This window comes from Petaurus breviceps, unplaced genomic scaffold (genome assembly GCF_028583685.1).
Source record: "Petaurus breviceps papuanus isolate PSGF00001 unplaced genomic scaffold, PetGlider_PUasm1.0 90750, whole genome shotgun sequence".
NCBI classification, from domain to species: domain Eukaryota; kingdom Metazoa; phylum Chordata; class Mammalia; order Diprotodontia; family Petauridae; genus Petaurus; species Petaurus breviceps.
The window spans coordinates 8138515-8209099 of NW_027187335.1; the positions used below are offsets into that span (position 1 = coordinate 8138515).

General features: G+C 37.9%; 1 non-coding gene and 1 pseudogene across 1 annotated transcript; both read left to right on the forward strand.

The window, feature by feature from the left end:
* Positions 1-7824: 7824 nt before the first annotated feature.
* LOC138145826 (CCR4-NOT transcription complex subunit 10-like) lies at positions 7825-37859 on the forward strand (annotated as a pseudogene).
* Positions 37860-67518: 29659 nt separating this feature from the next.
* LOC138146025 (U6 spliceosomal RNA) lies at positions 67519-67625 on the forward strand. Its single transcript, XR_011164364.1, has one exon. It is a non-coding gene; the product is annotated as a U6 spliceosomal RNA (small nuclear RNA).
* Positions 67626-70585: the final 2960 nt, after the last annotated feature.

Sequence of the window (70585 nt, forward strand, 5' to 3'; positions counted from 1 at the left end):
AAACTGATGCTGAGTGAGAAGAGTAGAACCAGGAGAAATTTGTACACAATTACAGACACAACGTATGTGTGATGACCAACTTTGATAGACTGATCTCCTCTCAGCAATGCAGTAATATAAGTCAATCCCAAAAGGCTCATGATGGAGAGAAATATGTGCATCCAGAGAAAGAACTAGAAAGAACTGAGTTTATATCCAGGTGGAAGCAAAATACCTGATCTTTTTCCTTCTCTTATTTGCTGTTATGTCCTCTTTACCATTTTTCATTCCAGCTGGTACAATCCGTCCTTATAACTGACTAATGTATAATGTGAAAGTATTTACAGATCCTATACTTGACTATATGCTGCCATGGGGGGAGGGGAGGGAGGGAGACAAAATGTGAAACTCAAGGAATTGTGGAATTGAATCCTAAATTAAAAAATTCTAAACTAAAAAAATAAATAAATAAAAGTTTGCCACCCCTGGATCACAACTGAATTACAATAAAATCAGTCACCACCAAGTACACCCTCAAGGATCAGTGGAAAGCACAAAGGCCATCTACCCCTAGGTCACAATTAGGTTACAATATCATTATAGCATTTGATAGCCAAGGGGAGGTCTTTTCTTCATCTTGACCAGAGGCAAGTTCTCAGCAGTTTCTGTTCCTGGGAAGACAAAGCTTAACAAAACCACAATAACAAACATACACATTGCCAGTGTCCTCATCAATTCACTCTCTGCCAGTGAAATCAACCTAGATCCAACAACAAGGTCTGAGGAATCAGCACAAATCATCAGTATGGTCCCATGACCTCTGAAAACATCAACAAGACCCTCCTCCAGGATTTCTGTAAATATACAACAAGAAAATCTGCTTTCAGGGCTTCTGAATCAACAGCAAGGTCCTAGAACTTCTGCAACAACAGCAACATCCTCCATCAGCAGATGAATCTGACAAAGTAATATCAAAACAGAATGACAAAGTACCAGCACCAAAGTCATGCTTCTTCCCAATTCTTCTGTCTTTTCATTTCTCAGGAGTTCTCAATTCTCAGTTCTCATTTCTCTCTTTCCAGCAGTGGCAGCAAAACAGCCTCCAGATGCTAGCTCCCAGAAGTTCTTCTGCCCTCTCTTAGCTTGGGACTCTCCCTATATAGGGCACTATCTGATCCTTGTTTGATGGGGTACCTGGGGTCTAGATCAGTTTGTGAAACCAACTTGTAAAACCAGTTGAAACTTGAAATTGTAACTGCAATTTGTCCTTTCCCATCCTTGAGCTCTGCCCCTTCCCTTTATCCCACACTCCACCTAGGCAACACCCTATGAGCCCTTTGTTCTTACTTAATCTCTTCATTTCTTCTGGGCCTGGCCCACACCCTCCTTTGTCCTTGCCTTTTGTCTCCTTCAGCCTGGACCAAATCTAAACTATCTATTCACATGCTCATCTTGGTTAGCTCTGACCTTTGTCTATGCACTGAGGCCCCTCCCATCTGGTCAGCCCTGACAATGGCAGCCCTACCCTTTAAAGGTAAAAGAATGTACCCCTCTCACTTGCAGGTCCCCTAAAGGACTCTTGCCTACTTCTCATAGAAGCATAACAATAAATTTCTACAACTCTCACTCCAATTAAGCCTGAGACCTTGAATTCTTTCCAGATGCTATTGCAGGTTTTCTGGTCTTAGATAAGATCATAATTCCTGCTGAACCTATTGGGATTCTGTCCCTCATCGTGTTCAGACCCCTCTCGTCCATCCCACTTGTGGGATTCATAAGCTCTGGTTCTTAACAGTTAACCCAAAAACCAAACCAATACAAGGGGATCTTTAAATTCCATTACCATTACAGTTGGGTACACCTGAATTTAAGTATTGCTTCTTCCAGTACTGGTTGTGTAACTGTGGGCAAGTCACTTAGCTTCTCAGTGGTTGTAGACAGCTCTCTAAATTGCATAGAAAGTACAAAGAATTGCATTTGCAAATAAATTCCTCAGCAAAAGTTCCCCACAATAATGAAATGCAGATGGGGACCAAACACACACACACACACACACACACATTAACACCAATAAGAAGAGAGTACTAAAAACCCGTATAGAGTACATTGGGCATCTACTCTGCAAGAACTGATTTTTTTTTTCAATAGAAAGCTAAACAGAAATCATCTTTTGATTTTGCTGTTTTGCTCATTGTCCTTCCTAGTTCAGCTAATCAACTGGCCTGTGTTTATTTGTAGGAACTGGATAAAGGAATGAAACCCCTTCATCTTAAGCAATTTCATCGTTGTTACCTTCAAGCACTGCTAAGTATCAAATGGCAAGATGAGATTTCTAAAAATAGAATTTGGAGACATAACCAATTTCTTAACAATGAAGTGATACACATATCAATATGTGAAGCCCAATTTCATTAACCTTCAGATGGCATATTCAATTCCATTTTTTTTAAATGGTCTACTATGGCATTGTCCTAGGTGCTGAAGAAACCAAGATTTAAAAAAGAGTAAAAATCAGTCTCTGCCTTTGGGGAACTTAAGATCTTAATCAATTCAATTCAACTCAAAAAATAACCTTAAGATTACACCCCACACTCACAAAATTGGCAAAGATGACAACAGATGGGAATAGTTGATGATGAAGGGGCTGTAAGAAGATAGGTACATCAGTACATTATTGATGGAACTGCAGTTTCATCAATATTTAGAGAAAATTGTGAAGAAAGTTCCTTTATCAACAATAAAATTGTGCCAAGATGTTTGAGACACACCATATATTAGCTTCTTGGGAGGTTCAAATGGCATATGGTAGGGCAAGTACTTTGCTAATTTTAATATAAATTCCAGTTATTATTATTATTATTATCATTATTGATGTTATTAGTAGTAGAAGAAACATGCCCAGTTATTATTGGATAATAGAAACTCCCTTTATCAACAAAGATCAGTCATTTTTCTTCAACTTGTAGTCCTAGAGAGTTGATTAGAACATTGAAAGTTTTAACTTGTCCTTAGTCATCTGGTGTCAGAAGTGACTTGATCTCAAGTTGTCCCAGCTCTGAGACATGCCCATTATATAGTATCTGATGATGAGGTGACCCTTCCCTTTTCCAGGCCTGTCCCTCCATAGTTACCTAAGATCTTATCATCTTCCATCTTCTCTAACACATTGTCCCCACCATAACTACTTTCCACTCCAATTTTCAATCTTTTCCTATTTATTAGTTCCTTCCCTACTGCCTACAAACATGTCCAAGATACTCTCATTTTTTAAAAAAGTAGCTTCTCTAGACACTAACAGTCCTTCTTTGTAATCCTACTGTATATTTCTTTATCCTTACTCAGAAAAACTTCTGCAAAAAATAAGTCTAAAAAGATTTTTCCTCATACTTCTTTCTTAACCTCTTGAAGTCTGGCTTCAGACTCATCCCTCAACTGAAACTTATTAATTGCTAAATCTAGTGGCCTTTTAAAAATATATTTTATTTTCAGTTCCAAATTATGTTCCTCCTTCGAACCCCTCTCTCATCCATTAAGAAAGCAACCATATTATTACATTAGCCATGTTCTGAAAGGGAAAAAAAGCAAGAAAAATAAAGGGGAAAAAGCACATTTCAATCTGCAGGCTGAGTCTATCAGTTCTCTATCTGGAAATGGGAAGCATTTTATTTCATGAGTTCTTTGGAGTTGTGGTGGATCATCATATAGATCAGATCTATTAAGTGTTTCACAATTACTATCTTTACAATATTGCTATTACTATTTACATCTCCTAGTTCTGCTCACTTCACTTTGCTTCAGTTCACATAAGTTCCCAAGTTTTTCTGAAATCATCTCCATCATTTTTTATAGCACAATAGTATTCTACCACAGTCACATAGAATAATTTATTCAATCTTTCCTCAATGGATGGGAATCCCTTCAGTTTCTAATGATCTTCAAATAAATACTTTTTGACCTCTCTGCAATATTTGACCCTGTTGACCACCAACTCTTCCTTGATACAATCTCTTCTCTGAGATTTAGTGATACTTCCTTCTCAGTTTTCTTACTACACATATAACTCCTCCTTTATCATCGTCTTTGCCAGATCATTGTCCTTTGCATGTCACTAACTGGGTAGACCCCAAAGTGGCTTACTGAATCTCCTCTGCTCTATATACACAGTATCACTTGACAAACCAATTAAACCACCATGGATTTAATTATAATTTATAAATACACTCTCAGATCGACATATCCAACTCTAGTATCTTTCTGGAGCATTTGTCCCATGTCACTAACTGCCCATTGGGCATTTTAAATTAAATATACCACAAACATCTCAAATTCAACATATCCAAAATGTAACTCGTTCTGTTTACCTCCAAAATTAATTCATTTTGTTAAGTCCTTTATTTTGCTTTTTACTTCTTAAATTCTCCATTTGGCCATTTTCTTCTGGAATCTTTATTTTAAGGAAAAGTCTGATCCATTTTCTCACTCTCCAGATCATTTCCCTCTTTCCTACTCCCTATTTTTATGCTTTTTTAAGTGTTGTCTTCCCCCATTAGGAAGTAAGCTCTTGGGAACTTACAAGGGAAGGAAATGTCTTTTTGCTTTTATTTGTCATTCATCCTTTGTTTTCAATGAGGACCAATGACATCATGATGTAACAGCTGATATCTTGACCATGCATGAACTGGATTTATGTGAGGCAGACTTGTGCAAAGTCATCAGCCTCACTCTCTCTTACAGAGTCATCAAAGTTCAATGTCAAGACAACTGGCAGCGGCTTGGGAAGTAGTGTATGATCTTGGTATCATCAATGTCTGACCAAATTTCTTTCTCAGGAGAGAACAGTGCCTAGCACTTAGTAATAAATTAATAAATGCTTGCTAACTTAGCTATTTTATTTCTTTCAAGATCATCACCCTCTTCTAGTCATTTAGGTCTCCAAAATTGTCCTCAAATCCATAGTCTCAGTTACCTCACATCCAACCAGCTGCCAAATCTTGTTATTTCTACTATCACATCTCTTGAATCTGTCCCTTTCTCTCTATCTATACAGTGACTACCTGACGTTTTGGCTGTCATTACCTTTTGTCTAGACTATTACAATAATATCTTTATTGGTCTCTCTGGTTCAAGTCAGAACCTACCACAATTGTTGTAGGCTGAGTTTTAAATTTGGCTTAGTGCAATAGATTCAAGATTTTTAAAAATGCAACAGGCTCATCTAAATCATAAAATCCAATTAAAACTTTCTTTAATAATTAAACATTAAAATGAACAATCCAACAATTAAAAAGGATATATATTACAGCTACCTTTCTGCAAGCTCTCCAGGTCAGGAAGTCAAGGAAAAGATTTGTTGCCAGTTGAAGCTCAAGAAAAAGAGTCTCTCAGTTATCTTCCCCTCACCTCACCCCATCCTAGACTAACACTACTATAGGACAAGTCTCTGGGTATGTAAAATGCCAGACTGAGCTGAGCTCAGGCACAGAGTAGAGGAGGTCCAGTGACCACAATTACAAGGACCCCAGGAGGCAACCAAGCACTTACCAAAACAACCCATCCTCTCTACAGCAGCTGTCAGGACTTTCCTAAAGGCCAGGCTTGACTATAATACTCCTCTACTCAGTAAAACCCAGTATTCCCAGTTATTTCTAGGATCAAATATAAGTTCCTCTATTTGGCATTTAAAGTCCTTCCCAACCTGGCTCTATCATACCTTTCCAGAATAAGTATGCATTATTCTCCTTCATACTCCCTATGATCCAGTTAAATTGGTTTATTCTTCTAACACATAAATCTATTTCCCATCTCCATACATTTGGACTGACTTTTTCCACATGTCTAGGATACCTACCTATGCTTCTTTCAATCTTTAGTCTCCTTTAAGACTTGGTTCAAATACCACTTTCTGTGCAATAGCCCTTAGTCACCCCAGCTACTAGTGCCTTCCTTCCTACCCATCCCCAAGTCACTTTGTATCTATTTTGTGTACACTTAATCATGTATATGCTGTTGATGCAAAAGAATATAATCCCCTTGAAGGAAAGGATTTTCACTATTTTCTTTTTCTCCCATACTTAACTAAGTTCCTGACACATAGCAGGCACTTAATAAATGTTTGTTGATTGACTAATTAATATGGATGGCTTTATAGCTGTTACTAATTAACCTGGAGAAAGAAAACAGGAGGCAGAGTCAAAATGGCATGAAGAGCTATTTTGGTGATGGGGAAGCTCAAGATAGAAACACAAAAGAAAATGACTTGAATACCCCTATAAACCAAGCTTCAAAAAGAAAGAGAATATAGCAGGGGAGGGAAGAACACGGCTTAAGTTGTAATCTAAAAATGTAAACAATGAGTATAACATTCAGAGCTCAAGTCAAAGACTTCAGCCAGATAAACAAATCCAGAGAACAATGAAAGGGTCAAGAACAATGTCAGGGCAGTGTTATAGAAGCTTGTGTAAACTAAGATGCCATGCTGATTTCAAGCCAAAATTTCATCTTCATAAACACAAATCTGGAGGACAAGACAAGAGTCATGAAACAGCAACATTCTAATGATTGGGCAAATGAGTAATGAATAGAAAGTTAATACTATAAAGTCTCCTGTATAAAACACCTTGATCAATTTAAACCCAGATACAGGGAAGGCACCTGATGGTCTGAAGCTGAGGGCACAGGCAGGGGGTCAAGCCTGGGCAAAGGAGTCCTTTCATCCTCTGAATCTAGACCAGGGTGGGGAACCTCTAGCTTGAGGCCACATGTGGCCCTTTAGGTCCTCAAGTGTGACCCTTTGACTAAATAAAGGGGTTTTGTTCCGTAAAGTTTGGATTCAGTCAAAGGGAAACACTTGAAGACCTAGAGGGCCAAATGTGGCCTTGAGGACAGAGTCTGGGCAGAGGTATTTAGGATGAATAAAGACATAGATAGAAGAAGTAAATGAGTGAGAGTACTTATAGCAGATGGTTTTAATCTCAGTATCATTAGCAGTAGTAGTAGCAGAAGTAGCAGCAATAGTAACAGATGTTCCTCTTGTAGTAATGGTAACAGTACCATTTATATAGCACTTTAGAGTTTGCAAGCACTTTACAAACGTTGTCTCATTTTATTCTCACAACAACCCTAGGTGGTAAGTGCTTTTATTATAATAATTTTACAGATTAAGAAACTGGGGCAGACAGGATTACCCAGCATCACATAGTTAGTAAGTACCTGAGGCAGGGATCAAACTCTGATCTTCCTAATTCAGCTCTGGTGCTTTATCCACTATGGCACACAATTGTTGGGTAAAATAGGAAATAAGGTCATCAAAGGAAAGAAATTTGGATGGGGTAGAATTGAATACTTGAAAAGTATGGAACAACCAATATAGTGAGCAAAGTGTTAGGGAAGATGAGGAGTGATTGCCACAAAACAGGGATAACCAGAGTGGAGGAGTATGGAATTTGTAGCATATTCAATCAGTACAGTAGATAGCTCAGGAGAAAGTAGAGGGGGTAAGCCATATTTGGGTATTATCAGAGAGGAACTGGAAATTTAAGAAGGTAAGGGCTTCAATTGTGGAGGAAAGTTCCTTGATAAAATGACAGATTATGTGGAAAAGACCATGAAGGGAGGGAAATGAGACTAGAAAAATACTTTGTGGATTGAGAGAGCAAGGATGAAGAGAGGGATGGATGGTGATGACAAGGTTTGACAATAAGGAGAAAGGACAAAAGTTCCTAATTCCACAGGGGAAATTTATGAGTTAACAACCCCATGAAATGGAGTTGTTTTCTAGCGGTTATTAGGTCGAAGATGCAACAACTTCTGTGGTTTTCTGAGATCAAATAAAGATGAAAATGGTACATGGACATTCGGCAGGTAGGTGGCACAGTGGATTGAGGGTGAGGCCTGGAGTCAGGCTTCAATTCAAATCAGGCCTCAGATACTTACTAGCTATGTGACCCTGGGCAAGTCATTTAACCTTATTGGCTGTAGTTTCCTCAAATGTAAAATGAGCTGCAGTAGGAAATGGCAAACCACACCAGTATCTTTCCAAGAAAAGTCCAATGGTGTCACAAAGGATCAGACATGATGGAACTGACTAAAGAATAACAAAAGTTTTGAAAAATCACTTCTTAAAAGTTATCTTCTTTTAAATTCCACTTAAATTAAATTTTTGTGGGAATCTTCTGCCAATTAATTTTTGTACCTCCCCTCCATTTATAATTTCATATAAATATATACATATACATATATATATATATATATATTTGTTGTATGTTGTCTCTCTCTTTAGACTATAAATTCTATGAGGGCAGGGATTGTCTTTTGCCTCTTTTTGTATTCCCAATGCTTAGCACAGTATGTAGCTCCTGGTAGGCACTAAATGAATGTTGATTGATTGATTGATCTCATTTGATTCTGAAAACAAATCAACCTCCTTCATGAAGGTACAAGCTCCTGCTGTTATAATCTGTTCAGCAAAACAAGGATAATAATAGCACATACTTCACAGAGTTGTAATATGAGAATCAAGGGAAAAATATAAAGTCATTTGTAAACTTTTAAGTGTTATATGAATGTTAGTCACTATTATTATTAACATCATTTCTGTTGTTGTATCTTCCAGCATAACTCAGCTATTTGTTACCATTCAGTGAGACCAATTGTTTCATATATGTGTGTGTGCATATACATGTGTATATGTGCTGTATATATACATATATACACCATATGTATATACACATATATACATATGTAAGCACATATGTATTTATGCATGTGTATGTGTTACATATATGTGTATATGTACACTTATGTATATTAAAAACACCTGAAGATGAGTGATGTTGAGATTATAGGTTCATAGATTCATAGATCTAGAACAGTTCTTACCCTTTTGCATGCAAGCATGCATATGCATGTACATATGTGTGTGTGTGTGTGACAGATTCCTTGGGCAGCCTGGTGAAGATTGTGGATCTCTTCTGAGAATAATGTTTCTTTTAAATGCATAAAATAAAATAAATGCATGAAATAAAATAATAGCATAAAAATTAATATGTTTTAAAATTGTGTAGCATAACTGAGTGTTTAACACATAGAACACAGGTAAGCTAAAATTAAATTTAATGTTTAAGATACAGTGTGAAGGCTGTTGTTGCTTAGATTGCTCAAGAACACTGAACAGTGGACTTCTCTTTAAGAAGGCAACATGTATGCTATGTTTGGACATTCAATTAACTTTGAAATAATACTACTGTCATTTGTTACATTTATGATTATAGAAAATGTTAAATATCAGTTAAATATTAGTAAAAAATAATTAAGATGCACTTTTTCTAAGTTAGTCAAAAGTATCCATCTGCTGGACCTTCTTCATGGACTCCAGGTTAAGGACTTTGTTCTAGAGCTAGAAGGATCTTTCTTACAGGGATAATGTCTTTTTTTTCCTTCCAAACCTAGTTCTTCTAGTGCATTGGACAGTACCTTACAACTAAGAGTTATGTGTACCTCTGTTTTCAATGTTGAATGAAGACAGTATCGACAAGACTAATAGCCTTGCTCCAAGGGAGTTTTATAGAGTTCTGCAATTCTGAGCACGGGTGCAAAGATTCTCAGTCTGAAGTTTCTAATAGCTTTCATAGTGATTACATGACAGCACAAAAAAGTTTCAGTCATTTTAAAGATAACATTTCAGGTGAGCAAAATCACAGAAAGGTTTCTTTTTAGATTCCACCTGCAGAGCCCAGAGGCAGCCTTTTTGGGATTTAAATTTAGGAAGTCAGGAAAGAAAAAATTTTTTCATTCTCACCTATAATTTGTGTTTGCTGAATGGTCATCTGTCAAGTGTTTCAGCTTCTCTTTAACTTCCTTGCATATTGATTTAACAGCATCCATTGGACCAAATGTTGAATGGCACAGGATTTTGCCTTTAAATTTGTCTTCAAAATGAGTCTTAGCCAAATCTCTCACTTTTTCCACTTCATAATGTCAGAGAGAATTTATCTTTTCTCATAGTGTTGTTTTATTTGGCAAGGCCCCATTGTGCCTAGAAGAATCCCCAGGAGTGGGATACATAGTCACAGAATAACATAACACTCAACAAGGCATTTTCAAGCTCATACACAGTATCTTTCTGCCAGTTGGTCCCACTAATCAAGAATTGTGTGGAAGGAGGGGGAAGCTATTTAAATATGTGTACTCTAACTTTAAGAACATATGCTGAGCCTAAGGAGCTAGAGCACTATACCCACCACTTTTCCACTAGGTGCCCCTCTGCCCTTGCCCCACAAGTACGTCAAACCAGATTGATTTTGAGGGAATCTGACCTTCAATGACAGTAGAATTAGATCCTCTTTTGTCACACTCTGGTTCATTATACATGCTATCCAGAGGTATTTTGGTAAATATTTAACAATAGGCTCTCTGAAAAAAAATAGTACTAATAATACTCCTAAATAATAACCTACATTATTAATATTTTTACTATCACTTTCTTAAGTTTAAATAATCAACAAAACAATAAATCAAGTGAGGGGATGGAGCCAAGACAGCAAAGTAAAAGCAGAAACATGGCTTTAGATCCCTCTCCAACCACCTCCAATACCTGTAAAAAATGGCTCTAAAATTTTAGAGCTACAAAACCCACAAAGTAACAGAAAGAAAAAGTCTCCCACTGAAGGCAGCCTGGGAGGCTGACAGAAAGGGTCTGTCAAACCAAGCTGGGAGCCAAGTGCAGTCCCAGACCCAGGGCAGCCCCAACCAGCAGCACAGACCTGAGAAGACCTTAGGAGAGTGAATGACTGGAAGCTATGGCAGTTTCCAGACTTCTCAACCCATAAACACCAAAAAGAAAGTAAAAGGTCAGTGGGGAACACTGTTGATACAGCATGATAAAAGAGCATAGTCTGGCCCCTGACCCCAAGGAGAGAGGTGGCTGCTGCAAATGCTGCCCCATGGATACCTCTGGAGCTCCTGGCCTGCATATTTTAAGGAGATCAAAACACCATTCAGAGGCTAATCACACTTGCTTTGACCAGCTTGGATCTGGGTCAGAGTCTTGGGTTGTGGACCTGGGGTGAGGAACACCAGTGTGCCAGAGGTTGTGGTGACTGTAAAGAGGGCACTCTCCTCATAGCTCTGAAAACAGCTCTGACAACTATGGAAGCCCCAGAAATTTGGGACACAGGTCCCTCCACTCTGGAAGAAGAGTTCTAATGTGACAAAGAGCTCAAAAGTCAAGTAATTTGCTAGCAAAATGAGCAAACAGAGGAAGCATAATCAGACCACAAAATGCTTTTTTGAGGACAAAGAGGATCAAAACACAGAAACAGAAGAAGACAACGAAGTTAAAACTCCTGCATCAAAAGCCTCCAAGAAAAATATGAACTAATTACAGGCCATGGAGGAGCTCAAGAAGGATTTAGAAAATCAAGTAAAAGAAGAGGCAATTAGGTGCTGCAGTGATAGAGAGTCAGCAATGGAGTCAGGAGGACCTGAGTTCAAATCTGGCATTAGACACTTAACACAAAAACTAGCCATGTGACCTTGGGCAAGTCACTTAACCCCAATTGCCCTCCAAAAAGCAAAAAAAAAAAGAATCAAGTAAAAGAAGTGAGGAAAACTTCGGAAGACAAATGAGAATGATGCAAGAAAATCATGAAAAATGAGTCAACAGCCTTACTGAAGAAAATAACACGTTAAACATAGGCTAATTCAAATGACAAAAGAGGTCCAAAGAATCAATGAGGAAAAGAATGCCTTAAAAAGAAAAATTTGCCAGATGGAAAAGGAATTTCAAAAACTCACTGAAGGGAATAATTCCTTCAAAATTAGATAGGAGCAAATGGAAGCTAGTGACTTTATGAGAAATAAAGATAGTATAAAACAGATCCATGCAAATGAAAAAATAGAAGGTAATGTGAAAAATCTCATTGGAAAAACCAGTGACCTGGAAAATAGATCCAGGAAAGATAATTTTAAAATTATTGGACTACCTGAAAGCCATGATCAAGTAAAAGAGCCTGTTAATCATCCTTCAAGAAGTTCTCAAGGAAAATTGCCCTGATATTCTAGAACCAGAGGGCAAAATAGAAATTGAAAGAATTCACTGATCAACTCTTGAAAAATATCCCAAAAGGAAAACTCCTAGGAATATTATAGCCAAATTCTAGAGTTCCCAGGTCAAGGAGAAATTACAGCAAGCAATCAGGAAGAAACAATTTGCATATTTTAGACACAAAATCAGCATAACACTAGTTATGTAGCTTCTACATTAAGGGATCAAAGGGCTTAGCATATGATATTCTGGAGGCCAAAGGAGCTAGGACTAAAACCAAGAATCACCTACCCAGCAAAACTGAGTAAAGTGCTCTAGGGGAAACATGGTCATTCAATGAAATAGAGGACTTTCAAGGATACTTGATGGAAAAACCAGAACAGAACAGAAAATTTAACTTTCAAATACAAGAAGCAAGAAAAGTATGAAAAGGTAAAGAGGAAAAAGAAATCATAAGGAACTTACTAAAATTGAACTATTTACATTCCTACATGGAAAAACAATAATTGTAACTCATGAGACTTTTGTCAGTATGAGTATAGTTGAAGGGAATATATATGTAGATGTATGTATGTATACATACATATGTACATATGTATAGGATGGTGTATGTGTGTATAAATATATATGTGAGTGTGTGTATATATATGTGTAAATGTATACATAGACAGAGGGCACAGGATGAGTTGAATATGAAGGGATGATATCTAAAAAATAAAATTAAGAGGTGAGATAGGAATATATTGGGAGAAGAAGAAAGAGAGAGATAAAATAGGATAAATTATCTTATATAAAAGAGGCAAGATAAAACTGTTACAATGGAGAGAAAGAGAAGGAAGGTGAAAGAATGGGTCAACCTTACTCCCACTGAATTTGACTTAAGTAGGGAATAACACACACTCATTTGTGTATCTTACCGTACAGGAAAGTAGGGGGGAAGGGAGGGCAGATTGGGGGAGAGGGTAGTTAGAAGCAAACACTTTTGAAAGGGGACAGGGTCAAAGGAGAAAATAGAATAAGTAGGGGGCAAGATAGGATGGAGGGAGAGACAGTCTTTCACAATATAACTATGTAAATGTTTTGTGTAACTACACACGTATAACCTATATTGAATTGCTTGTCTTCACAGTGGGGGTGGGTGAGGAGGGAAGAAGGAAAAGAATCTGGAAATCAACGTTTTAAAACCAAATGTTAGTAGAAACAGGACTTCCACGCAGCCCCTGCTCCCACCTCCTACAATTCATGTAAAAAATTACTCTAAACCAATTTTGGAGCTACAGAACCCACAAAATTACAGAAAGAAGCTAACATCCTGCTGAATACACCCCAGCAGGATGGCAGGAAGGGTCCAGAACAGCACATTGGGAGTTGAGCCCAGTCCTGCATGAGCCCCCAGCTGAAGGGTCTTAAGATCACCAGCAGCTGTGGTGGTTTCCAGAATTATCAACCCATAGATGCTAGGGACAAAGTGAGAGGGTGGAAGTCCTGGAGTGTGTGACTAGTTTGCCAGAGTGTGTGGAGGGTTCACAGAGGGCATCTAACTAATAGTTCCAGCAGCTGCGAAAACCCCAGCAATTAGGACAAAGCTCCCCTTTTGGGTAGCAGAGTTCTACTGTGGCAAAAAGCTCAAAAGTCAAGTAATTAAGTGACAACATTAGCAAGCAAAAGAAACAAACAAAGCAGAGCAATCCAATACTAGATTCCTATTTGGGGGGAAAAAAGGATCAAAGCATGGAACAGGAGGAAGACAGCAAAGTCCGAACTCCTGCATCAAGAGTTCCAAGAAAAATATGAGCTGGTTACAAGCAATTGAGGAGCTTAAAAAGGATTGTGAAAACCAAATAAGAGAAGTGGAGGAAAATTGGGAAGAGAAATGAGAATGATGCAAGAAAATTATGAAATAAAAGTCAACAACTTGAATGAAGAAAATAACACCTTAAAAATAGACTAACTCAAATGGAAAAAGAGGCTCAAAAATCCAATGAGGAGAAGAATGACTTAAAAAACCAAATTTGCCAAATGGAAAAAGAAGTTCAAAAGCTCACTGAGGAGAATAATTCCTTCAGAATTAGATTGGAGCAAATGGAAGCTAGTGACATTCTGAGAAATCAAGATAGTATTAAACAGATCCAAACAAATGAAAAAATAGAAGGCAATGTGAAATATCTCATGGAAAAAGCCACTGACCTGGAAAATAGATCCAGGAGAGTTAATTTAAAAATTATTGGACTACCTGAAAGCCATGATCAAAAAAAAGAAGCTAGAAATCATTCTTCAAGAAATTCTCAAGGAAAATTGCCCTGATGTTTTAGAATCAGAGGGCAAAATAGAGGTTGAAAGAATCCGCAGATCACCTCCTGAAAAAGATCCCAAAAAGAAAACTCCTAGGAATATTATAGCCAAATTCTAGAGTTTTCAGATCAAGGAGAAAATATTACAAGTAGCCAGGAAGAAACAATTTGAATACTGTGGAAACACAATCAGGATAACCCAGGATCTGGCAGCTTCTACACTGAGGGATCGAAGGGCTTGGAATATGATATTCCAGAGGGCAAAGGAGCTATGATTAAAACCAAGAATCACCTACCCAGCAAAACTGAGTATCATGTTTCAAGGGAAAATATGGTCATTCAGTGGAATAGAGGGCTTTCAAGCATTCTTGATGAAAAAACCAGAGTTGGATAGAAAATTTGACACTCAGATAAAAGAAACAAGAGAAGTATGAGAAGGTAAACAAGGAAAAGAAATCATAAGGAACTTATCAAAGTTGAACTATTTACATTCCTACATGGAAAAATGATCATTATAACTTACAAAACTTTTCTCAGTATGAGAATAGTTGAAGGGAATAGAAATGTGTGTGTATGTATACATGCATATATGTATATGCATACATGTATATATGTCTACAGGTATACATAGACAGAGGGCACAGAACCAATTTAATAGGAAGGGATGATACATAAAAGGTGAAATTAATAGGTGAGAGAGGAATATAATGAGAGGAGATGAGGAGAGACAGAATGGGGTAAATTATCTCATATAGAAGAGGCAAGGGAAAACTGTTACAATGGAGGGGAAGAACAAGAAGGTAAAAGGGAATCAATCCACCTTATTTTCATTGAATTTGGCTTAGGGAGGGAATGACATATACACTAAATAGGGTATCTCACCCTACAGGAAAGTAGAGGGTAAGGGGAAGAGAGGGGGGATAATGGAAGGGAGGGCAGCCTGGGGGGAAGGGAAATTGGAAGCACCCACTTTTAAAAAGAGACAGGATGAAAGTAGATTATAGAAAAATTGGGGGTTGGGATAGGATGGACAGAAATATAGTCAGTCTTTTACAATATATCCACTATGGAAATATTTTGCATAGCAACACATATACAATCTATATTGTATTGCTTGTCTTCCCAGTGAGGATGGGTGACGAGGGAGGAAGGGAAAGAATCTGGAATTCAAAGTTTTAAAATCAAATGTTTAAATATATTTTTATTGTTATTAATATTAATTATTATTTTACATGTAACTGGGGAATAAGATATACAGACCCTGGGGCATAGAGATCCACCATGCCTACTGGAAAGTCAGAGGGGGAATGGGGGAAGATATGGGAAAGAGCAGATTGATTGGGGGAGGGGATATTCAGTGGGATTGCTGTTTTGGAGTGGTGGGTGGGGGAAAATGGGGAGAAAATTTTTAACTCAAAATCTTGTGGAAATGAATGATGTAAACTAAAAATATAAAAAAAGAAATAAATAAATGTTTAAAAAAACTGTTTTTTACATGCAACTTTGAAATATGATATACAGGCACTGGTGTATGGAAATCCATCTTGCCCTACTATAAGGTTGGGGGGTGGGATGGGGTAGGATATAATAGAGAACAGATTTGGGGGAGTGGTATTTAGTAGGCTTGCTACCTTGGGATAGGAGATAAGGGGAAAGTTGGGGAGAAAATTTGTAACTCAAAATCTTGTGGAAATGAATGTTGAAAACTATATTTAAATAAATTTAAAACTTTAGAAAACAACAATAAATCAAGGGCTGGTCATGTTTGCTGATTTCTGAGGTACAAGATGCTCAAATTAAACAATTTAACAACCTTCTCAGGAGCCTAATACTATGTCCAGCAAACTCTTGCTCCCACCCCAGGATTCCTGGGGGAAATTTAAATTTGGCTTATCTGTACACCAAGAATGCTTAACCTGGGGCCAATGGACCCCCCAACAGAACTATGAATAGAATTCAAGGGACATTTCAATTTGGTTGGGAAAAGGAATTTTGCTATTTCAATATAATGGCTTCCTTTATAATCCTAAATTCTTTATTTTATACATTTAAAAATATGATTCTGAGAAGGGGTCTAGAGGCTTCACCAGACTACCAAGTGGGTGTATGAAACAAAAAAAGGTTACAAACCCCTGTCTTCAAAAGGAAGATATTTTTTGTGCCATGTAAATCACATATAGGATGGATATTCATTCCTTATACACAAAGAAAAACTAAAAATCATGAAAGACTCAGACCATGTACTACTAGAATTAGTGAAAGCAGGATTCAGTGCTTTAATAGATAATTCCTATTACAATCTATAAAAAAAAACATTTAATTTAACCATATCAAGGTCTAAAGCAGTTTGTATGCCTGCAGATTGGGAATTTTACATTTCATTTTTCCTCTGCACCAACTCTCTTAAAATCCATTTTTTCTTTTAAAATTTTTTCAATTATCAAGCATTTCTTCCCTCCCTACCTCCTCCCCCTGACCTGAACAGAGAAAAAAAATAAAAAGAAAGGAAAACAAAACCCTAGAAACAAGTAATCATAGTCAAGTAAAACAAATTTCCTATTAATGTTCATGCCTTCTTGTAAGCATGGCTAGGGGGTTAGGCTCCTTCTATTCAGTTCTCCAAAGCAAAAGCTTCCCTTACAACCTGTCAGCTCCCTTCACTGGCCTTCAGACTTCTTGACCTTTCTAACTCCTGGAATTGATTCCAAATCCACACAAGTCCATCACCAGAATGATGTTCATTGACTCAGGAAAAGAAATTCAAACCAGAAAAAGCATACATTTCCTTCTATGTTCATGAACTCTGAAATTCCTCTATCTGATGATATTTTTTTTTACAGTTGCATTTTTCCCTCTACCTAAAGCTGCCAAGACCTCTTCTTCACACTTGCCCAGTCTGAATTTCAGTCCTTTTGCCCCTCAGTTATTTCTCAGGCCATTCCTCCCTGAACTGACTTTACTATCTCCCTTCCATATATTGATCCCCTGGTAAATTGGTTCAACTATACACAACTTCTGCATAGGAATTATTTTTTACCCTTATCCTATTGTTGATCACATCTTGTCAAATCAAAACCTTGAATCATACCCCCTATTCCCTTTCTTCTCTTCTCTTCACATGCTATTGAATGGAACTGGACAGAATCAAGAAACCACAAATGAATCCACTACAGGTTTGTTACATGATTGCAACATGGTCCTCAATGCAGCAAGGCAAACTTTTATGCTTCTCTACTCAATTCACTATCCCTCTCATAACAAAGAATATTCAAAACTTTCTTCATCCTTACTCAGGCCTCCCATGGCACCACTTTCATCCTCTTAGCTGAGGACTGTGCCTCATATTACACACTTGAATATGCACCCACATATTGAAACCATTTGCTAAGAGATCTCTCTTCTCCCATTTACCCTGATGTTACATCATTTAGACATCTACTACACAATCTCTTCCTACACTTCCTACCTTACATGAAGAGGTAACCCCTTTTCTTCCCTAGGCAAATCTCTCTACATATTCCTTTGATCCACTCCCTACCATCTTCTCCAGAAGATTTCCTGCTCTATTATGCCCACTCTCAAACTAATTTTCAATCTCTATGAAATTTATACCCTTAAAATAAAACTTATTTCATCAAATAACAATAGCTATCATCCTACAACCTTCTTCCATTTTGTGATTAAACTCCTTGAAAAAATCCTCTACAATCACTAATCCTCCCTCACTAGTTTTTAAATCCCTGAAATCTGATCTCCAATTCATCCTCCCAGTTACTTATGATCACTTAATTGCCATATTTAATAACCTTGGTGGAGTGGATGGAGTGCTGGGCCTGGAGTCAGGAACACATTTTCCTGAGTTCAGATCAGCCATCAGACACTTACTAGTTCTGTAACCCTAAGCAAGTCATTTAATCATGTTTGTCTCAATTTCCTCTTTTGTAAAATGAGTTGAAGTTAATTGCAAACCATTACAGTATCTTTGCCAAGTAAACCCCAAATGGGATCATGAGTTGGACATGACTGATATGACTGAACATCTTCATCATTTTTTAAAAAGACTCATCCTTTTTCATTTCCCTATGTCAACTGACCACTATCTCTTTTTGGATACATTCTCCTCCCTTCACATCTGGGACACTAGTCTCTCCTGCATCTCCTCCTACCTGTCTAATCATTCCTCTTTGATGAATCTTCATTCAGGTCTTGTCCACTCACTGTCCATATCCCACAAGGCTCTGTCTGGGGCCATCTTCTCTTCTCTCCTTAATATATCTCTTAGGTTCATGAGCTTTCATCAATTCTATTAGGATTTCTATGTAGATGATTCCATGGAATATTTATTGAGTTCTAATATCTCTTTGAATTCCTATATTTCATTATCAGTTGCCTTTTGGACATCTTTAATTGCATTTCCCACAGGTAACAGAATACATTGTCTTTTTTTTCCCTAAACCTTCCCTTCTTCCCAATTTTCCTGTTACTGTTGAGGGGTACCACCAGATTCTCAGTCATCCCTCACTTGCATTCCCACAACACATCCACTCTTTTGTCAAGTTGATCTTCATAGCAACTCTCATCCATCTCCTCTTCTCTCCACTCACACAACCATCACCCTAATTTGGCCCTTACTACCTCTCACTTGACTAATGTAATAACCTTCTAATGGTTCTCCATGAACCAGGTCTCTCCCTGCTCCAGTACATCCTCCACACCGCTGCAAAAGTGATTTCCAGACCACATCACAACCCTATCCAATAAACTCCAGTGGCTCCCTGGATAAAATATGAAATCCTGTTTGGCATTTAAAGCCCTTTACAACCTGGCCTCTTCCTACCTTTCTAGTCTTCTAAATCTTATTCCTTTCCAAAACACCATCAGTTCAGCTAAACTGGATTGCTTTTTCTCATAAACAACACTGTATGTCCTGACTTGGAATTGACTGTCCCCTATGCCTAGAATGTTCTCTCTCTTCACCCATGCCTGCTTGCCTCCTTGGTCTCCCTTAAGATTCAGGTCAAACCTCATCTTCTCCAGGAGGTTCTCCCCTGTCCCTCCCCACTTCCAAGGCCAAGTGCCTTACTTCTAAGATTAACTTTCATTTTCACTGTATACATCTTCTATGTACACTACTATTTGGATCCCCTCATTCCCCTTTAAAATGTGACCTCCTTGAGGAAAGTGACTATAGGTTTAGTTTGTTTGATTTTTCCTTTCTTTGTATCCCCAGTGCTTAACACAATGGCTGGCACATAGAAAGCATATAGTACCTGTTGCTGGACTGACTCACTTGGGCAAATCATAAGTTCTATGGGTCTCAAATACCTCACCTGTAAAAGGCAAGGGAGAATAGTAGACTAGAAGACCTCTAAGGCACCTTCCAACCTCTAATTTATGAACCTGAACAGTGCTTTTAGGTCTACGTGTACTTTAAGAATACATTGTCTTAGGGGTGGCTAGGTGGCACAGTGAAGAGAGCACCAGCCCTGGAGTCAGGAGGACCTGAGTTCAAATTTGACCTCTGACACTTAACACAAAAACTAGCCATGTGACCTTGGGCAAGTCACTTAACCCCCAATTGCCCCTTCGGAAAAACTATATTGTCTAATTTTTATTCTCAGAAGAATTCTGTGAAGTCAGTAATGTTGCTATTTAGTCATTCAGTTGTGTCCAGTTCTTCATGAGGACCAAAGAGGTTTTCTTGGCAAAGATAAAGTTTGCCATTTCCTCCTCTAGTGAATTAAAGCAAACAGAGGTTAAGTAACTTGCCCAGGATCACGCATCTAGTGAGTGTCTGAGCCCTTATATAAAGTCAGGTCTTCCTGACTCCAAGCCCAGCACCCTATCCACTAAGCTACTTAGCTGCCACAGTTCAATAGTTCAAGTTTTATTATCTTCTTTCCAGATGAGGAAACTGAGGCTAACTATCATGAAACCTCCCTGAGGAGAGAAATTGTGTTTTTGTCTTCATTTTGTAGCCCCACGTTAGCTGATTAAATGGTTGCTACTTGACATTTGCATGTGGTTACAAAGCTAGCAAGCAGGCACATAAACCCAAATATTTCTTGACCTCATGTGACTGTACTACTCTACCTTTCAAAGTCACTTCTTTGGAGAAGTTTACAGCCTAGTCATGGAAACAAGACTTTCATGCATCATACACCTATGCAACACGAGCAGCTCTTCCTGAAGCATTTTGTATTCCAACCCAGATGACATACTTGTTGTTCCCCACATATGACCACTCATTTGACCTCTGTACACACTGTGCTCTATGTCTAGAATATTCTGACTACTGACCTTTGTTTCTTGGAATTCTTAGCCTTTTCTATTTATCTAACTCTTTTTTTTTTAAAGCAATCGGGGTTAAGTAACTTGCCAGATATTTCTGGGTGTGGTGCTGAGTATCTGAGCCCGGATTTGATCCAGGTCATCCCAACACTGGAGCCAGTGCTCTTACTCGCTGAGCCACCTGGCTGCCCCTAAGCAATTAGGGTTAAGTAACTTGCTCAAGGTTACAGGGCCAGGTGTTTCTGCATGGGTGCTAAGTGTCTGAGCCCGGGATTCGATTTCCAGGTCTTCTCAACACAGAAGCCGGTGCTCATACTTGCTGTGCTACCTGGCCGCCCCTATTTATCTAACTCTTAATGCCTCCTTCCCCCTAATAGAATAACTTTGCATTGATTTTGTATATATTTTTGTACTGGTTTACCTATATGAACAGTATTTTCCCCCAAGGAAAATGTAAGCAGTTTGGTTTTTAATGTAATCCTTTGGAATACAGTTTCTGACACATAGCAGACTCTTTCAAATATTTAGTGGAATGAATAAAAGTTATTTACACATGTGCAAAAAAAAAAACCAGACCCTAAGAACTAGGAAGAGATGAGCTTGGCCAAGTGAAGAATCTTAGGTAGCTCAGTTGATAGGGTTCTAGGCCTGGAGTCAGAAAGACATGAGTTCAAACCTAGCTTCAGACACTTATTACCTTTGTCTCAGCAAATTATTTCAGTTTCCTGAACTACAAAATAGGAATAATATTATCACCCACTTTTCACAGTTGTTGGGGTGATTGAGATAATATTTGTGAAATGCTTAGTACAGTGACAGGCCCATGTTTTTCAGTCATGTCCAATTCTTTATGACTGCCATTTAGGCTTTCTTGGTAAAGATATTGAAGTGGTTTGCCATTTCTTTCTCTAGCTCATTTTACAGATGAGGAAACTGAGCAAACAATGTTAAGTGATTTGCCCATGGTCACACAGCTGGTAAGTTTCTGAGGTCAAATTTGAACTCAGGTCTTCCTGATTCCAGACCCATACTCTAAACACTGTGTCACCTCAAGGAACACCTGGGATGTAGCAAAACCCAGTCAGTACTTGTTTCTTTTCTTCTTTAGAAGAAAAACCTTCTTTTGATCATTTCTAAAAGCAAAGAAGAAAATTGGTGAGGAGATATCCTCAAACCTTATTTTGCCCATTTTTACATAAAAAATGAAAATAATAGTCTTTAGTTATCTAATATACGTGTTTGATAGAATGCATATAAATGGACTTAAGCTTCATGGATGAAAGTCCAGTCTAATCAAATCTAAACTTTTATGAAGTTCAAATAGCTTTCTTCTCTAGTCAGGAAAAAAAAATCAAAAGGATAGCTTAGGCCGAAATGATCAAACATTTCAAAACATTTCCCATCTTATCTCCCCAATATCATATATTCACTTTGATTAATAAGATACAGGAAATTAGATCTTTGAGCAACACTTGACAGCAAATGTACCACTTTGAGTTCCAAATGACAATGGGCTTGCTGTGGAGTTCCTGACTGCATCAGATATCTACTAAAGGCATTTGTTATAATTAATGTCAGCAACTTGAATGTCAAAGGAATTAATAATGATTAGCCCCTGATTATAAAGAGCTGCCTATCATGTTTATTATGTTAACATTCAAAAACAACTTGCTTTATTAAAGCATTTGTTTCTGAATTGTCAACAGTCATCTGAAAATCAATGAGCTGCATTTTTTCAGGATGAGGAATCTCACATAGGTCGCTGCCTTTCTCCTACAAGACTTGTTCCATAATTGTGCTACTTAGGCAGCTGATCAATTTTAAAAGGGAGGAAAACTTCAAACCATATGTAATATCTTGGCCTTACTCATACCCCTGTGTAGGGTTGATTCCTTCTAGCTTTAATAAAGCAGGGACTGCATTTACCATTTCAAAAGTAGCCTGGTTTCCTTTTTGCTTTCCTATCTGGCATGAAAGCTCTAGAACTTGGCTTCTTTGTCCTAACAGAGTCTGAAACTTAAATTCTTGATAAATCAAGTTTATATAAATGGAGCCCTACATTAAATGATTAATGTGGAGTGGAGGGGAGGGGGCCATCATTTCCCTTTCTTGCTGTCAAATAGTACTAATGTATCAGTCTATTCACAATATAAAATTTCTTATAAACCTATTGACTTTCTGTATCTTTAAAAATGATCATTAGTTTCAAGATTATCATTGTCTACAAGCCCAAGTAACTGGAAGAACAGGCTAAAAAGCTTATTTCCAAAGGATTGGTGTTAGTCTTCAGCCAGAAAATCTTTTGGGGGGTGTAAAATAATGCCACTGGCTGATTATCAAGCTCCTAAAAACAATGATTTGGGTCATAAGAGAGATGACTCTTCATTGATGTGTAGAAGGGAGGACAACAATTCTTTTACATGCAACCAGCCCAATGGAGAATGTTATTTTTTTCATTGTTTCAGATAGACAGATACAAAGATAGATAATCTGTAAGATGATGCATAAATTTTATCAGTTTCTGTCTGAGCTGAAAATACTCTAAGATTGTGTCAAGTTCTTAAAAGAAAAATAGCAAAAATAGGGTTCATTTGCTTCAGTGTAATGATTTATGATGCAATGTTTGATTGACATAGAAACAATTTTTTTTCTCATTTGAAATGTATGTCATTATCAATATCAGCCCAAGGAATAATAGAGATAATTTTACATGTTATCTTAAAAAAAAGATATCATGTTCTTTTATTTTTTTCACTTTTATTCTTTGTATTCTTAAAAATCTCTAGTTCTAGAAATATTTGTTAACATAACTCCTTCATACCTCACCTATGAAATCTGTGATATCAATGAAGACTTTCAGAGAGAAATAGGGAAGCCTTTCTAATTCCAAATAGGAATAAGCCAGATTCAATTAATGTAAAGGTTGAATTTTTAAAAATTAAACAAATGTGCCCTCTTAGACATCAACAAAGTTGAAAGTCACAATCATTAAAAACAGATTAAAATATAAAGGGGAAACCTTTTTAGATTCAAAGGAAATAGTACATACATTAGAAAGGATCTGAAACTCACATAGCTCATTTGTATATCAAGAAGCCAGTGAGAAATGAACTTGTCTCAGGTATAGACTATTCAATACTGTTATCTGTACTCAATCATCTCCATAAGAACCAGCAGGACTCTTAGAAATGTAACTTGAAGGATCACCATAGATAAAAGTAGGGTCCAAAACTTAGAGGAGCCATCTCCAAATGGAGAATAATTGTCAAGTTGTAGAAGTTAAATCTCTTCAACATTTCAGTGTTCAAAAACTTTGGATATGAGGCTTTGAGAGATTTAAAGAAGAGAGGTTTATGTCAAACTTGAACTAAAAGTCATTGACGTGGGGCAGCTAGGTGGCTCAGTGAATAGAGTACTGGGTCTGGAGTCAGGAGGACCTGAGCTCAAATCTGGCTTCAGACACTTGACACTTACTAGCTATGTGACCTTGCGTAAGTCACTTAACCCCAATTGCCTTGCCTTCCCCCCTCAAAAAAAATAAATAAAAGTCATTGACCTAGTTGAAGAAACTCAATACCATGCAGATGTACTTTTCATGGAGATAAAATGAGCCCTGGAACACTCCAGCTAAAGAGAACACAGAAGCACCTAGTCAAGCCAGTGGCTGAAGGTGGTAAAATTTAACTGCACATCAAACAGTAAGCCTAGGGAATCCAACAGATTCACCAAAAGAGATGTTTTGTCCTAAAAAAAGTTCAGTGGTCCATTGGCCCAGTGACCTGCCTGTTTCAAGTCAGAAACAGAAGTTTTGTTGCATAGTAACCTACTTGGCCAAGTGTAGCAGCAGAATGGAGTTCAACTAACTAATCAAACTTTGACCTGCAGTAGCTATGCCCAGCATACATGGTCAGTCAAACCCAGAAGCAGTCAACTCTGGAAGGAAATTAGTTCAGCAGACAAAAGGGGGGAGGAGCCAGTTCAGTAGTCAAGCAACCCATAAGGACAAACTCAGTTAAGATGCTATTCCAGTGAAAAGGCTATATACCCTGCAAGAAACCAAGCTAGTTGACCAATGGGGTGATTTGTCCAATGAAGTAAAGGTCAGTGAGACTCTGTGATTATGGAGTTTTGCGCTGCCTTGGAGATCTGTGTTCTAAATGATGAGGGATGGCTCCCAATAGGTTCAGCAGGAACTCTGATCTTATCTAAGACCAGAACCTGCGATTCAGTCTGGAAAGAATTCAGCTCAGGCTAACTTGGAGTCAGAGTTGTAAAAGTTGCTTTACAGAGGGCAAGGATCCTTAGAGAACCTGCAAGTGAAAGGGAGCACAGGCTTTTACTTTTAAAGGGTAGGGCTGCCATTGTCAGGGCTGACCAGATGGATGTAAGAGAACCAAGGCTAACTTGTGACTTCAGTGCATAGATAAAAAGTTAGGGCGGACTGAGAGGAACTTGTGACTTCAGTGCATAGATAGTTTAACTTGGAGATGAGATTTGGGCTAGACAGGAAGCAAGTACAAAAGAGTCACAAGTTGTTGCCTAGGCAGAGTGTGGATAGAGGGAAGGGGCAGAGTTTGAGGCTGGGAAAGGGAAAAGGTGATTTTTTTTACAAATTGCTATTACAATTTTACAATACAAATAGTAGTTTCAATTGTACAAACTGGTTTTACAAATTGATGTTACAGACTGATGTTGCCAATTGGTTTTACAAATTGCTGTTACAGATATAGATCCCAAGCACCCCATCATCTACATATTTACCTAACATTGACCTTTAGTTTTGTCTTGACTCTGACATGTTCCCTCCTGCTAACAGATTCTACATGTATTTATGAGAGAATTTGCCCCATATTTTAGAGAAAAAGCTCTTACTTTTCCATTAGATAAAAAACATTTGGTAAAATAATTTTTTAACAACTAGCTGATCTACTGTCTGATTATTAAAGGAAACTGCACTAATGGGGGTTTGTGGCCTATAGCATTAGGAGGATAGCCAATAGCCACAAGGTCACCTCTAAAGCAGGAGGTCCTCTGGGGACCCAATCTGCTAGTGGTAATGCTGATTGGGGGAGTGGGCCAAGAGGGAATATTTGGAAAGGAGCTTAGACATTATCTAATCTGTCTTCTCCCACCCCCACCCCAACCTCAGTACCAACAAATTTCTAAAAAGGAAAAAAAAAAAACTAAAGTCAATAGAGGCTAAGTAATTTTTTTCAGGGTGACCAAGTCAGCAAGTGACAGAGACCATATTACAGCCCAACTTTTCTGATTTCAGATTAAACATTATTTCTGCTGCATCATGCTTCCTCCTAATACTAATTCACTAGGCTAACAAAATTCATCTATTGATTCAGTAGTAGCTTGTTAAAAGTCCTTTCAGGATCTGTTAAAATAGAGAAATGAACATTATCAGATTCAAAAACTAATTGATGCTTTCAAATCCCATACAACATAAACTCCTTGTGAGTAGAAATTGTATCCTTTTTTTTTAATCTTTATATTCCTAGGACATAGTATGGTTCTTGGAAATAAGCAGAGGCTTAATAAAAAATATTGAATAGATTTGAATGCTAACACAGCACTTGAGATCATTAGAAAATGTCTCCCCATTTATTATCATTATTGTTATTATTATGGTTATATTCTTTCTAGTACTTACTAGACCCACATTGTCCTTAGTACTGAGAATATCCAATGAACAAATTTCCATTTACAATTCGGATCAATACCTGTTTTGCCACCGGAGTGTTGAAAGATTGAGACTTGTCCAGAGTAACCCAGACAATAGTTGTTAGAGATAGGATTTGACCCTAAATTTTCCTGATTCTGGGACTACTCTGCCATGCTTCCTTTTATGCTTTCTTATTTATATTAATATCAATTTATAATGTGAGAAACATGCTTTTGCAGTTCACAGGACTTCCTAAGCAGGGTCAGGGAGGTAGCCGGGATGAGTTTCCAGGTCTACTACTCCCTTGGAGGCCCTTAGGAAGATCCATGTGAGATGCCCCTCAATGCAGCTGTAGGGACCACAGGACTTCCAGGTAGAGTCAGTGAGTTAGCCTGGAACAAGCCTCCACTGACCACTGCTTCCCTTTTTTGGGTACTCTTAGGGAGATTCACATGATGTGCCCCTTAAAATTACAAACCCCTTCTCACTGAAAGAACTCAGAAACAGAGTGTGCAGAGAACTCAAAAACAGTGTGCAAAGGAAGGACTTTATTTAGACTTCCATCAAGGAAGTCACACTCAGACAGAAGCAGGAGTGAGGGGTTACAAGTTCTGTCCTTCCTGGTACATTTAGGGTTAATTAAATTCCTCAAATTCCTTACTTTATTTCTATACACACACACACACACACACACACACACACACACACACACACATATACCGTGTTTCCCTGATAATAAGACACTGTCATATTATTTTTTTTGGAAAGAAAAGCACCAGAGGGCTTATTTTCAGGGGACGGCGTATGTTGTCCTGCCTCAGCTCTCCTCCACGGCACTGCTCTCAATGGTGCCAGCAAGCAAATCACTGGAGAAGAACAGGATGATGCACTCACTGCTGCAGCTCTGATTGGATGCAGCTCAGAGAGCGGCATGCATTTCACCCGGGGAGGGGGGGGGGGAAAGGTGCATACAGAGGGTACCGTAATGTAGCGTGTAGCGCAGGGGATCACCTTCACTACAGTAGCAATCTCAATAGGGCTTATTTTCAGGAGAGGGCTTATTTTAGAGGAATCTTACACAGTAAGGGGAGGGCTTATTTTCGGGATAGGTCTTATTATTGGGGAAACATGGTATAATGTGTAATATATATTCATTAATTATATTATATATAATACATATATTATATGAAATATATATAGTCTTCATTCTCTCTCTGTCTCTGTTTCTGTCTCTGTCTCTGTCTCTCTATATAGTCAAATTTCTCAAAGGTTAGTCAAATTCCTCATACTCCTCACTTTATTTCCTTCTACATATTCTATATTTCCTTAATATATGTAGATTATATGCAGATTACAGAGGCACCATACTACAGTGGTAGTGAGAATACTTGAGAACTGTTTCAGACCTGATCGCTTCTCTTCTAAGATCAGACCTGTGTGCCACACCCCCACCTTTCTAGTTCCCTCTGGCCATTGACATAGTTCCAGGAAGGTCAGGGTTTTAGTAAAGTAAGATAAGCAAGAGCTTCTCCACAGCTATTGATAATCTTCCAATAACTTTTGTGGGAGCAAAACAAGATACCATAATATCACCCCTTACATAGATAAAAGAACTATTCAGAATAAATGAATAATTTTTCAAAAGCTATAACATCTCCTATATTTGTTGTGGAGGGAAAACTGATGTAACTGAAGTTCAGCCCAAGTTATCTTTGCTCCTGTCATTTTCTGGTAGCATTTTCTGTCCACAGTTGAGTGTTTGAGGGTTATCTCAGATCTGAGAATGTAACCTTGGATGAATTTCTTAACCTCTCTGGACATCAATTTTCCTCATTTATAAAATGAGAGGTTTGGATGAGTTAACCTGCCAGCTGGAAATCTATGCTTCTATGAACCTATGAATCTAACTCCAAAATCAAAGCAAAAAAAAATTCTAGCTGACAAATCCCTTGTTACAAAGCAGCTACAATATGTCTAATAAATATCTACTATGGTCAGATGACATCTCAGGGGAGAAAAATGAAATGAAAGAGAAGCAATTTTCATTAGATTCAAGTTTAATAGAATATAAAATTCCAGGAAGGGAGTTATATGAAGAATTTGCATGATTGAGGAGACCAAACAAAGTATTTATTTCTTTGTGGTGAGGGGTCATTAACACAAAGGCTGCAGGATTTCACATACCTCCTGAGTTACCCCAAATTAGAGCTACAAAATACTAAAAGAAGTCAAGGCATATTTTGTTGAGAGTTTTGTATTTTTTATTTTTCCCTGAATATCAGATCACCCTCTTATTGATTTCAACAAGCCTGTCTTCTCTCCTGGGTTTTTGACAAATGATGATGATGCACTCTTTCTGACAGCCCTCAAGCTCAGATTTTCCTAAACAAAACAAGGCTTTCACTGAACAAGTGGATTTCATACTAAAAACATGTTCTGGTGGCAGATGTTGGTTTATTTTTTAAAAATCAGTGTTAAGGTTTTCTCAATATGCAACATTCATTCCTTTCTTACTTCAGTCACTTGTTGGAAGAACTAAGCATGCATAGTTACAGGTTCAGTCTTCGTGGATGCTGAGTTTGCCCTCCATGAGAAGGGGAAAATAGCAATATCTGATTCTTAGCCAAAAGAATCTCAAGGGGAGTAAAGTAAAGAAGTGTGCTCCAGACAAAAATCCTTCTAGGTACAGAATCAATCCCTGCCTTAAACCCAATGCCACCTGTTAGAAATAACCCACTGACAAGAGTAGGAGCCCAATATAATGTGAGGTCCGTGAGAATGAGGATGGTTTCATTTTTGTGTTTGGATCTCTTTCCAGTTCTGATTATATAACCTTGGGGATAGCAGGCACTTAATAAAGGTTTGTTGAATTGAACTGAAAACCATAGAACTAAATTGAATTGAATTGAATCTAATTGAATTAAATCCAACTGAACTGAACTACGTTGAAATGAATTGAATTTTACTGAACAGAATTGAATGAATTGAATTTCAGAATTCTTCAGTTTGCTGTCACTGCAAGTACATTTTCTATTTCAACTCCAATTTGAATTTTAAAAACAACAGTGAAAAATGGACCAAAAGGTATAGTTAGATAGCCCATTACTCTGGAAATATCAGATCTTCAGAGTAAAGAAACCAAATATTATTTTTTATTAAAGGAAAAAATTCTAACAAGTTCATTATGCAGAGATATGACTGTAGGCATACATATGGTGCTGGTATATAATGAAAATTGTATTTATCAAGGACAATATGCTTTAATGGGCTGAGAATTAAAATCTAGTTTCTACAACCTCTTTGCTCCAATATACTAAAGTAAATTTAATGCTAATAGAAATAATACACACCAAACTGCACAGCAATAAATTTAAACATAGAGTGAATGCAATTGGGCTGAAATGAGGGGTCTAGAGAGAACATTACAGCCCAAGCAGATTCCTTTAAAGAATGTTCTTTCAGCAATGGAAAAAAATAAGATCTAAGAGGTAGAGATGTGAAACCACCTGCAAACATATAAGCCCTGTGGAATGGTTGTTTTTTGTCTTGTGTATCACTGGTAAACTCCCATTTATAAAATCCAATTTCCTTGTAGTAATCATATTTCATGAAAATTCACATGCCCTATTTGGAATGCAACAAAACCATTGCCTGAGAAAGGTGAATCAGTAGTAAGCAGGGTATTCTCAGGGACCTGTTTTGCATAAAATTTGAGGTGGGGGGAGCTAGTGTAGAGAGAGGAAGTGTAGGGTATTAATTCCACTGATTGACCTTCATATCATTAAAAAAATTAATCAGTATATAGACAAGGAGCCTTATCCTTAAGTACTCACATCATTCAAGAGATTTTTAAATATCTACCAGGGCTAGATTTCCAGATGGTCTAAGTCAAGTTCTTTCAAGTCAAATAACAAGATGGTGACCCTAGCATTTGACTTTATATTCTACAGTGTTCAGAAGAGGTGAAAGAAAATAAGTGGTAATAGGATTAGCAAAGATGATAAAATATGGAAATAATCAATGGTGAAGGAAGAGATACCACTATTAGTGGAGCTGTGAAGTAGTCTAATCATTTGGGAAAGAAATTAGGGACTATGCTAAGAAAGTGACTAAAATGTCTATACTCTGACCCAAATATTGCATTACTAGGCATATGACCAAAAGAAAAGCTCCATATACACTAAAATATCCATAGCAGCACAGAACTGGAAAGTAAAAACAATAGCTAATGCTTATATAGCACTTTAAAGTTTACACAGTCCTTACAAATGTTGTTCATTCTATCTTTATGATAATTGTAAGAGATAGGCACTATTACTGTCCCCATATTAAGGATGAGGAAGCTGAGGCAGAGAGGTTAAGTGATTTACCCAGGATCACACAACTAATAAGAGACAAGATTTGAACACAGGTCTTTCTGATAGGACAAGCACTATAGCCACTGAGACCTCTAGTTTCCTCAAAATAGATATCCATCAATTGGGAAAGGCTAAACAAATGTTTGTTGCATAAATGTGATATCTTATTATTACTTACTGAACCAGAAGGGGCAATGAATATGAAAATTCAAAAATTTACAGGATGACTTTTATGAACTTACATAGAATGAAATATACAGAAATGGGAAAATTATACTAGCAATGACTACAGTAATAAAAAAAGGAAAGAAGCAAGGAAGGAAAGACAAGGAAGGTTTGGGAAGGGAAAGGAAGGGAAGAAATAAAAAAGAAAAGGAAAGAAATGGAGTGCTATATAATTATAGTGACCAAACTTGGCCTCCAAGAAGAAATAAGGAAATCTCTCTCCCTCACCTCTTTGAAGATGTAGAAGACTGTGGCTGTGGAAAATTACATATAGTGTTAGTCTTGGTGATGCATTAGTCAGTTTTGCTGAACTGCTTTTTTTCCTCCCATTTATTCTTTGTTATAAGGGATGGTTCTTTGGGGGAAGGGAGAGAAGAGGAAGATACATTTAAAAATGAAGGTGATATGAAAAGATGTTAATATAACCTTAAAATTAGAAAAAGAAATGTGTGAATGTTTCCATTTCAATAGAGACAGGTAGGGAGAGGTCCTGGGTTAAAGGATTTTGGCACTGACAAGATTTGGGCAATGCCTATAGTGAAGGCCCAGTGCTTCCCTTGAACTTTGCCAGATGAATATCCCTATAATACTTGTTTTCATCATCCTAATCTCCTAACTAATAATCTAATGTGATTCTTTATTACTCACCAAACCAACATAAAACCATTTAGCTAGGCATTCAAAGTTCTCCATGAGCCGGCCCCATCCTACTTGTCCAAACATCACTATTCCCAAGATGAACAATTTACTCTGTTCAGGTGGACCTCATTACTACCTCCTGTAAATAACATATGTAATTTTTCCTTTTCCTAATTAGCAATGCTGATAACAGCACTATGTTTAAAGTCAAGAGATCAGACTGCTGGCAGTCCACACCATTCCCACTATCCCTGATCTCTTGTCTTAATTTCACCTGGATCCAGTCCTCCCAGCTTTGCTCTTTCTTACCACCTTGGTAACCTCATTGAAGTCATTCCCCTTCTCTAGACCTCAGCTTCTCCCCTGAAGAAGGAAGGAGGTGGGGTTCTTTAGCAGCTATGACCTTTGAGTGGGGAGGTCTCTATGGCCCCTCTAGCAGGCATTCTCAAATGTTGGGGAGCTAGGCAGCGGTGTTGTTTCCCGGAGTCCAGGACATGGGTTCAGATGCAGATTCACTACTTGTATGGACTTGGACAGGTCTCTGAGACTCAGTTTCCTCTTCTGCAAAATGAAAAGAGGGACCTTTACTATAGTATTTTAAGTCACAGTGATTCAAAGACATTGGAACTTGGTTCAATCCCCTTCATCATCACCTTCTCCACTCTATTCATTCCCCTCATTCTGAAGGCTGCCTTAATTTGGTCAATCAACTAGCCTTTTTGTTAAGCTCCCACTAGGTGCCAGGCACCACAGCCCTTGCCACTCCTCTGCTCAAAGCTCTCTGCAGCCTGGTGTCACCTTCACCTTGTTTAGTCCCATCTAGTGTGATAGAAAGTCATTAATTCTCAGGAGAAAATATATCTATTAAGTACTTAACTATGTGCTAAGCGCTTTGGATCCAAATAGAAAAGTGAGACAATTCCTGCTCTTGATACACTATTCTCCATACCTGCAGTGCCCTCTTTCCTGTCTTCCCCTTTTGGAGATCTCCTTCATATACTAACTCACATGTCATTACTTCCATGAAGTCTTTCCCAATCCACCACTCCTTGGGCCAAAGACAGATCCTGAGGCACTGCATTAAAGACCTCATTCCGACATCTACTTATTAATGACCTATAGTGTCCAGTCATTCAACCAGTTCCAAATTCACATCCAGAAACAGAGAAACGTGAAGGAACAGTTTCTACTTTCTGAGATCACTGATTAAGAGTAGGAATTATGGAACAATGTTTTCAAACATTCATGACAGAAATATGATAAGTGCCTCCAGCACCTTACCTATAAGCAAGACATCAGAAATGATGAGAAGATCATTCTGAACATGGTGGTGGCTGAGTTCTATTAAAATGAGTAGACAACCACTGATCATTTGAGAGCAACACCAAACCAGCTGAAGAATCGGGTCCATTCAGCTGTTGAAAAAAATGGATGGGCTTAGATGATGTCAAAAATAGTATAATCAAGCTGTTATTCTCTATCACCTGCACTAGAATACTAAAGTAATGTCAGTTGGAGAGAAACTCTACCAGTTCATAGAACCTTTAAAAGAGAAGTTTGAACAGGCCATGCATTTATTTCTTGTGAATCTCTATATTCTAAATTACCAAGCTGAGAAAGCGCTGTATCTCCTTGCTGTTCTAGAAAAAAAATGATCTCATAGGGCAATAGAAATAAAAATTGGAAAAATAACAAGTCAGGAAACACTACCAGCAAAGAGGGATCAAATCATAAAGCTGAAAGTGGAGCCTTAATAGAAGTTGCAAAGTCAAAGATTCACCAGTACAAAGTGAAAGCCTATATCCAAATGAAGTCTCTGAAAGCTTGCAAAAGGAAAATCAAATCTGTCATGAATGCAGCTGGAAATACTGCTACTTTTTTTCTTAAAAGTAATTTTGAATACTTAAGGGAGCAATTATCAAAAAGCAGTGAAATTGGGGGAGCAGAGTCAAGAAATGTAGTAGAAACAGGACTTCCGCTGGGCTCAGGCTCCCACCCCCTCCAATTCATGTAAAAGGTGACTCTGAACGAACTTTGGAGCTACAGAACCCACAAAATGACACAGAGAAGCTAACATCCTGCTGAAGACAGCCCAGCAGACTGGCAGGGAGCAGCCAGCACAGTGCTCTGGGAGCTGACCCTAGCCCCACGAGAGCAGGAGGTTTTAGCCCCAGGGTGGGCCTAACCAGCCACCAGCTAGAGGGACTTCAGATCACCAAGAACTGTGGTGGTTTCTGGAATTATCAACCCATAGACACTAAGGACAAAGTGAGAGATCAGTGCAGTGTGGACTTTGGGATCTGGTAGTTTGGGAATGCGTCGGCCTTTATCCCCTGGAGTGAGAAGACGCTGAGGCCCTGCAGCCATGCAGCAGCCTCCACATGGCTGCTTCAGGTCCTGGCCTACAGACTGTAGGGGGACCAAGCGACCAGTCTAAAGGGTAATCGCTCTTGCTTTAACCTGCTTTGATCTGGATCGAGGTCTAGGGTAGAGGTCCTGGGGTGTGTGACCAGCTTACCAGAGACTATGGAGGCTTCAGAGAGGGCACACAACTAATACCTTTGGCAGCTGAAAAAACCCCAACATTTGATACAAAGCTCCCCTGTCTGGTAGGAGAGTCCCATTGTGGCAAAAAGTCCAAAAGGCAAGTAATTGATTGGAAACATTAGTAAACAAGGAAAACAAAGGAAACAGAGGAATCCAACATTAGACTCCTATTTTGGGGACAAAAAGGATCAAAGCATGGAACAGGAGGAAGACAGTGTAGTCAGAACTCCTGCACCAAATGTGTCCAAGAAAAATTTGAGCTGGTTACAGGTAATTGAGGACCTTAAAAAGGAGTTTGAAAATCAAATAAGAGAAGTGGAGGGAAAATTGGGAAGAGAAATGAGAACGATGCAAGAAAATTATGAAATGAGAGTCAACAACCTGACTGAAGAAAATAACACCTTAAAAACAGACTAACTCAAATGGCAAAAGAGGCTCAAAAAGGCAATGAGGAGAAGAATGCCTTAAAAAGCCAAATTTGCCAGATGGAAAAAGAATCTCAAAAGCTCACTGAAAAGAATAATTCCCTCAGAAATAGATTGGAGCAAATGGAAGCTAGTGACTTTATGAGAAAAAAAGATACTAATAAACAGATCCAAACAAATGAAAAAATAGAAGGCAATGTGAAATATCTCATTGGAAAAACCACTGACCTGGAAAACAGATCCAGGAGAAATCATTTAAAAATCATTGGACTACCTGAAAGCCATGATAAAAAAAAGAAACTAGAAATCATCCTTCAAGAAATTCTCAAGGAAAATCTCCCTGATGTTTTAGAATCAGAGGGCAAAATAGAGGTTGAAAGAATCCACACATCACCTCCTGAAAAAGATCCCAAAAAGAAAACTCCTAGGAATATTATAGCCAGATTCCAGAATTCCCAGATCAAGGAGAATATATTACAGGCAGCCAGGAAGAAACAATTTGAATACTGTGGAAACACAATCAGGATAACACAGGACCTGGCAGCTTCTACACTGAGGGATAGAAGGGCTTGAAATATGATATTCCTAAGGTCAAAGGAGCTGGGATTAAAACCAAGAATCAACTACCCAGCAAAAGTGAGTATCATGTTTCTGGGGAAAATATGGTCATTCAGTGGAATAGAGGACTTTCAAGCATTCTTGATGAAAAAAACAGAATTGAATAGAAAATTTGACATTCAGGTACAAGAAGGAAGAGAAGCATGAGAAGGTAAACAGGGAAAAGAAATCATAAGGAACTTATCAAAGTTGAACTATTTACATTCCTATATGGAAAAACAATAATTATAACTTTTCTCAGTATGAGAATAATTGAAGGGAATAGAAATGTGTATATATATATATATATATGTGTGTGTGTGTGTGTGTGTGTGTGTATGCACACATACATATATATGTCTATATAGGAGTGTATATAGGCATATGAATACATATGTGAATGTGTGTATATATGTGTACAGGTATACATAGTTGGAAGGCACAGGACCAGTTCAATGGGAAGAGATAATACTTAAAAGGTGAAATTAAGAGGTGAGAGAGGAATATAATGAGAAGAGATGGGGAGAGACAGAATGGGGTAAAGTATCTCATATAGAATAGGTAAGGGAAAATGGTTAGAAATGAGGGGATGAACAGGAAGTCAAAAGGGAATGGGTCAACCTTATTCTTATTGAATTTGGCTTAGGGAGGGAATGACATACACAATAAATAGGGTATCTCACCCTACAGAAGAGTAGGGGGGAAGGGGATGAGAGGGGGGATTATGGAAGGTAGGGCAGGCTGGGGGGGGAAGGAAGTTGGAAACACCAACTTTTGAAAAAGGACAGGATCAAAGTAGAGAATAGAACAAGTGGGAGGTGGGGTAAGAGGGAGGGAAATATAGTCAGTCTTTTACAATATACCTACTATGGAAATGTTTTGCATAGCTACACATGTATAACCTATATTGAATTGCTTATCTTCCCAGTAAGGGTGGGTGACAAGGGAGGAAGGGAATGAATCTGGAATTCAAAGTTTTAAAATCAAATGTTTAAAAATGTGTATACATATATATACATATATATATATATATACTATTATCAATATTATTTTATATGTAAATGGGAAATAAGATATACAGGCACTGGGGCATAGAGATCCACGGTGCCCTACTGGAAAGTTGGAGGGGATATGGGAGAAGATATAGGAGAGAGCAGATTGGAGGATGGGATATTCAATGGGATCATTATTTTGGGGTGGTGGGTAAAGGAAAAATGGGGAGAAAATTTGTAACTCAAAATCTTGAGGAAATGAATGATATAAACTAGAAGTTAATAAAGCATTTGATAAAAAAAACTAAAACTAAACACTTCAAAAAAGAGCAGTGAAATTATTAAATAGTGCAAACATTGCTAAACATTCAGGCTTCATGAAAATAGGCAAATGTTTAAGGTATATGTTCTAGAACAATCTGGGATGCATTCATGTTGCCATGAGAAAATACAGTTTGGGAATTTTCTGTTTTAAGAAGACTCTCCAAGAAAAGCCTACGCCCAGCTGAAAGCAGGCAACAGAGACACAGGGAAGAATTCTCAGAGAGGCCCTGTGTACCTTGCTGAGCACTACAAGCTCCTCTATAACTGGTATTCAGCCAATTCACACTGGCCCACCCCTGGTGGCCTTCTCATTTTGATTGAAGCTGTTCAGGTCTATCATTCCAATGCTCACCTTTGACTGAGACTGGCCGAGTGCTGCATTGCTGCCAACAAGGGAACCTTAAAACAGGAGACTAAATGTCTTCCAAGCAAAAAGGGGATTGTACAGTTCATTGTGGGTCAAGGTTATCATCAGAAGATAGTCCTTACATCTCAGACCATACAAAATGCCATAAATAATGACAGACAGTATTCTGCTATTCCCATAGCTAGTATGGAATTTGCAGTCATTTGTCTCAGAAATGCCTTGCTGCTGTTACTGGAAGACCAGCAGGAAGCAAAGCAGGAGAATGGGTCTAAAATGAGTAACCAGTTGGGCAGCAGTGCAGAAAAAGCTGAAAGTCAGGAGATTCACAGCACTAAAAGTTATGATGGAGAAAATTCATTTCAGTTCCACCCTTCACTGTCTTCCTTTTTCAGAAAACAACAATTAGGAAACTTAAGGTGCTCTATCCTCACCTAAAGTGTTTATGTTGCTCTGGCCTGGGGTGACAACCTCATGGTTTTGAATCATGCAGACAAACTACTTCAACCACCTTAGTTTTCAAGTTCTCTTAAGTTTTAGGGCCATTTATATGCAGAAGAAGTTCTCATCTTTCTTGACAGAATCTCTGATGCCTTTCCATTTGAACCTTCAAAATATCACTGATATGTCTTTGGGGATGTCTTCAGAAGAGCAGGACCAAGAATCTGATAAAGGGGTAAATGAAGCAATGGACTTTTCTGGCAATCAAACAACTCAGTGCTACCCTAGCTCTGTCACTTCCACCCAAATAATGATGCTGTCTAATCTCAGTACTGCCTACTCTTTCCACAACGAATATGACAAGGCTAGAAGTGTCTCCACCACGTGGCTTCCATGATACATCCTAGGGAAAGACTACCAGAGGCTATCCTGCTGGCTGTCTACCTAGAACTACAGAATACACAACTGGCCTTACAGATCATCAGAAGAAAACAATTGCTTCCTTCAATAAAGACACCATCTGAAATTCAGAAGAAGTCAATGTTCCCGTCTGCTAAGTCCATCTGGATGCCAACTCCCCCTCCAGGACAGAGAAAGCAACCCAAGATCCAAGGGTGTTTTGTAATGGCCAATAAAGGACATTGTCTTGTGGGGGGGGGGCGGAATTCGTGAGATCATAGATTTAGAGATGAAAAGAATTATGGCAGAAAGATGTCATTTAGTTCAACACCTACATGTCATAGATCAAGCAAGCAAATATTTACCAGTCCCTGTGGGGGATTTCAAGATATATAAGTTACTGACCCATACCCTTCAAGGTCTTGCCTGACATAATTTTCCACTTGCTTATTATTAAATTCAAATTCTTCTGCTTTCTACTTTGTATGTTATCTCCCTGACCAGATTAGAAGCTCTTTGAGGGCAAGAGCTATGTCTTCTATTCCTTTTGTGTCTTCCCCATACTGTATACAGTGTGGATTTGTGATTGTGATATTGATACTTATACTCCTATGTGAATGGACACCTCTCTGAACCTCAATTTCTTTATATAGAAACTGGTGAAAATAGAATTTGTGCTTCCTAGTATTGTTGTAAGGAAAGTATTTTTGTAATAAGAGAGCTCACTATAAATAAATTAAGTACCCTCCAAAAACTAATTGAATTGAACTGAAATGAATGGAATTGAATTGGAGTCACCAAGTAACTACAGTTTTATGCTCTTGCCCAAACCAAGTTCTCTACAGCTCAGTCACCACCCAGTGGCCTAACTGAGAATTTGTGTTTATGACTGTAATGAAGAATATCAGGATTCAAATTTCCTTGTATTACCCTGGAAGAAAGATGAACCAACTCTGTGCTCACACTTGAATAAACTGAAAAGGACTGCTTCATTCATCTGAATCTTGCTCCCCTTGTCCAGTGATGCTTTTATACTCAAATACTTTCATGTATCTCTATTCCCAGTTGTTTTCAACCTCTCCTGCTTGTGGGCTACTCCTAGAATGTAAAATGGAAGATGGTCCCACAGTGCAAGGATCATAGCTTCAGAGCTGGAAGTGAACTCAGAGGCTGCTTAGTTTAATGGCCTCAATTTTGTAGATGAGGAAACTGAGACCCAAAGTCACACAACATTACTAAACATAGTAGTAACTATCACAGGTGGTCTTTGAACCCGGAACTTTCCTTTCAGAGTCTATGCCCTTTCAGTTGTACCTAGGGACTTTTCTAAAAAAAATCCCTCTCCTTTTAAAAATAATTAATATTCAAACAATAAATCTTTATCCTGTTGAAACCTCCTCTAGTTAAAAAAAGTATTGATAATGTATAAAGAGGTCAACTATTTTGGTAAAGATGAAAGATGAAATGTATTAAGCATCACGTCCCTCTTTTTCCTCCACATTGGGATAACCACAGCAGCCTCCAAGGACTTATCAAGGGTTCTTTTAGTATCAATCCATGAATTCTATTTTGTTCATGGTAAGAATCAGAGTTGAGGGTGGGGAGAAAAAGAAAGGGTTTTGCCACTAAGAAGCTATGTGATTTTGGACCAGTACCTTAACCTATCTGGACTGTTTCCTCATCTATACAATGTAGAGGTTAGGCAAGATGACTCTAGATGACTGATACTAGTGATGCCAGGAAGGGAAGATCCTTCTAACCCAAAGCCCTCTAGCTTCAGCCTCATCTAATCTTCTTGGAATCAGTGTTTAGGAGCAAGTTGCAAAACCAAGCAGATATCCAGATGTCTTGGTTGGTGTCATGCTTATATCTAACAGCTATAATGTTAGGGTGATTAATTTGGAGCAGTTAAACCATAAGTCTGCTGATATATTAAGAGACTTGCCATTAAAAATGAAGAACTCTTTTTCAGTGACATGGCTGAGCATTTGGGATCTTCCATGCTGGATAATTAACACCCGGACATTAATCTTTCCGCTTTGTCACTTGGTTTGAATCCTTTCTCTGGTGATCATTATCTTATGATACGAGAATCTCAAGGTAAAATGGCAGTTAATTTAACAGCATTTAAAAGTAATGAAAGAGTAAAGATGTCAGGATGAAATACGCGTTCCCTTGCAAACTCATGCAGCTGTTTTTCCATCTCATCAGGTGTGCAAACTTTAAGGGGGAAGAAATGAAAAGAAAACTGGGCCATGATTTGGTACCAAATGAGACCAAAATGAACTGTGCCCAAAGGACTATAAAATAGTGCATAACCTTTGATCCAGCAATACCGCTGCTAGATCTATACACCAAAGACATCCCCCCCCCCCAAAAAAAAGGGCCTATTTATTCAAAAATATTTATGGCAGCTCTTTCTGTGGTGCCTAAGAATTAGAAATGAAAGGCATGTTGATCAATTGGTGGATGGCTAAGTAAGCTGTGGTATATGATTGTAATGGAATATTGTTGTATTATAATAAATTACATGCAGGATGATTTCAGAAAAACCTGGATAGACTTACATGAACTGATGTATAGTGAACAGAACCAGGAGAACATTGTATACAATAACAGCAATATTGTACAATGAAGAATTGTGAATTACTTAATTATTTTCAGCAATACAATGATCCAAGAAAATCCCAAAGGACTAATGATGAAGCATACTATCCATCTCCATAGAAAGAACAAATATTGATTGAACACAGACTGAAGCATATTATTTTTCAATTTCTTATTTTTTTTATTTTATTCAAGTCTTCTTGTACCAAATGACTAACATAGAATTGTTTTCCATAATTGCATATGTATAATCTATATTTGATTGCTTACTGTCTCAGAGAGGAGGGAGGATAGGGAAGGGAAATGGGATAAAACTTGGAACTCAAAACTTACAAAAAAGTTTATAAATTGGGGAAAAGAAAATAAAAAGCATAACAATACAAATTGGACCAAAATACAAAGCTTTCTTCCTACCACAATATCATTATTCACATTGGTCAGCATGAATACCCACATCAAGCTGTGATGCCTACAGCCCCACATCATACTGGGATATTAAAAGAGGATCTATCTAAAACATAATGATAAAAAGGAATCAGTGTGACCTGATGAGTTAATAATTATGAGGTCAGGAAACCAGTTCAGACTTTCTTTAAATTGCTGGGAATTCAGTTGTCTTTTCAATCTTACTGATTCAGGGCCATGGGCCACAGAACAGCTCAATCAAAGAGACAATTATTAAATAACCAATATAAGTACAAAAGGGTAGATCAGAGTTTATTAGGAATTTCTTCAACCCAAGAGTCATGTCACACTGCCTCAATTCATTGTATACCCAGATATTATGATAAAACTAGAGCATGATATAGTTGCAAGGTAGCTCAGAGATGGTTGGCCAATCTCTCCTCCTTCCTCCCCTCGCCCATATCATTTTATAAGAAAAGAAGTTAGAGTCCTAAGAGAGGAGCTCTTGTTCAAGGTTATATAGTAAAGCAATAACAGGGTCCCACCAAGACCCTTTTGAACAAACTTTCCAGAGTTGAATGGTCAAGGTATTGAAATGCTCAGCCCTCAGTACTAGTACTAGTACAAAGTACTACTTTGAAGTCAGAGTTTAAATCTGTCTGCTCACTCTTAGTACCTGTGTAAAATTGGACAAGTTGGTTAACTTTTTTGGTCTCACTTTCCTCAACTATATAATATACAAAAAAAATTAATTCAATTCAATTTCATTAACATTTATTAAGCACTTTGTGTAAAATACTGTACTAGTGCTAGGATTACAAAAAGAAAAATACTTTCTGATCTCAAATGGGATATATTGATTCAACATTAGCATTGTCAAATTTAGGTGATGCAGTGAATAGAGTGTCAGGCCTAGAGTTAGGAAGACCTGAATTCAAATCTGACCTCAGACACGTAGTAGCTGTATCATCCTGGGCAAGTCACTTAACCTTGTTTGCCTTGGTTTCCTCATCTGTAAAATGAACTATAGAAAGAAATGGCAAACCATCCCAGTATCTCTGCCAAGAAGACATATATCATGGGGTCATAAAGAGTCAGACATGACTGAAACAATTGAACAACAACAACAAAAGTCACTTAACCCCTCCAAATCTTGGGTTCTTCATTTATAAAGAAGAAATACTACTTATAAACTCACAGAGTTTTCATGAGAGTCAAATGTTTCTGTGAACATACACGTTATAAAACACATATAATGTGTAAAATATATACATACATGTTTGTATTGTGTTTGCATGGATATATATGCACACACAAATATATATATATATATGTATATACAAATATAAACATATAACTTTGCATACTCTAAAGTATTATATAAATATAAGTGTAGAGGAGGTTTGCCTGGAGCACATCTGATGGAACTAGTCCCTCTCCCTGGCTCCTTCAGTGGCTTTTAACTGGTCCCTTGGTTCCCTGACTGGAGAATTGTATTTAAAATGATTGGTGACAAAATCAGGAAAAACTCTCCTTCAGTAGGTTATTAAAAGAGCTATAAAGAGGTTTCAGCCTCTGCCTTTTGAACATGTTACTTGGGATACTGACAGCTCTCCCTTGGAATTCTAATGAGAAGAGCTTTCTCACTCCTCCATCTCCCAAAAGCAATGGTGGCTACAAACATATGGCAATAGGAACATATGTTTGTCTGAAACTATACTTCATGTCTCTGGCTACTTCTGTTTTACATTTCTTTCCCTGAACCTAGTTGACCAGAGCTTCTGAGAGATGAAAATTTCTAAGCTTAGTGGTAAAATTGCATTGTGAGTTTGAGAAATCATTGCTGGCTGCCCAGAAAGTGATGCTTTCTATAATAACAGAGCTTTTTGAAGTCAGGTAGTTAGTGTTATAAATGCTTGTTAGCATTTATAAATGCCTGCTATGTGGCAGGTACTGGATTTCCAGTAGGTCTAGACTGTGCTAATTGATCAAACAGTATAGAACTAAAGTGAATGTGAAATATTGCAAGTCCTATAATGTTCCCTTAACCTCCCAAGAGAGTATAATAAAAGTGAAGGGTCATTGTTTTTTTGTTTTATGTCAATGTGTATTTATGAATCTTCTGTGTTTTAAGAATTTGTTTGTGATAGAGGAAATAGAAAGCTTTCCTGAGCCTGATACTGATTTTGCACACTGAATACCGTTTCTAGAAAAGATTCTGTTAACACCTTCAAGGGAAACCCTAGACCTGTGTCATATCTAAGCTTAGTGGCAGAGATTTTCCCTGGAACTCAAGGGTGGGGGCATAATAATCAGCTTAAAAGCTAAGGAAAAGACTTATTACTGCCTCTTTTAACATCAAGTTGCCCCAAATATAAATCTAAGTTCTGTATGAGTCAAGAACCAGAGCCCCTTTACTGGAAATTAGGTCATAAGTCCCTAAGTTTCCAGCAGAAGCATTGTGTCCTCATCATCATATTGTCTTATTTCATGAAACCAGACTTCTAAATAGACACAGTAGGTGGTCACTTATACCCACTGTGAGCTCCTTGAGGGCAGGGACTGTCTTTTGCCCCTTTTTGGATTCCTAGCTCTTAATACAGTGCCTGACGCATAGTAGTCACTTAATAAATGCTTAATTACTGTTGACTACATAATGGGATCTTGAAAGTTGTCAGGAGATCCTCCACTTTCTCAGCCCTGAAATAGCATCAGTATTTTTTTTCCCCAGTTCTGACCCTGCTGATAAAATAAGTGGGTCACACCAAGAAACTCCAAAATTGCTTCCCTTTTAATGATCCAAGGGAGAAGAAAAGTTGATAGAACAGAAAGAGATACAATCCTTTTCCATCTTCTTGCCTGGAGTCAGAAGGGGGGCTAAGAACTGCCACTTCCCTCATAACATTAATCACCCACCAACAGCAGCACCATCCTCACCCCACCCCCCAAGACTTTTAATGCAGCTTCTACTCAAAGGCCTATATCTGTGCTTCAGGAATCTAAGTGCTTAAGAGAACTTCTCCTCTGCTATCAGAGCTGCAGCAAAGTGGGTCAATCTACCTTTGAAAGTTATTTTGCTAAATATGCCCAAGTCCCCACACACTTACTGCCTGCTAGCCCACTTCCCCCTATAGCCTTTTGGCTCTTACTCTAAACAAACTCCAACTTTCTTCCTTTATAGAACTAGAAAGTTCTTGTTCATACCAAGAACCCTTTAACATACAACTCAGTTGTTTATTTTTTGCATACTCTAGTACTTTATGACCAAAGCAATCCCCTTAATGTTACCCACACTAGTTTAAAATGTTAGAAATCATTACGGTCTCCATTATATACTTAATTGGATGATTGCATGACTAATATTCAAGATAAAATGTCAATTTATTGTCTAATGCTCCTTCATTTGGCATTGTCTTCACAGCCATATATCTCAGTAGCTCTTATAGGTTCCCGCATACCCAAATTGGGGTTATGGTAATGCAGAGAGGCCTAAGACTGGAAAATGGTTCACTGAGGAGAATTCAATATTTTATTCTCTGGTAGAGTAGGCTGAATGCCCACTCCTTCAGGGACAGTAAAAATCTATCCTGGATCCAATGACTTAGAGCTGAAAGAGGCCTCAGACATTATTTTACCCAACTCCTTCCTGTCCTTTTTGCTTTTTAAAATATTTTATTGATAGTTTTCACATCTTTTTATATCACTGCCACCTCCCTAAATTCTACCCCCAACAAAATACTCCCTTGTAACATAATGAAGCAGTTTAGCAAAGCAAACATATGAAGAATGCCTAACCATGTAAAACAGAATTCTACTTCTTCACTATCAAGAGGACAAGTATGGGGCTGGTACCACAGGATAGTAGAAAGTAGAAACACGGTATAGTAGACCCTGTATTTAGTCAGGAAGACGTGGGCTCCAATTCTGTCTCAATCAGATACTAGCTGTGTGACCCTGGGCAAGTCACAGAACTTCTCTGTGCCTCAGTTTCTTCATCTATAAAATGAGGATGTTGGACTTAGTTTCTAATGTCCCTTCTAGATCTAAATATCTGATCTTTGATTTCAGAGTCAGAAAATTTGCATTCAAATTTCACTTCTGATAATTACTGTGTGACCTTGAACAAGTCACTTTTCTTCCTTAGCGTTCAGTGTCCCCATAGGTAAAATGTAGTTATACTAGAGAGCCTTTGAGATCCCTTGCAGCTCTAAATTTATAACTGTCTCATTTACCAAAGGAATAATATGAGACCCAATAAAATTAGGATTTAAGAAGTTGGATTCAGAGCTAGAAGAAATCTTAAAAACCATCCTATACTATCTTCTCACTTTACAAAGGAAACAGTTACAGAAAGATGAAGAGACTCACTCAAAAGCACAGAGATAGTATGGAACAGGACTATGAATCTTCCATAAGCCCTGACTCCATTTTCAAGGCTCTTTCTAATATACCATGTTGGCTTTGTGGGTAGGTAGTGTCAGATGCTAACATCAATTGTTTTACTAACTTTACACTTTCTGGGCAGCTACGTGGTATAGTGGATAGAGCATTGGCCTTGGAATCAGGAAGACTTATTTTCATGAGGTCGTATCTAATCTCAGATAACCTGCTGTCTTTGTGACCCTGGGCAAGTCACTTAACCCCATTTGCCTCAGTTTCCTCATATATAAAATGAGTTGGAGCAGGAAATGGCAAACCATTCCAGTATCTTTGCCAAGAAAAACCTCAAAAGAGGTCATGAAGAGTCAGACATGACTGAAACAATTCAACAACAACAACAAATACTTTCTGGAAGGATTAGTGTACAGAGAAAGAGAACAAGGTGAATAGATATTAATTTTAAATACTGTATTAGATAATTAATTTAAAATTTTCCATAGATAAAACTCTCGATAAGTAAATAATTAAATCTATAAAAGTTTAGAAGGGGGAGGCATAGAGATTGGTTTTGAAGTTTTCATCCATTTAACACCTAAGATACCTGCAAGATGTAGTATAAATTTATCATAATCATTAGATTATGGTATGACCAAAGACTAACACTAGCTGAAAATGTCAGCTAGAAACCACAGGCAGAGTCCCATTTCCATTTCTATTATGAAGGATAAGGATTGCTTAATTTAAATATAAGAAACTATATAGCCTTTATTTCTGAATCTTTAAGAAGCAATCTACTCTTATGCTAAGAGTTTAATTGCCCTATGAAGAGTCTATGAGAAAAGGTTTACCAATCATTCTGGAAAGGCTGTTAACTAGCTGAAGAGTAAGCAGGAAAAAAAAAGGGGATTTAGAGAATTCTTTTCCTCAGAATTTTTCTTGACTCTTTTTCTTTTCAAGAAAAACAAAGGGAATTCTTGAGAAAAGATGTCAATTAGTATCCTGAGAACTGCATAGTAGGACTGTTTTCAGAAGTGAGAAGTCAGAAGCTATAGTGACAATTAAACACAGTGGTTTACTAGTAAATGTTGAACAACCACATGTATATGTGCATATACAACACATGTATGCATGTGTGTGCATGAGTGTATAAATATGCTTGCATATACACAGATATAAAAGGTGATTCATTCATTGAACAATATTAAGTTTAATCTGCATTATTAACATTTTTCAATCACATTTTAAGTCTATATAATCAATGAAATAAAAACTAAAAATGCTGATTTATATTATTTGCCTATTTCTGAGGTTTTAACACTCAAACCAAACATTTAACAATTGGTTCTCTCAAGCCAATTCAAGATGGCTTCAATAAACCCCTGGTTAAAGGTGACTTTGGCTATAATTTTTCTCACAGTTCACATACTGTTAACTTTTATTTATGCCTTTGTTTAATTATATGTTACACTGCTAATAAATAGCAAATAGTCAGTTTGCTTATTTTATAACCTTAATATTTATTCTATTTATCTAGTATATCTATTTAACTAAGAGACTAGAATGTTTGGAGGGGAGGGAAAGAGGAAGAAAGAGACAAGGAGAATGAGATAGAGAGGTAAGCTTTTGGTAAAAAAAAAAGATTTGTCTAGTTTATTAAATAAAAGCAATATCTTAGCAAACTAAGATGAGACTCAAAATTGTTAAATTAATTGTTAATTCATTAATTGTTAAAAATTTGTTAATTTATGTTAAAATTGTTAAATAAACTATTAAATTCATTATGTTAGATTTAACTAGTAAAATTTAATAATTTAAGTAGTTTTTAAATTTAATAATAGTAAAACCAGGAGGTAAAATTGCTAAATGAATGAAAAATACTATGATTTTATTATCTATTGTAGAAATATCAAAATATACCCCTTGATTGCCTGTTGTAGATAATACAATAAAATAATAACAGTAATATAAAAAAAGTTTTTTTTCCTCAATAAAAAAATGAGAAAGAAGAGATTGGTTAATTGAGTAAGCATCTAGCCCTATCAAATCCAATGACACTAAACATAACAAATATGCACAAAATAAGCATACATCAGAGAGGTGAGGGTCAATTAGTGCAAGAAATTGTATACAAATGATTTCATGATAGTAGATAAGAAAAATTAGTTACAGGCTGATCACTTTTCCAAGGCTATATTTTGGGAGTGTTTACTCCTAAAGTCTGTTACATAAGTGATTACATAAGATCCTATAACTGTATAATGACATTATAAGAAGATATTGATGAAATCTGTATTCCTATTGTGAATCACAAAAAGTGTGGAACTCCTAAGCATATTTTCATTTACTCACAGATGTCAATTGTTCTGAAAAATTCTGAGCATCGTATTTGAAGGAAATGATGGTGCTTCACAGTGAAAGGCATGATTCATGGTTTTGTTAATATGTTCTTCCCTACTTCAGATATTAGCCACAGATTGTATGTTCACCTATGATAGTTGCATCACTTTTGAATATTAAAAAAATACTTTCCCTTTGTATATTTCTCTATGCTCTTCAAAGTGATTTTACATATACTATCTTATCTGATCCTCACAAGAACTAACTCTGGTAGGTAGAGAAATTGTTAGAAATTATTACAATTAGAAATTAGAAATAATTAGAAATTATTCCTATTTTATAGATGAAAAAGTAGAGACAAAGAAAACTTAAGTGTTTATATACACACACATGTAGCCTCAGGAAAACTTCAGTTAAATGACAACCTCAACTACCTAGATGAGAAGCTGGAAATAAGTCAAAATTCCTTCTAAGAAGCCACGATATGGGAATCTAAAACTCATTTGTTTAGAATTCATTTCTTTTATTTTAAACAAACTTCTGACCAACTTGGCTTTCTGGTAATCCACTAGATTAGAAATAGTGGATTTCACTTGGTGGATTAGAAGTTGTGACTTAGAAAGTGGGAAGAAAATGCTTGAAATAGATACTATGACAACAAGAAGTTTTAGCTGGCAATGAGTCTTGTTGTTTGCGATTTGTTTTTGAAGAGGACCAATCACATCATGGGATGTCTTAACTTGCTCATGAATTGGATTTAAGTGAGACAGAATTGCACAGACATCAGCCTTACTCTCTCTTCCAGTCATTGAAGTCCAGTGGTGAGACAAAAGTCAAGATAACTGTCTATGGCCTGGGATGCAGTGGATGATCTCGGCATCTTTGAAGTCTGACAATAAGTAAGAGAGGGACCAGAAAACCATTGCAAAAACACAGGAACACACCAAGTGTAAAAGTTTGTGGATAATTAGGATAGAAGCAAGTATACTCACATACATCAATGACTTCTGTGGACATTATTATACTGCAGAACAATAAATTAATTATCCTCCTTAATGTTGGACTGGCGTTTATTATCATCTATTAAACATGGCAAAGATATGTAGAAGCCAATTTATAAATATTTCTATCAGAGAATGATTGAAATAAATGCAAATTTTGATGGGCTTTAGATGTCTGAAATATTCATTTACATGTAACATTTCACTCTAAGAGGAAGTTAGATAAACGAAATACTATTGTCTTTAGTAGAGACTAAAATTCAAGTCCAACCCTCTTGATGCTATGCAGCCAAACCATACGCTTCCCAATGGCCCGGACAGTTCATTCAAAATAAGCTAAGTAAGAGCCTGCTTTGTTTCTGTATAGCTTATGGATACTTACTTGGTGATGATTTGTTTCATGAACCAGATGTTCTGAAATTTGCACTCTTTGACCTTTGAAGTTTGAGGACCTTTGCCACTGTCTTACCAAAATGGTTATATTAGGGAGAAGACATGATTGGGGAAGATATCTTCCTGCTTTGGGGGAGGAGGGGTGTGCTCAGGAGCATGTCATTTATCAGAATTTCCACAATGGCAGAGTTTTATAGATACACTAAGGGAGGATGGGACAAGTAATTTGGATCACATCTTTTGCTGATTTCTAAACTTTTTATAATCTTTAAGAAAATAATAGTTTAAATACCTCACATTTCTACAGTGTTTTAAAGCTTGCAAAGTATTTTCTTGACAATAGTTTGATATAATAGCACAGATATCATTCCCCATTTTACATCCTCCCCCCCCCTTTTCCGATTCCTTTTCTGTGTTGTCTCTCTTCATTAGATCATAAATCCCTTGAGGGCAGAGACTTCCTTTGCAATTGTGTTTGTATCCTTACCACTTAGCAGTTTCTGGTACATAGAAGGTGCTTAACAAGTGTTTATTGACTGTAAGAGGAAAGTGAGGTGCAGAGACAAAGTAACAGGGTCCTAGATCAAGATCTGCAAGAGACCTGTGGGACCATCTAGTCTCTCTCCCCCATTTTACAGATTTGAACTCTTGAGAATGTATTTATTTATTCATTTTTAGCTTTCAACATTCATTTTCACAAGATTTTGAGTTCCAAATTTTCTCCCCATCTCTCCCCTACCTCCTACCCCAACATGGCAAGCATACTGATTACTGATTCCCAGAGTCTGTCCTCTCAAATATTCCCCCCATCCCTTCTCCTCCCCCCTTCCCTCTTACTTTCTTGTAGGGCAAGATGGATTTCTATTAACAGTCTGTATATATTATTTCCTGGTTATATGTAACAACAACTTTTTTAAACATATGTTTTTTTTTTAATTTTGAGTTCCAGGTTCTCTCCCTTCTTCTCTCCTCACCCACCTCCACTGGGAAGACAAGCAATTCATTATAAGTTGTACATGTGTAGTTATGCTCTGGAGTGCTGGTGTGGCAGAGCTTGTTGAGGCTGTGGAGATACAGATTTGAAAACTGAGCAAAAGGAGCTTAATTGTTCAAGGTTACACATGTAAGAACAATCAGAGGCAAACCTGAATCCAAATCCTCTAACTCTTAAGACCAGTCACCTTTTCATTATACCATGAAGGCACAGGTAGGGACAGTCAAACCTAGATCCTCTAACTCCAAGACCTCTTTTCTACCAAACCATGTTGCCTGTTGGAAGAAATTGATTGTATTTCTAAAGGGTCTTGGCAATGTACTGCCAAGGCTCTTTAATATTTTATGTGTTAAAGAATAATCTAAGTTATGTAGATCTGAAGCCTGGGAGAAAACAAAACAGAAGTTTAAAAATTAATATACACATATAAATAATAATATTTGATATCAAGCAGTGCTTAATAATAACAGCAACAATAATAGCAATAAATAACATGTATGTAGTACTTACTACATGCCAGGCAATGTGCTAAGCACCTTACAAATATCTCATTTGATCCTCACAACAACTCTGTTGTTGGTTGTAGAAAACTGAGGCCAATAAAATAGGTCAATTGACTTGCCCAGGATCATGAAGCTGGCTGAAGCTGGATTTGAAATCAGGTTTTCCTGACCCCAGGACTGGTGCATTATCTATCATGCCACCTAGCTGTGCCAACAAAACAACTACATATATGATACATACATAATGCAGGCAATAAAGTACCCTTGCAGTCAATTGAAAGGGCCGCTAGGTAGCACAGTGGATAAAGTGGAGGCCTGGAGACAGGAAGACTCGTCTTCCTGAGTTCAAATCTGGCCTCAGATGCTTAACTGCATGACCTGGGCAGCTCATACAAGCCTGTTTCCCTTAGTTTCCTCATCTGTAAAATGATCTATAGAAGAAAATTACAAACGACTCCAGTATCTCTGCCAAGAAAACCCCAAATGGGGTCCAAAGTGTTGTGCACAGCTAAAAGTGACTGAAACAATCAATTGGCAATGCTGATAAAACCCAAATAAATACACAAAATCAGCAAACAGGTGACTTCAGAATTCAATTAAATCAGATCCTCTCCTGACAAAATAGACATGAGAAAGCTCCCCGTCCTTACCTTCACCACCACCACCTGTTTCAGATTGAAGTCTTATCTAATCACAAGCAGGAAGGAGAGTGGGGCTAGAAATCCAATCTGAAAGATGAGAGGCCTGGACAGCTGGACAGAGTTTGGTTGATATGACTGGCCGAGGGATGATAAAAAACAAAGGCATGATTGCCAACAGTTCTTACAAATATTGAAAGAACAGAGACATCTTAGATGTGGCAAAGTCAAGGATAAAAAGGAACATCTCTGTCTGACCATCTCTAACACTAACAAGAGAACTCTTTCCATATTGATTGAATTGGGAGATGAAAAGGAAACAAACAACTCCAGGGAAGATGACAGAATTTGGTACTCAGAAGGTGACTGAGTCATTTCCAGTTAGATTTTTGGTCTTTTGAAACTTGACAACAAGCTAGTTATGACAATCATTCAACTGCAGTTTCGTTACAAACCAGGAAATTCAAACTCAGTGAAATGAAATCATGCTCAAAACTAATATCCATGTCACCTTCTCTGCTCAAGAAGCTTCAGTGACCCCCTACTGCCTTTAAGATAAAATATAGAGATTCCTCTGCTTTGATGTTCAAAGCCATTTAGTGTCTTTCTCCAGTCTATCTTTCCAGGCTGATACATATTATTTCCCCTCCTCTACTCAATGCTCCAGTCAAATTATCTTATATAATGTTCCCTGCATATGACACTATCTTCCACCTTGATATCTTTGTACAGGCTGTCCCTTCCCTGTTGCCTTAATAGCATTCCTAGCTCCTATTTCAAGGTTCAATTCCCATAAAGAGGTCTTTCCTAATTACTCCAAATTTTAATGGCTCCCTCCCCCATAAAAATTAACTTTGTCTGTTTGTGTATATACAAATGTAGATAGATTGATATAGATGATAGAAAAACAGATGAGATAGATAGATATAGATAAATAAATGATGGATATATATACATATATACACACATATATAAGAGTAATTTTATGGAATTGGGAACAGTAACAATGTAATACATAATAAAAACATAATTTATACACAGATATATACATATACCTGTGAATATGCAAATGTATATACATGCATAAATGTGCTGTATATGCACCCTAAATAATGTCTATGTTGTCTTGAATTTTAAGTTTTGTTTACTCCACTAAAATGTATATTTCTTGAGGGAAGGGACTGTTTATTTTTGGTCTTTGTATGTCTGTTGCCTAAAGCAGTAGGTGGTGCATAGTAGATAGAGTTCTGGGTCTTCAGTAAGGAAGACTCCTCTTCCTGAGTTCAAATCAGGCCTCAGACACTTACCAGCTGTGTGACCCTGGGTAAGGCACTTAGCCTCAGTTTCCTCATTTGTAAAATGAACTGGGGAAGGAAATGGCAAATCACTACAGTATCTTTGTCAAGAAAACCCCAAATGGGGTCATGAAGAGCTGGACAAAACTGAAAGTGACTAAACAGGGGCAGGCAGGTAGCACAGGGAGTAAGAGCACCGGCTCCAGTGTTGAGAAGACCTGGAGATCGAATCCCGGGCTCAGACACTTAGCGCCCACCCAGAAACACCTGGCTGTGTAACCTTGAGCAAGTTACTTAACCCCAATTTCTTAGGGGCGGCCAGGTGGCTCAGCGAGTAAGAGCACCGGCTCCAGTGTCAGGATGACCTGGATCAAATCTGGGCTCAGATACTCAGCACCACACCTAGAAATAACTGGCCGTGTAACCTTGAGCAAGTTACTTAACCCCTATTGCTTAAAAAAAAAAAAAGATAGTGACTAAACAAAAACATCTCTATTACCACTGAAGAACTGATTAATCAATAAATATTGATTAAGCACCTACTCTGTGCCAGGCACTGTGCTAGGTGCTAAGGATACAAAAAAGGAAAAAGACCATCTCTAGCTTCAAGAAGCTCACAATCTAAGGTGATGGGGAGGATACAAAATACAAACAAGTATGTACAAACAACCTATGTACAAGATAAGTAAGGGAGGGAAAGCAGTAGAATTTAGAAAGTTTGGTAAAGGCTTCCTGTAAAAGACAACATTTAAGTTGGAACTTAAAAGAAGCCAACAGATAGAGAGGAGGGAGAGCATTCCAGACATGATACGCAGTCATAGAAAATGCCTAGAATTAAGAGGTGAAATGTCTTCTTGCAACAATAAGGAGACTTTTGTAACTGGATCAAAAAGAGTATATGGTGTGGGGGGCGGGGAACTGAGCTATGAGAAGACTGGAAAGGTAGAAGGGAGCTATGTTATGAAGGGCTTTGCACATCAGGCAATTTTGTATTTGATCCTAGAGGCAATAGGAGGCAACAGAGCTTGTTGAGCAGTATGGAAGGGGTGACATGATAGGAATTGTGCTTAAGGAAAATCACTTCAGTAGCTGAATAGAGAATGGATCAGAATGAGGAAAGACTTGAGTCAGGCAGACTCACCAGCAGGCTATTAAAATAGTCCAGGAGTGAAGTGATGAGGTACTGGAGTGGTGTCAGTGTCATAAGAGAAAAGAGGGAGTATTATAAAGATGTTGCAAAGGTAAAATTGGCAGGTCTTGCCAACAGATTGGATGGGAGGGGAGAATAAAAGATAGTGAGAAGTTGAGGATCATATTTAGGTGGTGAGCTTTATGGACTAGGAAGATGGTGTTGCACTCTAAAATAATAAGAGAAGTAGACAGGGGGTAGGGTTGGGAGTAGGGTGGGATCTTAGGAGGAAAGAAAATAAGTTCCATTTTGGATGTATTGGATTTAAGACGTCTACTGGACATCCAGTTTGAATGTCTGAAAAACAGTCGGAGATGCAATATTGGAGGTTACCAGAGAGATTGGGGTGGGATAAGTAGACTTGAGAATCCTCAAAACAGAGATGGTAATTAATCCTTTGACATTGATGAGATAATGTATTATAGAAAGAGAAGAAAAAAAGGGCCCAAGGCCCCAAGGAATACCTATGGTTAGATGACATGATTACAGATCACAAAGATCTGTAATCATACATACAGATCTTCATACAGTGAAGATCCAGCAAAGGACATTGAAGAGAGGTCAGATAAGTAGGAGACAAACCAGGAGAGAGTGGCATCCCAAAACCCTAGAGAGAAGAGAGTGTCAAGGAGAAGAGGGATAGAAGCGGTGTCAAAGGTTGCCGAGAGGTCAAGGAGAAAGAAGATTGAGAAAAGACCATTTGGATTTATCAACTAAGAGATCAATGATAATCTTGGAAAGAGCAGTTTCAGTGGAATGCTAAGACCGAAAGCTGGATTGTAAGTAATTAAGAAGAGAGCAAGGGGAGAAACTGGAGGCACCTATGCTAGACAACCTTTTCAAGGAAATTAGTCACAAAGGGCAGAAGAAATATAGGATGACAGCAAAGAGAGAAGGATCAAGTGAGTAGTTTTGTTTTTCAGAGTGGGGGAGAAATGAGCATGTCAGTAGGCAGTAGCGAATGAGTCAGTAGAGAAGGATACATTGAAAATAAGTGATAGAATGGGGATAAACAGAGGGGGCTATCTTTGGAGGAGACAAGATGGAATAGGTTCAATTGAAAACCATTTTCTGGTCTACTAAATGGGAACTTTTGTATTATGGGGCCAAGAAGATTAGTCTATACTAGGTTCAGGCTTGGGAGAACCTGGCTTGCAGTGGGACAGAGGCCTTATCATCTTTAGCTTGTTAAACCCTGATCTCAGTGCTCTAGGGACAATTTTTTTTAATTTAGGTTTATGCTAAGATCTAGAGTTTCAGCAAAGGGGAGGTGGTATTCAATTTACAATATTAATCAGGATAGAACAGGTAAATATTTCCTACATATGGAAGAAAAGCTTGAAACAAATAGAGTGTGCCAAACATAATGCCTAAGGAGGCCCCAGGCTTGGGAACAATAGGTGTTTAATGAGTCTGTTTCTGGGTATGAATAATGGTGGGACCTACTTTTCAATTCAGAGCATGTACAGGTATTCTATGACTGTTCCATATCTGTTTCCTGTCTGAGGAAAAGGGACCTTTTGATTGGCTACTGATTAAAACTGAGTGTGCATACAAAAGACCCCAAGGACTCTACATTAGTCTTTTTTCCTGGTAACAGTCAAAGCAAGAACTACTATACAACTCTGAACAGTAAGAGAGATAGCACCAGCATCCATAGTCTCCTCTCTCCATGTGGAACCACACATGGCCATGAATATATTATGCCTATATTCTTTCCTTCCATGTTTTTGTTATTTCCAGTTCTTAGGTAAAGGAATTTTGGAGATGGCTATGATTCATGTTAATTTTGAAAGGTCAGAAGAGTGAGCCACCAGAGGTCCAAGAACTATAGTCCATGACAGAGTTTTCCAGTGGCTAAGCAAAGGTAAAGGCCCCAGCTCAGTCCTAATTAATCCAGCTCAACAGTGACTTAACCCAGTAGCCAAAACACCAGGTCCTATAGCAAAAGAGCAACTTACAGAGCAGCCTGTTATAATTAGAAGTGAAATTGGTGGGGCAAATTTTTTGTAACAACCACCTTTAAGTTTGAACTCGCTCTCCCCAGGGACTAAGGTTTATAAAGGAATGTGTGGTCTTGGTATTTGGGGAAAATGCTTTGTAACTTCTATTCTTAGCTATATCTTCTCAGCAAATATGTCTTTGTAAAAGCTATTTGTAGTTACTTGATTAAATTGATAGTTTGCCACTAATAATACCATCACAGATGTTGAAAAGATATTAGCTGGTACTGGTTTGATGCTACTACATAGATAAATGGTAATTTTTACTTTGGGATGATAATGCAAGAATAGGAGCTTAAGCCAATAATATTAGGAAACAAATATATAACCTTCTATATCTCTGGGGGATATGTAACCAGATGCCTACAGATGATCTCTGACTTGTTGGTGCCAGTGTATATTGGAATAAGGACCCTCAGAATCATGAATGCTATATAGAAAAGACTTTTGCAAGTATTCATGATAATATGACAAACCAAATGAGGGACCATGCTGACCATTGTTATACTGACCAGCAAGTTGGCTTTTAATGCTATCTAAACGTGAAGCAATGTGTGGGACTGCCAGCTAAGCAGTTTACGTCACACCTCAAATCTTCACTAAATCTCTAGGTAGATGTCTTCTAGTAAAAAACAAATAGGCCAAATTTAGGAAATTCCTCTTATCAAAGCCTGTCTTCTCCAAGAACACAGAAGTAGTCATTGACGAGTTCTTCTCTCATTCACCATTTATCTCTGACCCAAAGGTCCAGGGCCTCCAAACTTTCTAAGCTTAGAAACTCAACTCCAAGTCTATCCTATTTTTGGATAGTTATCCATTCACCTAAGATGAGGAAAGAGCAAACAGAAAAGTGGAAAAAGTAGCAAGGGGGCTAGGCATAATGTAACCTAGCTGAGTTCCTTTTAATTAACTACCAAGTGATATGTCAGCCCTTCCCCACCCTTCACTGGAAGTCTCAGAGTTCCATGATGCCCCACAAGGATGATCCCTATAAGCCACTAATTTAATCTCCACTAAGGTTCTAATAAAAGTTTATCAAGTTAAATGAAAAATTTTCCATAAAAGTTTCCAAAAGAAAGTTAGTAAAGGGTGAGGTTAATTAGGAAAAACAATTGCCTTCTGTTTATCAGTAGGCTGCTACCTCAAGAACTTTGCTTGCTTTACACTACTACCTTTCATGCATTCTACAGTCAACCTAAACCAGCCTAGTTGCTATTCCACACTTGTCATTCTGTCATCCCCAGTCTACCTAACTGAACCAACTGTCCATCATGCTTAGAAAGCTTTTCTTCCTCACCCAGGCCTCTTAGAACCTCTATCAACTTTCAAAGCTCAAGTACCATCTCCTTCAAGAGGCCTTTCCTAGTTTTCTTAGTTGTTAGACTATTCTCATCCCATCCAATGTATTGTTGAAAAATAGATATAGAAATATATGTATAATTTATATATAACATACATATGTAACATTTATAAATATACATACACATATATATATATATATTTATAGTTTACTTTTTTTATGAACATGTTGCATCCTCCCCTCCTTCAAATAAACTATAAACTCCTTGATGGCAGGCACTGTAATACTTTTATGTTCGTATAGTACCTGGCACATTGTAGACACTTTGTAAATTTTTCTTTATCAATTGAATTAAAGTCAGTACAGATTTTATCAAGATAATACTTTAAAGTTCAGTTTTGTTTTGGTCCAATTAGGAAAGAAATGCTTTCAGTAGATTTTTCAGATATTCTGTTTCGGCTGACAGGACTAAGGAAAGATTGTTGGTTTCGTTCTGTTTTAAAAAACAGATTCATCAATCTAACAATGTCCTGCTTACTAAATCTTACATTAATACTCCGAAATAAAGACCCTCTTCTCCAGTCAACCCGCCACCTTTCTGCTCTTCATATACTAATACCATCCTCACAATCATGCCCTTTCTCAGGCTGTTAAGCCTTTTGAGTATACCCTTTCTCCTCCTATCATGTTCTTGAATACAATCTATATGTTGAAACACAGTTCAAGTCCCACTCTCTATGAATGTTCTGGCCCATTTGGTTATCTTCATTATGTGAAATTCTTTTACATCTATAGTCAGGGCCACACAACTCAGCATCTCATTGGTCTCTGGTGATATCATGTATATTCATTTTTACCTCCCCAAATAGACTTTCAAGTCCTTATTGGCATGGAGCATTCTTGCTACTGCTAGTGTATTTCTGGGCACAGAGGATCATAAGATCAGAGATTTAGAGCTGGAAAGGACTTTAAGTGCTCCATAGCTATGCGGTCAATTGAAAAATCAATGTTTGGGTTTGTTTCAAGGTTCAGAAAATGATAGTAGTATGGTTTATTCAATTTTTTGAAGCATAGTTTGGCCCCAGCTCTTTTGATGAACACAGTATTTTAGTGACCACTTAAAAAGAGGGAAGAGTTAAATCTAAAGTAAAAATGGAACTACAAACTTAGACTTCAATGGTTCCTAAAATTCTATTAGTAAAATGATTTCATTCATGGAGTGCTCGAACTAGATAACCTCTTGCTACAGATAATTCATAATGTCTCAATCTTCCCTTTTTATAGCATTGATTTCAAGTTATTTTTTTTCTTCTTCTAAGTAAATGTTTCCCCCTCTCCCCTTGCAATCCAGCCTATGCTCTCTCTGGTCTTTAAAAGGAAGAAGAAGGGGGTAAAAAAGAAAATGTTGTCAGGAGACAATGCATTGTAGTAGAAAGAGCATTGAATTAGAAGTCAGAAGAGAGGACATGGATTCAAATCCCAGTTCTTCCATGTACTGTGTGAACAAGGGTCAATCACTTCCCCTCTCTGAACCTCAGTTTCCCTTCTCTGTAAAATGAGGGGTTTGTCAGCCCAAAGAAGAGATAAGGAATGGAACTTCCTACACAGGAGAAGGAATACAAATGTGTAATGTTGCAAACACTGCCAGATGCAGTTCCAATGTCAGTTTGCATTTAACTGAGAGAGTAGGAAATTGATATCAATAAGATTTTTAAAATACATTTTAAAATAGGATATAACTGTACTTGATTTCATTGTGGTTGGGAACTCCCTCTACCAATATAAATCATCAACTTCTCTACAATTTATAGTTTTAGAGAGTTGTCTGGGGTGCCATGGGGTTCAGTGACTAACTCCAGATCACACAGCCATTAAGGTAGAGAGGAAAGATTTGAACCTAGGTTTTCCTCATGCCAAGGTCAACTCAGAGACATTAATCTCTCTCTTCCATTTAGAGTCTTAAAGAATTGCCTTGATCCCTTAGAAGCTATGACTTACTCAGAACAACTACTTTAACTGAGGTCTTTCTGACTCTGAAGCCAGTTTTCTATTGACTATGCCATGTTGCCTCCCTGTGTTATATATAAAACCTAATTTTTTTTTAAGAGGAAGAAAGTAGATGATTTCTAAGATCACTTATTATTTGTTCCTAGCCAACTCTAAAGGTGTGGAGAAAGGAGGGATGGGAGAAAAAAAGGGAAATTTACATGATAATTTTATTATACATTTAAAAGGAATAGCAAGTTGTACATAATAGGTTTGCAGTTTCATGTGCAATAATCTTTTATTATATTATGTTATGGAAATGTTTGTTTTATTTCATAAATTGAAAATAAAATAAAAATAAAATTTAAAAATAGAATAAAATATTTGATTGTATAGTTGATTATAAATGGTTGACCCCTGTTTCACTTCATGGAACATTCATTAGAGACAAGTCTAATGGAGCCTCTACCCTTTCCTAGAATAGATGTAAGACCATTCACTGCCCAAACAATCTCAGTCTTAGAGGAGAAATGAAAATGTTTAGGACTCCCCACTTTGGCCATGATCTGATTTTTGATCAAAATAAAGGATGGTGATCTCTTTCCAGCATGTTTGTCTGAACATCCCAAATTTAAATTTCTACAAAATCATTGCTATTCATTGTGATTTGCAAGCAGATGAAAATTTGGAGCAAAGCCTTTGATTTAAAGCCTATACTCAGAAGCATTGCTTACCAAGTATGATGAATACTAATGAGGGGATTTACAAGGTTTATAGGATAGGCTCCAGTGACCATTGAAATGTTCCTACCCCTGAGTTTCAGATGAAGAAAATGTCTTTTCAGGCCCACTATTTACTCCTTGGGGGTTAAAAAAAAAGATAAAAACAACTCAAGTTTCTTATTTTTAAAAAATGGTTATTAAATAGACCAGCCCTAAAAAGAGTTGTGTGTGTGTGTGTTAGTGCTTGGTCTAGCTTTTTAGAGAATGCGGAAGAAACCATTAAATTTGTGATACTTCCCCAGGAAATATGGATGCATCCCACCTCCCATGCCTTGGAGATATAATGGACTATTGGTGCAGAAGGTTTCCTATATTGCCAAATATGATAATGATGTTAGTTGGTTTTACATATATGCTTTTCTTTGTTAAAGGAAGGTTTGTTGGAAAAGCAGAAAACTCAAAATGTCTGTGATAAAAAACAAAAAAGTATCAATAAATCCTTACTATTAAAAAAAAGTAAAAAATACCATCCCCCAAACCTTGGAGAATTAGGAGGCTATTGGTACAGAATGCTGCCTACAGACAAATGTGATAATAGGGTTGGTTGGTTTTACTTAAATCTTTTTCCTTGTTACAAGGGAAGGGTCACTGAGTTAAAAGTATATACAAAATGATTATGATAAGAAAGTATCAATAAAACTTATACACATGCACGCACACATGCACACACACTTGCAATCTAACAAGTCCAATATCACTATTGACTTTGGCCAGGACAGTTCAACTATGTATCAAATACCTCCATGAAGCCTTCCCACAATCATTGTAATTCATATTGACTGCACACTGCTGTGGGTTTTTATATTGTCCATTGTCTATACCACTTAATGGGATCTGATAAGATAATCATAAACATAAAACAATAATTAAACATAACACTTTGAGATTCATATAATATTTTATAATTGTTATCTCCTTTGATCCTCACAGAAATCTTGACATGGGCATTATTTTTCTTCTTGGTTTTATTTCACATCTCTAAGAGGTTAATTTTAAGAAGAGGAACTAGGTGGGGTAGGAGTTGGAGGAAAAAGTATGGAACAGAAAATAAATACAAGTTATGAATTGCTTTGCTAATGGTTTCATAACAACAACAAACAGAGTATAGGATGCTTTGTGCTACAACAATAAGATAAAATCTTAAAGATCAACATGTTCCCATGGCAAGGCTGAAGATTTCAATCTTTAGGATTTCGAGTTTAGTCTAAAGTCTTTGCTTTTTGGATGGTCCGCCGAATAGGCAGAATACAGAAGCATCTGGGCGATATAATGGATGGAGTATTGGACATGGAAGACCTAAGTTTGAATCTGACTTCAGAAACTTAGTAGCCATGTGACCCTAAGCAGGTCACGCAGTCTTTGATGCTTCAGTTTTCTCATCTCTAAAATGGAGATGACAATAATAATACCTATTGCATTATTAATTATCAAAAATAATTGAAAAGTATTTGCTTGTTATAAAAATGCAAGCTATTATATTATGATTCTCCTTCCCACTGTACAGAAACATATGGAGTTGTACTTCTTTTCAGACTACTTCACTAAATGAGATTCTATATCCTTCTTTGTGCTATCCTTATCTAGGGGCTAAGCAGCACCCTCCAAGGGGTCCTGCTGCATCTTCTGTGACATGTCTGCATTTTGTTTTTGGCCCTGAAGTCACACAAGATTACTGCATGTCAGGGGCATTAGCAGCTGTGATGGATCTGACATGAGTGGGCAGTGGTGGTGTGTCTCAGATATACTGAATAGTCAGGTGCCAAGGTAGGTATCGTTAACCCTATTTTACAGAAGAGGAAATTGAAACTAAGGGACATTAATCAGACACAGGAAGACAACCTAGTTGTTACCTGACTCCTAGTCCAATATTCTTTTATTACACCATGCTGCCTTGTACCATTGTTTAGCTTTTCATGTGTGCATGACCTGTCTCTTCGACTAGGTTTTAAATATCTGAAGGTCAGTAAAGATGTTATGTACTTATTTCATAACCATATAGCACCTTATATACAGTTCTATACATAGTACAGGGCTGTGTAATTACTTATTTATAATGGATCAGTTGTTATAGGGATGATGGATGACAGATGGAGGACAGATGGAAGGAGAGATGAAGAATGGATAGAAGATGGATGGAAGCCTAAAAGGATGAATGGACTAATGGATGGTTGAAGTATGGATACTAAAGATAATAATAGTGAAGGTGATGATTTGCCATTCTTGCCCTGGTGATTTTCACTTTATATAAAATCTAAGTATGAAACATTTTTTTAAAGCAATTGGGGTTAAGTAACTTGCTCAAGGTTACACGGCCAGTTATTTCTGGGTGTGGTGCTAAGTATCTGAGCCCGGATTTGATCCCCAGGTCATCCCAACACTGGGGCCGGTGCTCTTACTTACTGAGCCACCTGGCCACCCCTAAGCAATTGGGGTTAAGTAACTTGCTCAAGGTTACATGGCCAATTATTTCTGGGGCCCAGATTCGATCCCACGTCATCCAGACTCTGGGGACGATGCTCTTACTCGCTGTGCTACCTGGCCGCCCCAAGTATGAAACATTTTACCATATTCCTAATGAAATTGAAAATGTTTAGAAAGCTTTAAATGAAAAAAAAGTGCCAGGTAACCCAAGGAAGTTGAATCAATTCCATTTTTTTAATCCACAAAAAAGTGGAATGACATGCCAGATACTCATCCAATCAATAAGAATTTATTAAATACTTACTATGTGTCAAGCATTGTGTTAAAAACAGGGGATACAGGGGGGCGGAGCCAAGATGGCTGAGTAGAAACACGACCCTCCCGCGGCTCCAGCTTCCACCCTCCCCTATCCATGTAAAAAGGGGACTCTAAACAAACTTTGGAGCTGCAGAACCCACAAAATGACACAGAGAAGTTAGCCTCCCGCTGAGAACAGCCCGGCAGGCCGGCAGGAATCGGCCAGCGCAACGCTCTGGGAGCCGAGCCCAGCACCACACCGAGGTTTTAGCCCCAGGGTGGGCCTGACCAGCCACGGCCAGAGGGACTCCAGATCAGCAGCAGCTGTGGCCGTTTCCAGATTTATCAATACAGAGATGCGAAGGACAAGGTGAGAGGCCAGTGCAGTCTGGACTTTGGGACCCAGTAAGTGGGAGTGCGTGGCTTTTACCCCCGGGGCAAGAAACTGCTGAGATGCGGGCACAGCCTGCCAGCGCCACGTGGCGGCTTCAGCTCCTGGCCTCCAGAGTGTAGGGGGACCAAGCACCAGTCTGAGGGGTAATCGCTCTTGCTTTAACCTGCTTGGATCCGGATTGCTGGCTAGGGTGGAGGTCCTGGGGTGTGTGTCCAGATTGCCAGAGCGTGTGGAGACCTCAGAGAGGGCACCCATCTAATACCTCTGGCAGCTGAGAAAACCCCAGCGTTTGGGACAAAAACTCCCCTGTCTGGTGGCAGAGTCCTACTGTGGCAAAAAGCCCAAAAGTCAAATCATTGAGTGGCAAAATGAGCAGGCAAAGGAAACAAAGCAGACAGAAGATTCCAACATTACACTCCTATTTTGGGGATAAGAAGGAGCAAGGCATGGATCAGGAGGAAATCAGTGAAGTCAGAACTCCTGCACCAAAAGCTTCAAAGGAAAATACAAGCTGGTTACAGGCCATAGAGGACCTTAAGAAGCAGATAAGAGAAGTGGAGGAAAAATTGGGAAGAGAAATGAGAACAATGCAAGAAAATTATGAAATGAGAGTCAACAGCCTGACTGAAGAAAATAATACCTTAAAAAACAGACTGACTCAAATGGCAAAGGAGGCTCAAAAAGGCAATGAGGAGAAGAATGCCTTAAAAAGTCGAATTTGCCAGATGGAAAAAGAATCTCAAAAGCTCACTGAGGAGAATCATTGCTTCAGAATTAGATTGGAGCAAATGGAAGCTAATGACTTTATGAGAAATCAAGATGCTGTTAAACAGATCCAAACAAATGAAAGAATAGAAGGCAATGTGAAATATCTCATGGGAAAAACCACTGACCTGGAAAATAGATCCAGGAGAGATAATTTAAAAATTATTGGACTGCCTGAGAGCCATGACCAAAGTAAGAGCCTGGAAAGCATCCTCCAGGAAGTTCTCAAAGAAAACTGCCCTGATGTTTTAGAACAAGAGGGCAAAATAGAGGTCAAAAGAATCCACCAATCACCTCCTGAAAAAGATCCCATAAAGAAAACTCCTAGGAATATTATAGCCAGGTTCCAGAATTCCCAGATGAAGGAGAGAATATTACAAGCAGCCAGGAAGAAACAATTTGAATATTGTGGAAACACAATCAGGATAACCCAAGATCTGGCAGCTTCTACACTGAGGGATCGAAGGGCCTGGAATGTGATATTCCGGAGGTCAAGGGAGCTGGGATTAAAACCAAGAGTCACCTACCCAGCAAAACTGAGTATCATGTTTCAGGGGAAAATATGGTCATTCAGTGGAATACAGGACTTTCAAGCATTCTTGCTGAAAAAACCAGAGTTGAATAGAAAATTTGACATTCAGATACAAGAAGCAAGAGAAGCATGAGAAGGTAAACAGGGAAAAGAAATCATAAGGAACTTATCAAAGTTGAACTATTTTTTTTAAGCAATTGGGGTTGAGTGGCTTGCTCAGGGTTGCATGGCCAGGTGTTGTTTCTGGGTGTGGTGCTGAGTGTCTGGGCCCAGATTTGGTCTGGGTCATCCCGGCACTGGGGCTGGTGCTCTTGCTTGCTGAGCCACCTGGCCAAAGTTGAACTATTAACATTCCTACATGGAAAAACAATAATTGTAACTTGTGAAACTTTTCTCAGTAGTTGAAGGGATTAGAAATATATATATGTCTTTATATGAGGGTATGTGGGCATATGAATACATGTGTGAATGTGTGTATATACGTTTATAGGTATACATAGATAGAGGGCACGGGACCAATTTAACAGGAAGGGATGATACTTAAAAGGTGAAATTAAGAGGTGATAGGAATATAATGAGAGGAGATGGGGAGAGACAGAGTGGGGCAACTATCTCATACAGAAGAGGCAACAAGGGAGGGGAAGAATAGGAAGGCAAAAGGGAATGGGTCAACCTTATTCCTATTGAATCTGGCTTGAGGAGGGAGGGAAATACACACTAAATAGGGGATCTCACCCTCCAGGAGAATAGGGGGGGAAGGGGATGTGAGGGGGGATTATGGAAGGGAGGGCAGGCTGGGGGGGAGGGAAGTTGGAAGCATCCACTTTTGAAAAGGGACAGGATCAAAGTAGAGAATAAAACAAGTGGGAGGTGGGATAGGAGGGAGGGAAATATAGTCAGTCTTTTACAATACATCTACTATGTTATTGTTTTGCATTAGCCGCACATGTACAACCTATACTGAACTGCTTGTCTCCCCAGTGGGGGTGAGTGGCAGGGGGGGAAGGGAATGAATCTGGAATTGAAAGTTTTAAACTCAAATATTCAAATATATGTATATATACATATATACATATATATGTGTGTGTATATATATATACTATTATTAATACCATCTTACATGTTATTAAGAAAAAAAAAAGATATACAGGCACTGAGGCATAGAGATCCACTGGAAAAGTTGAAATGGGTATGGGAGAAAATATGGGAGAGAGCAGATTGGAGGTGGGGATATCCTGTGGGACAGCTGTTTTGGGGGGATGGGTGGGGGAAAAATGGGGAGAAAATTTGTAACTCAAAATCTGGCAGAAACAAATGATATAAATCAGAAGTTAATAAAGCATTTAAAAATTTAAAGAAAATAAATAAATAAATAAAAATGAAAAAAAAGAAAAGTAAAAATAAATAAATAAAAAAACAGGGGATACAAAATCTCTGCCACCCCTGAAATGGTCCATACCCCGCAAAACTCCTTTTCTAATGGGGAAAACAGCATACAAATAACTCTGTGAAACAAGATATATACAGTGTAAAAAGGAGGTAGTTTCAAACATAAGATGACAGTAGTTGTGAGGGGAAGAAAGGACATGGAAAGACTTCTTAAAGAAAGGAGATGTGAGCTAAGTCTAAAATCATAAAGCAGAGGTAAGGTGGTCAACCACTGAAAAGGTACAAAGGTGGGAGATGGGGAGGAATAGAAAGAAGATCAGAGTTGCTGGACTGTATAGCGTATAGAAGGTGTAAAGTATAAAAAACACTGGAAAGATGGGAAGGGGCCAGATTATAAAGAGATTTAAAAGACAGAATATGTTGTGTTTGATCTTAGACATAATTGGGAATCATTATAGTTTGTTGGGTAAAGGAGTAGGCTGTCTAACTTTAGTAAGAGCTCTTTGCTAGCTAATTGGAAGATGGACTAAAGTGGAGATGGATTTGAGTCAGGGAGGTTTATCAGAAGATGATTTAAGTATTGTAGATATGAGGTTCAGGGTGTCGGTGGTATGAGAATATAGAAGGAAAGGCAGATGCTAGATGTTATAAAGGTAGAAACAAAAACTGGCAACAAATAAACAAGTGAGTATCATTGAGAACTTGAAGACACCTCTGAAGGAATAGTAGTGCCCCAGATAGTAATAGGTAAGTTTAGAAGAAGGAAAGGCTTAGGGTGTGGGAGACAAAGAAAGTGAAATTTGTTTTGACTATTTTGAGCTTAAAATGTCTACAAGTCAATAAGTTGAAGATCAATAGGCAATTGGCAATATGAGAATACAGGTCAGGAGAAAGGCTATAGTAGAATAAACAGATTTGAAAATCATCTGCATAGAGATAATAATTGATCCCATAGGAACTGATAAGATACCAGAGAGAAATCATATAAAGGAAGAAGAGAAGAGGTCCAAGGAGAGGCTATTGGGGAATATCCATGGGTTAGTGTACATAATCTAGAGGAAAATCTAGCAAAATAGACTGAGAAGTAGAAATCAAACAGGTAAGAGGAAGGCCAGGAAGATATCTCTCTCTCTCTGTCTCTCTGTCTGTCTCTCTATCTGTCTCTCTGTCTGTCTCTCTCTCTCTCACAGACACACACACACACACACAAACTAGAAAAGAGAGTGTCCAGGAGAACAAGATGCTTAACAAGGTGGAGTAATAGCTACCATTGGAGTCAAAAGCTGCAGAAAGATCAAGAAGGACGAAGACTGAGAAAAGTTAATTAAATACGGCAAATAAAAGATCACTGGTAACTTGGGAAAGAGCAGTTTTGGTTGCATGATGAAGTCAGAAAGTCTACAGAGATAAAGGAAGGAAGAATATAGTATAGACAGTCTTCTCAAGTTTAGCCACAAAAGGGAGGAGAGAGATGGGACAATAGCCAATAGGGATGGATGGATAAAGTGACTTTTTTAAAGATGGGAGACATATGGCTGTGTGGGTAGGTAGCAGGGAAGAAGCCAGTAAATAAGGAGAGACTGTTGATTAGTGAGAAAGTAGGAATGGTAGTGTGAGCAGTCAGCTGAAGAAAAAAGGATGGAATGGCAAGACTTGTGCATGTTTTCCCTTGGCAATGAATAGGTCTAACACTTCATGTGAGACAGAAATGAAGGAAGAAACTGTGGGGGAAGAAATATAAGTTATGTGAGATGGAGAGAAAAGGAGAAGACAGAGCTCTGGGTGAAAAGATTCAGTTTTTCAGTGGAAAATGAGGCAAAGTTCTTAGCTGAGAGGACAGGAGGAAAGGAAACAAAAGGAGTTTGGAGGGTTAAAGGGATAAAACAGATGTTTGAAGGATGAAAAAGTTTGAAAAAGTCACCATGTTGAGTGCAATAAAGAATCTATTATGAGATGTATAAGGACGCCCTAGCTACAGCAAGGGACTAGTTGAGACCATATAACATAATTTTGTAGTTGAGCCAGTCAGGACACTATTATGATTTTTCTCCAGTTCCATTTAGCAATATTTGAATATGAGCTAAAGAATAAGATGGTAGGATTAATCCAAGATTGGTGCTTAGTAAGACATGATCAGTGACAAGATGAAATGGCAAAGGACTTGAGAGAACAATGTAATGAAGAATTGAACTTTTTCAACAAAGGGTCAAGATAGGGAAGGAAAGAGTGTCAACAATGCATAGAGTGATGGCTTGGGAAAGAAGTGAGGAGTGAAAGAATTGAAGGTCACAGTAGGGGCAAAAAAAAAAATCAAGGGTCTTGTGCTCGCTTCGGCAGCACATATACTAAAATTGGAACGATACAGAAAAGATTAGCATGGCCCCTGCGCAAGGATGACACGCAAATTCGTGAAGCGTTCCATATTTTTCCACTTTTGAAAAGGGACAGGATCAAAGTAGAGAATAGAACAAGTGGGATGTGGGATAGGAGGGAGGGAAATATAGTCAGTCTTTTACAATATATCTGCTATGTTATTGTTTTGCATTAGCCACACATGTACAACCTATACTGAACTGCTTATCTTCCCAGTAACGGTGGGTGATAAGGGAGGAAGGGAATGAATCTGGAATTCAAAGTTTTAAAATCAAATGTTTAAATATATATATACTATTATCAATATTGTTTTACATATAATTGGGAAATATAGAGATCCACCATGCCCTACTGGAAAAGTTGAAACGGGTATGGGAGAAAATATGGGAGAGAGAAGATCAGAGGTGGGGATATCCTGTGGGACTGCTGTTTTGGGGGGATGGGTGGGGGAAAAACGGGGAGAAAATTTGTAACTCAAAATCTGGCGGAAACGAACGATGTAAATCAGAAGTTAATAAAGCATTTAAAAAAAACAAGGGTCTTAAAGCAAAGGAAAAAAGTGAATGATAAAAGATCATGATCAGATAAAGGGATTTCAGAGTTTGTAAATATCAAAATGAACCTCTCATGGGTAATGGAAAGAAAAAATATATGACCATTTCTGTGTGTAACAAAGGTGGAGTAGATGAGTCATGAGAATTGAGTTAATTGAAGAATTAATAAATTAGGTTATTTTGAGGGAGTATCAAGAGGTATATTATGTCCCTTAGGATAGGGGAGGGGCAGTTGTTGTAGTAAAGAGAAAGACTAGAAGCCAGACACTTAACTCATTGAGGGAGGAAGGAGATTGTCCTGGGTTTTTGTAGATAATAACTTTCAGGATCTTGATTGGATGATAAAGTGAGCTGGAATGAGCCTTAAAGAAAGAGAAGTTACTGAGTGGTGATGGTGGTGGTGGCAGTGGTGGTGGTGGAGAGAGAGTCACAGACAAGTAGTCACAGAGAACAAGGAGTATTCTGACTCCTGTTCTATGATCATTGAATCATGGAGAATGAAAGTATAACCAATTATGGAAATTGATTCGAGATGCCACATTGTTAGGAGAGATCAAAGTTTCAAAGAGAGCCAGAAGATGGAGGGAGTGAAAAGGGGAAAGCTTTAAGATAAAAAAAATAAGTTTTCTAACTATAGAGCACGCATGCCAGGGAGTAGAGTGGAAGGTATGGGTAGATCTGAAGTAGGATATTCAGGGGATAAGACTTAAGGGTAGAGGATAAATGATCATGGTGATCATGAAGACAAAAAAGCCTGGGGTCAAGTCACATGGTTGTGGCCATCGTTTTAGTTCTATAAGAAGTTGTGGAGAAGTTATCAAAGTGTGTTGGTAGGGGAAGCTTCCTCACTTGGGAATTTTGTATGCCAATGAAATTATACCTCTGTACTTTATCTCTATCTTCATCAAATATCAGAATTAGAAGGGAACTTAAAGGCTATCTAGTCTAACATATCTAAATGAGAATTGTATCCATTGTGTAAGAATCAAGGGTGTCCTGGAACCAATTCCTGTTAAATTTTCAGTTTGAGCATTTACACTTCAAAAATCAAAAAACACTATAAACCAGCATTTGATTTATTGTTTTGTTGATTTCTAAACTTAAGAAGGTGATGGGTAAGTTATTAAGAATGCAGATTAAACATGATAAATTTGGAAGTGGATTTTGTGCACTTTTTATAAAGATCAGGTTGTTAAACATTTACAAGCACAACCCTGGGGAAACCTGAGACTTCCCAAGGCAGTTCATTACACTGTTGGACATGTCTATTAGTTAGTAAGCTTATCCCATTGATCTAAAATCTGCCTCTATACAACTTCTATGCATTGTCCCTGCTTCTTCACAATAAGGATAAGCAAAACAAGTCTAATCATTTCATGTTACCCATTCAACTTGAAGACATTTATCACCCCTTTCCCCAACAAATTGCCTAATCATTTAGACAAAAAGAAAAAATGATCCATAAAAATACCCTTAAGAAACAGACTTCATTAAATAATAGGCTTCCAAAATGTAGTGTATGATTATTTTGATGTCACTCACAGAGAGGCAAGAATATATATCCTCTCCCCACCCTTCTCCAAGAGAAACTTTGATTCCAGCCAGGAAGAGAAGAAGGTTGTAGCCATAAGCCAGTCACTCTGCTCTGCTTAAAGAGAAGGGATATTGTGCTAGAATTATATTTATTTTCTCCTTTCAATAGCATTACGCTGCTGAAGTGATTTTAAGGTTCAAGCTACAACTCCTGATTATTTCTTAATGTGAAGGGAAGGCCCCAAGTTTTATATTCAGGTTTGGCTTCCTTTCCATCAAATTTCCTTTAAATCAGTGGAAAAATAGAAATTAGAGAAAGAATACACATGATAATACATAAAAGACATTACAGATTGAAGGAATGCTCCTATTGGAAGCAACTAAGAGAGAGTCCAATATCTCACGCAAAAGGGAAATTCCCTAAAGTCTCCAGTGTAGCAAGCTAAAGACAGGAACACGATGGAGATTTCCAGTTCTTCTTATGTCAGTTCCTTCCCCAAAGTCTTTCTCTTCATTGATCTGAAGTGAGGTTAGCCTCTTGAATCTTCTCTCTTAAATCTGGTACCCAGAAGATCATCCTTCCAGAGGAACCCAATATCTCTCTCCTCTCTTGCTTTTGCCAACTCTGCCTACCTCTGATTCTGGATCAGGACACTGGGTAAGCAGTCTCCACCAATGAGGAGAGAGGGCCATATTACTGGTCTTTTGAACCAAGAGTAACAAAAGTATAGACTGAGTATAGTATAGTATAGTATAGTATAGTATAGTATAGTATAGTATAGTGTAGTGTAGTGTAGTGTAGTGTAGTATAGTATAGTATAGTATAGTATAGTATAGTATAGTATAGTATGGTATAGTATAGTGTAGTGTAGTGTAGTGTAGTATGGTATGGTATGGTATGGTATGGTATGGTGTGGTATGGTGTGGT